The sequence below is a fragment of the Oncorhynchus tshawytscha genome, linkage group LG12 (genome assembly GCF_018296145.1).
Source record: "Oncorhynchus tshawytscha isolate Ot180627B linkage group LG12, Otsh_v2.0, whole genome shotgun sequence".
Taxonomy (NCBI): Eukaryota; Metazoa; Chordata; class Actinopteri; order Salmoniformes; family Salmonidae; genus Oncorhynchus; species Oncorhynchus tshawytscha.
Window position 1 is genome coordinate 49,382,093 of NC_056440.1, and position 72,089 is coordinate 49,454,181.

At 43.1% G+C, this 72,089-nt stretch overlaps 1 protein-coding gene across 1 annotated transcript; it reads right to left on the reverse strand.

The window, feature by feature from the left end:
- Positions 1-5,688: 5,688 nt before the first annotated feature.
- Positions 5,689-57,859, reverse strand: kcnk17 (potassium channel, subfamily K, member 17). The gene is made up of 5 exons (XM_042331105.1): positions 57,581-57,859; positions 50,605-50,719; positions 49,936-50,102; positions 30,207-30,375; positions 5,689-5,900 (listed from the first exon to the last, which is right to left on the reverse strand). Exons 1-5 carry the CDS (start codon positions 57,794-57,796, stop codon positions 5,689-5,691), a joined length of 879 nt encoding a protein of 292 aa, XP_042187039.1. The 5' UTR covers positions 57,797-57,859.
- Between the last annotated feature and the right edge of the window lie 14,230 nt (positions 57,860-72,089).

Genomic DNA, 72,089 nt, shown 5'->3' on the forward strand with positions numbered 1-72,089 from the left:
AAAAAAGTTAGACACAAACAACTTCTGTAGGCTACCGGCAAGCGTAAAGGTTGCTTACGTGTTCTAAAAACAAACCCAATATTTACAGGAGTCCATATTAGAAAACATCAAAATACCCTATCAATATTTATATAAATATTTGATGCTGTTGTTTAGTGACTTTCAAAGTGTTTTGAACAACCTCCATTCCCAAAATGTATGTATCTCTGAGGTCCATATTGTACTACCGAGTGGGCAAATACAGTTGAAGTCAGAAGTTTGCATACACTTAGCTTGGAGTCATTAAAACTCGTTTTTAAACCACTCCACACATTACTTGTTAACAAACTATAGTTTTGGCAAGTTGGTTAGGACATCTACTTCGTGCATGACACAAGTAATATTACCAACAATTGTTTACAGGCAGATTATTTCACTTATAATTCACTGTATCACAATTCCAGTGGGTCAGAAGTTTACATACACTAAGTTGACTGTGCCTTTAAACAGCTCGGAAAATTCCAGAAAATGTCACGGCTTTAGAATCTTCTGTTAGACTAATTGACATACTTTGAGTCAAATGGAGGAGTACCTGTGGATGTATTTCAAGGCCTACCTTCAAACTCATTGCCTCTTTGCTTGACATCATTGGAAAATCCAAAGAAATCAGCCAAGACCTCAGAAAAAAAATTGTAGACCTCCGTAAGTCTGGTTCATCATTGGGAGCAATTTCCAAATGCCTGAAAGGTACCACGTTCATCTGTACAATCAATAGTATGCAAGTATAAACACCATGGGACCACACAGCCATCATACCACTCAGGAAGGAGGCGTGCTCTGTCTCCTAGAGATGAACGTACTTTGGTGCGAATAGTGCAAATCAATCCCAGAACAACAACAAAGGGCCTTGTGAAGAGAAGATACAGGTACAAAGTATCTATATCCACAGTAAAACAAGTCCTATAATCGACATAACCTGAAAGGCCACTCAGCAAGGAAGAAGCCACTGCTTCAAAACCACCATAAAAAAACAGACAACGGTTTGCAACTGCACATGGGGCCAAAGATAATAATTTTTAGAGAAATGTCCTCTGGTCTGATGAAACAAAAATAGAACTGTTTGGCCATAACGACCATCGCTATATTTGGAGGAAAAAGGGGGAAGCTTGCAAGCTGAAGAACACCATCTCAACTGTGAAACACAGTGGTGGCAGCATCATGTTGTGGGGGTGCTTTGCTGCAGGAGGGACTGGTGCACTTCAAAAAAAAGATGGCTTCATGAGGGAGGAAAATTATGTGGATATATTGAAGCAACATCTCAAGACATCAGTCAGGAAGTTAAAGCTTGGTCGCAAATGGGTCTTCCAAATGGACAATGTCCCCAAGCAAACTTTCAAAGTTGTGGCAAAAAGACTTAAGGACAACAAAGTAAAGGTATTGGAGTGGTCATCACAATGCCCTGACCTCAATCCCATAGAACGTTTGTGGGCAGAACTGAAAAAGCGTGTGCGAGCACGTAGGCCTACAAACCTGACTCAGTTACACCAGCTCGTCAGGAGGAATGGGCAAAAATTCACCCAACTTATTGTGGGAAGCTTGTGGAAGGCTTCCCGAAACAGGTTAAACAAATTAAAGGCAATGCTGCAAATATTAATTGAGCATATGTAAACTTCTGACCCACTGGGAATGTGATGAAAGAAATAAAAGTTGAAATAAATCATTCTCTCTACTATTATTCTGACATTGCACATTCTTAAAATAAATTAGTGATCCTAACTGACCTAAGACAGGGAATTTTTACAGGGATTAAATGTCAGGAATTGTGAATAACTGAGTTTAAATGTATTTGGCTAAGGTGTATGTAAACTTCCGACTTCAACTGTATGTTACTCTGTGTGGTCAGGGAGGTGAGGGAAGAACTATGACTAAAAAGGGCAAAAGAGCGAGAACCAAAAAGTCAGGTTGACCCACAACATTTTTCACAGAAGACACTACTGGACTTGCGGGCCTTTAATAAGGTTTGACCCAATATTCTTAATGTACTTTAGTTCCAAAGCTCTCCTGGCCAAGTCAATCATTTTAATAATGAAGGATAATGCCACAAAGTTACAAGTTACAAGCTGAACTGAATTAGTTTCAAAAAGCCTCTCTGGAATTTGTTCCAGTGTCAAATGTTGGAAAATTGGATATCAATGAATCTAAAACTTGTTCACACTAGTGCTCTTCAGAGAAGGTATATCTGTATGTCCTTTTGAGATGTAGAAGTACTAAGGAAAGTTTGGATTCATTTTTCAAATTACTCTGAGTAATCAGAGTGCATTAAACCCCAGAAAATCTAACATAAGCAAATGCCAGTATTTTGTGGTCCACACTATGTTCCCTCAGCCCTATGTTCCCTCAGTTCTATGTTCCCTAAACCTATGTTCCCTCAGCCCTTGGAGTCATTAAAACTCGTTTTTAAACCACTCCACACATTACTTGTTAACAAACTATAGTTTTGGCATCAGTACCCACTAAACCAATTTCTATCAAAATGAGCACAAACGCTTATTGTTATAAGGTTACAAAATGCTGATTATTTTAGCTCCTACATATGTAAGGGTACATATGGGACCTACTGCACATATTCAATCACTATCACCTTGACCTTTTGTCAATATTTCAGCAGCCTGAATTGCATTTTCTGAGATGTTTTATCTCAGCAACAACTCAAGTAATTTTTATAATGATTGGCTTAAATACACTATGTAAAATGATATGGCCTATGACCCACTGAAATATTGAACCATTGGTGACCGGAAACACATTTAGAGTCATTTATCTTGGCATTTACAGAAGCTACTTCAATCCAATTTGGCATAAATAAGCAAGGCCATTGGACCGACAAAGAATTTCAAAAGAATAATGTCCTTGGCAGAAGGTCAAAATGAAATGTATATTTCAGGTAATGACCTGGCCTGACCATCACGCTTTTTGAAATATGATGTGTTACAATAAACATGCATCTGTTATTGATGGTCCTTATTTATTTAATCATGCAACAGTTGATCAACTCACCACCCTTACAAAAATGAATAATTTTGCACGCCCAATTTTTCAGTTTTTGATTTGTTAAAAAAGTTTGAAATATCCAATAAATGTCGTTTCACTTCATGATTGTGTCCCACTTGTTGTTGATTCTTCACAAAAAAAATACAGTTTTATATCTTTATGTTTGAAGCCTGAAATGTGGCAAAAGGTCGCAAAGTTCAAGGGGGCCGAATACTTTCGCAAAGCACTGTAGCTAGCTACCTACCAAAGTTGCCCGGTGAGTGTCTAACTTATTTATTAAGCTTCCTAAAATAACAATGTTAGCTAATTGATGCTTAGTTACCAATGTCATGTTTTATGAGCCTTGTTTGAGTGAAACACATTTTGTTGATACCAGTTTCAATCTGTCAACATCATTGACTGGCTACCGCTTTGCTAGCTAGCTTTAGCTATCATATTTTTTACAATTCATGTGATAGCTAGCTAGCTAACTAATGGTTTGCCGAAACACTATTTAGGTGAATAAAGTGTGTTGCTGTCTATCAATATCAATATGCATGTAAATATTCTAGTGTCACTGTTCAGTAGCATGTTAGCTAGCACAACAGCTAAAGTTGCAATAATATAAGCTGACTTGACATCAAACCACAATTTCACTTTTGCAGATGGATACCCTTGCCTTACCCGTGGTGTTGGAAGAGGCTGTATTGGAAGGAGGATGCATCAACACTTTGGAGAGATGTTTGTGGTGCAATAACTCATAACCCCTTTCTTGAGTGACAAATGAGTGTATCATCTTGAAGCTTGATAAGATACATGTATTATTCTCAAAAATGTAGCCCATAGAATCTTTCTTTGTAACAATTAGATATTTTATTGCTTTAAACTAGTATCTAGCTCATCTTGATCATGTACAGTTCCTTCTCTCCTTCTAGAAGCAATCAGTTACAAGGCAAAAAGACAGATTGAGGCCTTCAATCAATCTGAGGACAGAGAAATATGTGCTCATCTGGTAAAGGATCTTGCATATATAGCTTTGAGATGTAAATTAACAATAATTAATTTTGGATAACTCAATTTGATGTTGCTTTTCCTACACCCAAGCCTTACACAGAGACAACTACTAGACATCTGTCTCTAATGATGCAGTCCCCAGTCTAGATTTAATATCATAATTAGTTGATTAGTTTGAATCAATTGTACTGAGGCTTGGCTGGAGAAACATCTTGTATAATTTGGCTCTCTAGGAACAGTTGTCCACACATGCAAAGGTAGATTTAGTTGGGCTAAGTCCCAGCTTATGCTAGCTACATTGTTTGTTTATATAGCATTTATACAAGGCAGACACATTATTTCCTTCATGAGAAATATATAGAATGTCAGTTTCCGTGAGAAGCATAGCAACATCAAGGCAACTTTGTAACAGCTGACTATTTAGTACATTTAGTATGTTTAGTTTAGTTTTATTTGTGAGACGCAAGTTAATTTAAAGTTATATGTCATTTGGTTTATGTAGATACAACATTTAAATGTTGTTAACCCAAAGTAACCAAAAAAACAGATCTAATTTGCATATTCAAACTTTGCAGCAAACAGTAGAATGTTCACCACAAGTTTCACAGAATTGTTTGCCCTAACTCGCCGCAACAGTTTGCCACAAAACAAATTTGCATGTATGAGCTTGCCACAAATTTGCAGCGAATTGGCCAATGGTTTGCCAGAATCCTGTTTTTTTGTTAAGGGCAAAATACCTGTGTACATCATGGGTGTGAAGAATATATGCTATGTGAAATATTTCTTATCACATAACATCAAGTTTTTGTCTATAATGGCCCTCTCTTCCATTTCACCCCTCCCCCTCCCCTCTTAAACAGGGGTACATTCTGTGTAATCTCTTGTGGACAGACTAAACATAAATTATACAGTAGATCTGTCATGATAAAATGGGATGCGTGAGATAATGAGTAGCATTAGTTCCGGAGCTTTGGACCAATCACTATTTTGCAGATGATAGCATCTTTTGAATTTCGTAAGGGGAGGGAATTTTGGCCTATAGACTTTCCCGTTACTTTCAAAGAGAGTGGGTGGAGCTCTTCATTCTGGTTCCGATCCTTTTTCTATCTATTCTCTTAACACATATGGACCCAGAACTTAATCGAGCATCTGACAAAGTATGCAATACTTTAGTTATGGGTTAAGCAAGATTACATTCTGTGCAGACCCAAAAATACTCAATATTGAGAGAATTTCAAAAATGTTTCTTCCTCTCATTTGGGTTGCTGATCTCGTTTAGAAGATACAACTGAGGGAACATAGAACTGAGGTAACATAGAGCTGAGGGGACATAGGACTGAGAGGAACATTGGGCTGATGGAACATAGGGCTGAGGGAACATAGACCCAGTATGTTTGCATTAACATTTAGCACTACCAGAAGAACTGCCAACCCATTGCTGCTCATCATGATCCCGTGCTTGCTTCATGTTCAATCCCAGGTCTGACCTACTGCTAGTTTCCCCTAGATGCAGATCTAGAATCTTCTTCCCTTCCCTCAATTCTAACCCCAATCCTTACCATTAATGAGGAAAATGCAAAACTGACCCTAAGACTAGCGTCTAGATGCAACCACCTCTTTCTTTGGATGAGATCACCAACAGTTTTTATTTTCTCTTTATTTCTTTTAACCGTCCACCGGGGTTTCCTTGACCTCATCCACCGGTCCTGCGTTGCTAGGTTCCTCGGGGCTCCACCAGTGTTTGAGGTGGGTGTTGAGCCGCTCCAGGATGTCGCTGGTGTGGTTGATGACTAGGGCCAACCAGGCCAGGCCGAAGAAGATCCAGGACGCCATGAGGATGCTGTACCACTCTGGATAGTACTGGTCGGGATTACTGTCTATAGAACCGAGCAGAAAATGTGAACAAAATATTCAGCAACTCTTGGAAGACAATATAGATTGACTTGATTTATTGGTTTATTATTAAAACCAAAGTGTTTCAGCCTATAGCCTTCACCAGGGCATAAGGGGAGAAGCAGCACAAATATCAAATCAAATCAAATCAAAAATCAAATCAAATCAAATCCAATTTTATTTGTCACATACACATGGTTAGCAGATGTTAATGCGAGTGTAGCGAAATGCTTGTGCTTCTAGTTCCGACAATGCAGTAATAACCAATGAGTAATCTAGCTAACAATTCCAAAACTACTACCTTATACACACAAGTGTAAAGGGATAAAGAATATGTACATAAAGATATATGAATGAGTAATGGTACAGAGCAGCATAGGCAAGATGCAGTAGATGGTATCGAGTACAGTATATACATATGAGATGAGTATGTAAACAAAGTGGCATAGTTTAAAGTGGCTAGTGATACATGTATTACATAAAGATGCAGTAGATGATATAGAGTACAGTATATACGTATACATATGAGATAAATAATGTAGGGTATGTAAACATTATATTAGGTAGCATTGTTTAAAGTGGCTAGTGATATATTTGACATCATTTCCCATCAATTCCCATTATTAAAGTGGCTGGACTTGAGTCAGTGTGATGGCAGCAGCCACTCAATGTTAGTGGTGGCTGTTTAACAGTCTGATGGCCTTGAGATAGAAGCTGTTTTTCAGTCTCTCGGTCCCAGCTTTGATGCACCTGTACTGACCTCGCCTTCTGGATGATAGCGGGGTGAACAGGTAGTGGCTCGGGTGGTTGTTGTCCTTGATGATATTTATGGCCTTCCTGTGACATTGGGTGGTGTAGGTGTCCTGGAGGGCAGGTAGTTTGCCCCCGGTGATGCGTTGTGCAGACCTCACTACCCTCTGGAGAGCTGGTTGTGGGCGGAGCAGTTGCCGTACCAGGCGGTGATACAGCCCGACAGGATGCTCTCGATTGTGCATCTGTAGAAGTTTGTGAGTGCTTTTGGTGACAAGCCGAATTTCTTCAGCCTCCTGAGGTTGAAGAGGCGCTGCTGCGCCTTCTTCACGATGCTGTCTGTGTGGGTGGACCAATTCAGTTTGTCTGTGATGTGTATGCAGAGGAACTTAAAACTTACTACCCTCTCCACTACTGTTCCATCAATGTGGATAGGGGGGTGTTCCCTCTGCTGTTTCCTGAAGTCCACAATCATCTCCTTAGTTTTGTTGACGTTGAGTGTGAGGTTATTTACCTGACACCACACTCCGAGGGCCCTCACCTCCTCCCACCCAGTTGCACAGGGCGGGGTCGAGACCCAGGGTCTGGAGGGTACTATGGTGTTAAATGCTGAGCTGTAATCGATGAACAGCATTCTCACATAGGTATTCCTCTTGTCCAGATGGGTTAGGGCAGTGTGCAATGTGGTTGAGATTGCATCGTCTGTGGACCTATTTGGGCGGTAAGCAAATTGGAGTGGGTCTAGGGTGTCAGGTAGGGTGGAGGTGATATGGTCCTTGACTAGTCTCTCAAAGCACTTCATGATGACGGTAGTGAGTACTACGGGGCGGTAGTCGTTTAGCTCAGTTACCTTAGCTTTCTTGGGAACAGGAACAATGGTGGCCCTCTTGAAGCATGTGGGAACAGCAGCCTGGGATAGGGATTGATTGAATATGTCCGTAAACACACCAGCCAGCTGGTCTGCGCATGCTCTGAGGGCATCCTGGTCCATCCTGGTCCATCCTGGTCCGTGAATGGGATGGTTTTCTTTTTGTAATCCGTGATTGACTGTAGACCCTGCCACATACCTCTTGTGTCTGAGCCGTTGAATTGCGATTCTACTTTGTCTCTATACTGACGCTTAGCTTGTTTGATTGCCTTGCAGAGGGAATAGTTACACTGTTTGTATTCGGTCATGTGTCCGGTCACCTTGCCCTGATTAAAAGCAGTGGTTCGCGCTTTCAGTTTCATGCGAATGCTGCCATCAATCCACGGTTTCTGGTTTGGGAATGTTTTAATCGTTGCTATGGGAACGACATCTTCAACGCACGTTCTAATGAACTCGCTCACCGAATCAGCGTATTCGTCAATGTTGTTGTTTGACGCAATACGAAACATATCCCAGTCCACGTGATGGAAGCAGTCTTGGAGCGTGGAATCAGATTGGTCGGACCAGCGTTGAACAGACCTCAGCGTGGGAGCTTCTTGTTTTAGCTTCTGTCTGTAGGCAGGGAGCAACAAAATGGAGTCGTGGTCAGCTTTTCCGAAAGGAGGGCAGGGGAGGGCCTTATATGCATCGCGGAAGTTAGTATAGCAATGATCCAAGGTTTTACCAGCCCTGTTGCGCAATCGCTATGCTGATACGATTTAGGGAGTCTTGTTTTCAGATTAGCCTTGTTAAAATCCCCAGCTACAATGAATGCAGCCTCATGATGTGTGGATTCCAGTTTGCAAAGAGTCAAATAAAGTTCGTTCAGAGCCATCGATGTGTCTGCTTGGGGGGAATATATATGGCTGTGATTATAATCAAAGAGAATTCCCTTGGTAGATAATGCGGTCGACATTTGATTGTGAGGAATTCTAAATCAGGTGAACAGAAGGACTTGAGTTCCTGTATGTTGTTGTGACCACACCACGTCTCGTTAACCATAAAGCATACGCCCCCGCCCCTCTTCTTACCAGAAAGATGTTTGTTTCTGTCGGCGCGATGCGTGGAGAAACCAGCTGGCTGCACCGACTCCGATAGCGTCTCTCCAGTGAGCCATGTTTCCGTGAAGCAAAGAACGTTACAGTCTCTTATGTCCCTCTGGAATGCTACCCTTGCTCGGATTTCATCAACCTTGTTGTCAAGAGACTGGACATTGGCGAGTAGTATGCTAGGGAGTGGCGCGCGATGTGCCCGTCTCCGGAGCCTGACCAGAAGACCACTTTGTTTGCCTCTTTTACGACGTCGTTGTTTTGGGTCGCAGGCTGGGATCCATTCCGTTGTCCTGGGTGGAAGGCAGGATCCGCTCCGGGAAAGTCATATTCTTGGTCGTACTGATGGTGAGTTGACGCTGCTCTTATATTCAGTAGTTCTTCTCGACTGTATGTAATGAAACCTAAGATGACCTGGGGTACCAATGTAAGAAATAACACCTAAAAAAACAAAAAACTGCATAGTTTCCTAGGAACGCGAAGCGAGGCGGCCATCTCTGTCGGCACCGGAAGTAGTTATCATGGCCTGACCACCGTGATAAGATGGCATCGTAACCTCAATTGAGTGGTATTTGATAACAACTCTACTGAAGTCATTATCAGATAGTTTCTCTCATGTGATTAAGCAAGGTAAAGTAAACATTTTTTTTGCCAAAATGTATTTAGGAATTACATAATAAAATGCTAGTTAAATAATAAATACCACATTTGTCTTTCAATTTCTTTAGGATTCTTTGAAACAAGCATTTGAGTAAACATGTGTGTGCTAGCGCTAGCTCATAAAACACACAAGTAAGCCCACAAACGCATGTCAAAAAAATATCAAACACTTGAAGAACATCTCACATGGAAACATTTCATACGCACATTCCTTCTTTGCCAAGCTAATCCATCCACCTGGCATATCAAGAAAATGATTTAACAGCATGATCATTACACATGTATTTGTATTCTATGTATTATGGACCCCCATCACTCTTCCTGGGGTCCAGCAAAAAATTAAGACAGTAATATAAACTACATATACAAAAGTATGTGGACACCTGTTTACATTTGTGGATTTGGCTATTACAGCCACACCCGTTGCTGACAGGTGTATAGAATTTAGCACACAGCCATGCAATATCCATGGATAATCATTGGCTGTAGAATGGCCTTACTGAAGAGCTCAGTGACTTTCAACATGGCACCATCATAGGATGCCACCTTTCCAACGAGTCAGTTTGTCTCATTTCTGGCCTGGTAGAGCTGCCCCGGTCAACTGTAAATGCTGTTATTCTGAAGTGGAAACATCTAGGAGCAACAACGGCTCAACCGCAAAGTGGTAGGCCACACAAGCTCCAGCGAGTGCTGAAGTGCGTATCACGTAAAAATCGTCTGCCCTAAGTTGCAACACTAACGAGTTCCAAACAGCCTCTGGAAGCAACTTCAGCACAAGAACTGTTCGTCTGGAGCTTCAAGAAATGGGTTTCCATGGCTGAGCAGCCGCACACAAGCCTAAGATCACCATGCGAAATGCAAAGCATCAGCTGGAGTGGTGTAAAGCACACCGCAATTGGACTCTGGAGCAGTGGAAATGCGTTCTCTGGAGTGATGAATCACACTTCACCATCTGGCATTCCGACGGACAAATCTGGGTTCGGCGAATGCCAGGAGAATGCTACCTGCCCCAATCCATAGTGTCAACTTTAAAGTTTGGTGGAGGAGGAATAATGGTCTTGGCTGAGGCTAGGCCCCTTAGTTCCAGTGAAAGGAAATCTTAACGTTACAGCATACATTGACATTCTAGACAATTCTGTGTTTCCAACTTTGTGGCAACAGTTTGAGGAAGGCCCTTTTCTGTTTCAGCATGACAAATCCCAAATGCACAAAGCGAGATCCATACAGGAACGGTTTGTTGAGATCAATGTGGAAAAACTTGACTGGCCTGCACAGAGCCTTGACATCAACCCCATCGAACACTTTTGGGATGAATTGGAATGCCGACTGCGAGCCAGGCCTAGTCGCCCAACATCAGTACCGACCTCACTAATGGTCTTGTCCCTGAATGGAAGCGAGTCCCTTCAGCAATGTTCCAACATCTAGTGGAAAGCAAAATCAGTGGAATTCGAGTATGATACCTAAGGAGATGGAGAAAACACCTTTCTCCGGATTACATCTTCAAACTAAGGGAAACCATGGCATCTGACAGGAGACTTGTCCTTCCATGAATGACGTAAGAGTGTCTAGCTAGCTACATTTTCAGATATTACATGTTTCTAATTTTGACAGAAAGTGGTTTCATTTCAAGTGTAATGTTAGCTAGCTAGCTAACGTTAGCAGGCTGGATCGCTAGCTAACGTTACGTGTATGATCTTATTATTCATATCTCAGAGCCATTTGCTTAGCTAGCTAAAGCCTAATTTTAGCTAGCTAATATTGGACCTGGTTGGTTAGCTACCTGCTGATTCATGCAGGGTAGTAATGTCATGAGTTGGGATTATGGTTCATTGTTTACCTAGCTAGCTAACGTTAGCTGACTGGCTCGCTAGCTAACATTACATGTATGATCTTTTTTTTCTTCTTTTTTTGATCTTATTATTCGTATCTCAGAGCCATTTGCTTGGCTAGCTATAAACTCATTTTAGCTAGCTAACATTGAACCTGGTTGGTTAGCTACCTGCAGATTTATGCAGGATAGTGATGTCATGAGTTGGGATTATATTGTTTACCTAGCTAGCTAGCTAACATTAGCTGGCTGGCTTGCTAGCTAACATTACGTGCATGATCTTATTATTCGTATCTCAGAGCCATTTACTTGGCTAGCTATAGCCTAATGTTAGCAAGCTATTAAACAATTACATTTACAATATCAAACAAGATAATATAAATCATAAGACAGTTATGTATATTCTTCTGTATATCAAATTATATATACATTAACTTAATTTCCTTTAACCAGGTTGGTTAGCTACCTGCAGATTCATGCAAGGTAGTAACATCATGAGTTGGGATTATGGTTTACCTAGCTAGCTAGCTACATGTCTTAACAAAAGACTCCACTATGCAAGTAACCATTTCGGGTGCGTTCATAGATTCAGTCTGGCCATCTACTCCAATTTCAGAGCACATTCGTCAATTTAATTACGCTTTTTTGCAGATGTTTACTGACACCGGCCATATTCAACGGGTGTTGAGCATTCGTAAATTCATCAGTTATCCATATTCAATGGGTGTTGAGCATTCGTAAATTCATCAGTTATTCCACAGCACAGTTACAGTCACAAACACTCTCGATAACATGAAAACAGCCTAACCAGCTATGCTAGCTCTGATCCAAATCCAAGATGGCAGCATGTCAAGTCGTTTGTCTGTGACTAGTACATTTTAACCTACTAATAACCTATTTATTTATGGTTGAGTAACTTCCAAGTTGTGTAGTGCAAACTATTTTGTTTTTGCTGGTGTAAAGATCAAGGGTCTCTCTCAACTCGGAACTTCATTACTTGAAGTTTACCAAAGAACTCTGGCTGGCCTGAGTTCCTTCTTCATCCGTGGAGTGTCTCGTCCAAGCGGCTCCTTTTTGCTCTTCGCCTGGCTGTCAGTGGCAGCTCAACAATCCCCAACCTGTTCTCTCCATCGACCTCAACACCCAATCTACTCACACGCGCAAATACTCACATTCAGACTCATACATACACGCTGTCCCTCTCTCCCCGTACATTCGTTGGCCTCTATTTTTTACATTTGTCAGAGAAAATTACCATTTTCGTGGTATTGCGTTGTGCACTGACTTTATGAACTCTGGAGAAAACGAACATTGTCGCTGGGTGAGTACATCTGACAATGTGCTCTCCCGTCCATTAGACATTTTGTCTGCAGGAACTCGTTTTTTTTTCACTCGGTCCACGTGCAGATGTATTTGTGGCATGATGTGAACAGTACGAATTTGTGTCACTACCAAAGTCTAATGGTTTTAAATGACTGTTTTGTATTGTCTGGAAACTCACTTGTAGAATTTGCTTGCATTAGGTCTCTTAAAAAGAGAAGCCATGAAAGATTATTAAACAGAGGTGCCTAGTTATTCTTTTTTTGTTGATATCAGGTAACGTTCAACATAACCCTGGCCCTGATATGCAATGTCTTCAAACCCCCTCTGATTTTAAATCAAGATCTGGTTTTGGTATTTTTCATTTAAATGTACGCAGCTTTCAAAAATTGATGGGGTTAGGATTTGGGCTAAATCAACCAATGCTGATGTGATTGTGTTTTCTGAAACATGGCTCAGCAAGCCTGTTTTTGAAAGGATATTTGTACAAGTGGTTACAATGTTTAGCGCACTGATCGAGTTAAGAAAGGTGGGGGTGTGGCTATATATGTAAAAACTCAATTCCCTGTAAGTGTGGCAAAGTCTGAAACTATTTGTAAACATTTGGAGTTTCTTGCTTTGAATGTTCATCATGTTCTGATGCTGATTGGCTTATTTTTAGGCAGTTACGAAACAAGTGTTCTTTTCTTCTCAGGAAGGCCAAGTCTGAATAGAAGATTTTGGAAGGCTATTAAGTCCATGTCTGGTAACAGTAATGTTAATGAATTACCATCATGTGTTTTGAAGGACTCTGTTGCTGTATATGACAAAACTGAAATGCTGAATTGTTTCAATGAGCACTCTGTATCATCTGGTAGGCTGTTTGATTCAGTGTCCTCTGTCTCTGTACAACCCTGTGTGGATGAACCAGTGAGAGCTGGTCAAACTTTTAGCTTTTTGTCATTCTCAGTGCAGGTGGTACATAAAGCCCTGAAATCATTAGATCAGAGAAAGCCTGCAGGTCCTGATCTTTTGGATCCCTGCTTTTTAAATCTGGCAGCTGATTTCATAGCTGAACCACTTACATACTGTATCTGTTCAATCTAACCCTGGAATGTAATGAAATTCCGAAAATCTGGAAATCAGCATTTGTCCTACCACTTTTAAAAGGGGGAGATCCAACTCTTTTAAATAATTATAGGCCAATCTCAAAGCTGTCACCCCTGGTGAAAATACTTGAAACACTTGTGAGTGAACAGCTAAAATAATTTTTATTTACTAACTCTATTTTATCAATGTACCAATCGGGCTTCAGGAAGAAGCATAGCACAATTACAGCAGCCATGAAGGTTTTAAATAATATCACTGAAGCCCTTGACAAAAAACAGCACTGTGTCTCACTTTTTATTGATCTTTAAGGCTTTTGATACAGGCAGAGATTGTCGAGTGTAGGTCTTTCAGAGCATGCAGTTGCATGGTTTGCTAACTATCTGTCTGATAGAACTCAGTGCAATCAATTTGATGGGCTGTTAAATTGTTTGTATTTCATGGTGTGCCCCAAGGCTCTGTACTTTATGCCTTTACTAGACTATGGGGATATTTTATATATGAATGCTTCCGCTCAATGTTTGAGATCAATTGACACCCTTTACCATGGCACATTGAGATTCATTTTAAAACTGCAAAACCCTTACGCACCACTGCACTTTGTATACCATGGTTAGCTAGCCTTCTCTGGTCACTCGTAGGCTCAGGCACTGGTATACTTTTATTTACAATCCATTTTGGGTTTACTACCATTTTATTTGGGCATTTGTATTGTTCAGAAATGTGGTGGGTACTCTCTTCGTTCGCTGGACTTTATCCTGCTAACTGTTCCAAATGTCTGAACTGAATTTGGTAAAAGGGCTTTTACTGTATGTACTCTGCGCCATCATCTTGGAACGCCTTACAAAATACTTTTAAACTGGAAGAACTTGTCACGATTGGTATTTTTAAATCACTGATGAATGAGCTTGAGACTGATTCCCTGACCTGTCAATGTTTTAAATTTTGTTATACTCTTGTGAATTCTATGGTTTTTACTAGATTATATGTAGTTTTTCATGTTGTTTGTATGTAATTGTTGTAATGACTTGGTGTTGCCTATCTTGGCCAGGACGCTCTTGAAAAAGAGATTTTAAATCTCAATGAGCCCTTCCTGGTAAAAATAGTGTGAGTAAAATGGTCAGTTAACTTGCGTGCTTGACTGCCATTGTGAGGTCAGAACGTTTGGATCAACCCTACTCATCAGCCAGAGTGTCCAGTGTGCTCTCTGAACGTTCTGAATTTACGAATGGACAATTTGACATCATAGTTGCAGTCACCAACGCTCTGGATAACATAACAGCCTAACCAGCTCTGCTAGGGCGGGTAATATTCAGTGAGCTGTTCTCTCATTTGTCTCTGGAGGAACAGTGGGGAGAACAAGTATTTGATACACCGCCTATTTTTCAGGTTTCCCAACTTACAAAGCATTTGAGGTCTGTAATTTTTATCATAGGTACACTTCAACTGTGAGAGACAGAATCTAAAACAAAAATCCAGAAAATCACATTGTATGATTTTTAGGTAATTAATTTGCATTTTATTGCATGACATACGTATTTGATATATCCTAAAAGCAGAACTTAATATGTGGTACAGAAATCTTTGTTTGCAACTACAGAGATCATACGTTTCCTGTAGTACTTGACCAGGTTTGCACACACTGCAGCAGGGATTTTGGCCCACTCCTCCATAAAGACCTTCTCCAGATCCTTCAGTTTTGGGGCTGTCGCTGGGCAATACGGACTTTCAGATCCCTCGAAAGATTTTCTATTGGGTTCAGGTCTGGAGGCTGGCTAGGCCACCATATGGTGGCAGTGGTGGGATGGCGTACCGCAAATCAGTGAATTCCAACAAGAGAGGTAAAGGAATGCGTACAGGATTGCGTTCTCAGCAACAGCATCAACTGTCAGAAAAGGTACCTGAAGTTGAACCGGGGTGGAATACCATGGAATCGTCTGGTGAAGAAGAGGTCAAGTATGAGAAACTAGGAGCCCGACCGCGGGGCCAAAGACAACCAGAACTGGGTGAGCTGCTGACTGAAGGAGCAGTTGGGGGACCAGAACCACACCCAACCATGGTAACCCTTTTTCAGCAACTTTTCACCTGCCTTGAGAGGAGGGACGAAGACCTCAAGCAGGAGTTACGTGGCCTACGCCAATCTATCCTCACAGCTCCCCACCAGGCGGAACTCGTCAGTGAGAGCCCAAGATTGGGTCTTCCAACACCAGGACGACAAAGGCTCGATGCAGCAGGGACTTCAACTCCACAGCAGGCACCCCAAGCAGTAATGAGGCCAGCACCAGGAGACCAGTCCAGCAGTGTTAACGTCCATCTTCCAGCATTCCTGAGGAAGGAGCCAAAGATGCCCTCATACCAGCAGGGGAGGACATTGAAAACTACCTGCTGAGGTTTGAGCGCATGGCTAAGACGTGGCAGTGGCCTGAGGTAGAGTGGGCCTGCAGGCTTGTCCCATTGCTCACGGGCAAGGCCTTAGAGGCTTACACAGCAATGGATGAGGGGCTGGCCAATGTCTACAAGGGCTTGAAGGAAGCGCTGCTGGTGAAGTTTGACATCTCACCGGAAACCTACCGTCAACACTTCAGAGCTGCATCAACGCCATCGGGTGAGTCGCCGACAGAGACGTACCACCGCCTCAAGGGTCTCTACCGACGATGGGTTCGACCGGGGGAGAAGACACAGGACGAAATTGGGGAGGTCATCATCCTCGAGCAACTTCTACAAGTTCTACCACACGACATTCGAACCTGGGTCCGAGAGCACGAGCCCAAGGACGGGCTTATGGCGGCCAAGCTTGCACTGCAGTATCTTAATGCACGTAAAGGGGGCCCACCACAACCTGCAGCACCCGCTCCAAGGAGTCTCAGAGACACAAGGGACATCAGAAACGCCAGAGATGGTGGAGGTAACTCTGGGGGTTATGTGTCTGGGAGGGAGGTAAGGGATCATGCAGTTCGCTCTGATGGGAGGGGTCTGACCTGTTTTTACTGCCGGCAGCAGGGGCACAAAGCTTCAATGTGTCCGCTACGTAAATCCAAGCTCTCAGGTTACTGTTATGTACCCAGAGAGGGGGATGGTGTTCAGAATAGACAGACTCCGGAAGGGTCATGCTTGGTACCTGTAAAAGTGAATGGTAAAAGTCTTACTGCAATGATTGACACCGGCAGTTCCCTGTCATTGATCAGAAAAGGTAATGTACCTGTTAATGACATTGATTATGGTCATCAGACACTGATCCAATGTGTCCATGGTGACCAGTCACAGCAGCCCACAGCTGAGCTCACAGTTGAGATTCAGGGTCAGAAATACCTCCTCAAAGTTGGGGTAATGGAGAAGCTACCTTTTGAGATGATTTTGGGGAGGGATGTGCCTGTACTCTCTGATCTGTTGGGAAGTGTGGGGGTCAGCTATATGAGCAGTCAGTTTGCCAGTCTGATGTTCAGATGGCATGTTCAGTTGTCACTCGTGCCCAGGCCAAAGCTGGTTTACAACCTCTGCCTGACTTGTGTGATAGTCTGTGCGAGGGGGGAACCAAAGGGCCCAGAAAGTCACGCCGCCAGCGGCGTCTTGAGAAGTATGTGGGAACCCCTGTACCTGTTGCTGATGTGTCTGGGTTAGAGGTGCAATGGGATGTTCCACAAAATTTAGCTACTCTGCAGAAGTCTGACGCAACCTTGAAATGTTTGTTTGACAAGGCCTTAGCTGGGGATTTTTTGGATTGAGCTGTGGATGGGGCAGCATTGTTGTTAAGCTGTCCCATAAGGTAGACGTTGATGGCAGTACTGTTATTTTCTGTTCCGGAATCACTTGTAAATGAACACCTTTGCACAGAAGAACTTTTGCGGTTCCGCCATCTTTTTATTTTTATAGAGGTTAGGTTATCCAGTTTAGCCATCTGGCCTACTCTACGTGACACATCCTTAGTTGCCCTGGCTGTGTGTTTCGGGCCATTGTCATGCTGGAAGACCCAGCCACGACCCATCTTCAATGCTCTTACTGAAGGAAGGAGGTTGTTGGCCAAGATCTCGTGATACATGGCCCCATCCACCCTCCCCTCAATACGGTGCAGTTGTCCTGTCCCCTTTGCAGAAAAGCATCCCCAACGAATGATGTTTCCACCTCCATGTTTCACGGTTGGGATGGTGTTCTTGGGGTTGTACTCATCCTTCTTCTTCCTCCAAACACGGCGAGTGGAGTTTAAACCAAAAAGCTCTATTTTTGTCTCATCAGACCACATGACCTTCTCCCACTCCTCCTCTGGATCATCCAGATGGTCATTGGCACCCTTTACCATTCAGACGGGCCTGGACATGCGCTGGCTTGAGCAGGGGGACCTTTCGTGCGCTGCAGGATTTTAATCCATGACGGCGTAGTATGTTACTAATGGTTTTCTTTGAAACTGTGGTCCCAGCTCTTTTCAGGTCATTGACCAGGTCTTGCCATGTAGTTCTGGGCTGATCCCCTCACCTTCCTCATGATCATTGATGCCCCACAAGGTAAGATCTTGCATGGAGCCCCAGACCGAGGATGATTGACCGTCAACTTGAACTTCTTCCATTTTCTAATAATTGCGCCAACAGTTGTTGCCTTCTCACCAAGCTGCTTGCCTATTGTCCTGTAGCCCATCCCAGCCTTGTGCAGGTCTACAATTTTATCCTTGATGTCCTTACACAGCTCGCTGGTCTTGGCCATTGTGGAGAGGTTGGAGTCTGTTTGATTGAGTGTGTGGACAGGTGTCTTTTATACAAGTAATGAGTTCAAACAGGTGCAGTTAATACAGGTAATGAGTGGAGAACAGGAGGGCTTCTTAAAGAAAAACTAACAGGTCTGAGAGCCAGAATTCTTACTGGTTGGTAGGTGATCAAATACTTATGTCATGCAATAAAATGAAAATGATTTACTTAAAAATCATACAATTTGATATTCTGGATTTTTGTTTTAGATTCCGTCTCTCACAGTTGAAGTGTACCTCTGATAAAAAATTACAGACCTCTACATGCTTTGTAAGTAGGAAAATCTATAAAATCATCAGTGTATCAAATACTTGTTCTCCCCACTGAAGCTAGCAAGTTAGCTTGGGTGCCTGACTGCTGTTGTTAGTTCAGAACACTCAGATCAACCCTTAAGGAGATGGGTGGTGCTAAAGCTTAAAACCTCTTGATACTACTAGCCATCCCGGAATCCAGGATCGTGAATACAGCCTCAAGCTCATTACCATAACGCAACGTTAACTATTCATGAAAATCGCAAATGAAATGAAATAAATATGCTAGCTCTCAAGCTTAGCCTTTTGTTAAAAACACTGTCATCTCAGATTTTCAAAATATGCTTTTCAACCATAGCAAAACAATCATTTGTGTAACAGTATTGATAGCTAGCGTAGCATTTAGCGTAGCATTCAGCGGGCAACATTTTCACAAAAACAAGAAAAGCATTCAAATAAAATCATTTACCTTTGAAGAACTTTGGATGTTTTCAATGAGGAGACTCTCAGTTAGATAGCAAATGTTCAGTTTTTCCAAAAAGATTCTTTGTGTAGGAGAAATCGCTCCGTTTTGTTCATCACTTTTGGCTACCAAAAATAACCGAAAATTCAGTCATCAAAACGCCAAACTTTTTTCCAAATTAACTCCATAATATCGACTGAAACATGGCAAACGTTGTTTAGAATCAATCCTCAAGGTGTTTTTCACATATCTCTTCGATGATATATCGTTCGTGGAGGTATGCTTTCTCCTCTGAATCACATGGAAGAATGCTTGCAGCTGAAGATTACGCACCAATTTCGACAAAGGACACCAGGCGGACACCTGGTAAATGTAGTCTCTTATGGCCAATCTTCCAATGAACAACAGATTTCACAATACAGTAAGTGTGTGCCCTCTGGCCAATACTCTACTACAACACACAATCAGGTGTACGTGTGTGTATAGTTTGCATGGGTGTGTTGGCACCTGTGTGTGTGACACTTCACAGTTCTAACTGTTCCATAAGGTGTATTTTTATCCGTTTTTTAAAAATCAGATTTTACTGCTTGTGTGAGTTACTTGATGTACAATAGAGTTCCATGTAGCCATGTCTCTGTGTAGTACTCTGTGCATCCCATAGTCTTTTCTGGAATTTGGGAGATTGAAGAGACCCCCTGTGGCAAGTCTTGTTGGGTATGATGGGTGTGTGCTAGTATTTTAAACATACAGCTATGTGCGTTCAACATGTTAATACTTCATACAAAAACAAGTAGTGATGAAGTCAATCTGTCCTCTACTTTAAGCCATGAGTGATTGACATGTATATTATTAATGTTATAACTCTACCTGTATATTTAAGGGACAGGTATGCTTGTCATTTTCCTAAGTCCCTCTTTGTGGCACCTGACCACACGACTTGGCATTAGTCCAGATGTGACAAAACTAGGGCCTATAGGACCTGCCTTGATGTCATTGCTGTTAAGAATGAAGAGCAGCGCTTTATCATGGACAAACCTCTCCCCATCTTAGCTACTGTTGCATCAATATGTTTGAGCATAACAATTTACAATCCAGGGTTCCTCCAAGTAGTTTAGTCTCCTAAACTTGTTCAATTTCCACATTATTAATGACAAGATTTAGTTGGGGTTTAGGGTTTAGTGAATGATTTGTCCCAAATGAAATGCTTTTAGTTTTTGAAATATTTAGGACTGACTTATTTCTTGAAACTCATTCTGAAACTGACTACAGGTCATTGTTAAGTGTTGCAGTGATTTTACTTGTTGTAGTAGCTGACATGTATAATGTTGAGTCATCCACAGTCAAAAGGTTGGACACACCTACTCATTCAAGGTTTTTATTTATTTTGAATATTTTCTAAATTGTAGAATAATAGTGAAGACATCAAAACTATGAAAGAACACATATGGAATCATGTAGTAACCAAAAAAAGAGTTAAATGAATCAATATCTATTTTGTATTTGAGATTATTCAAAGTAGCCAACCTTTGCCTTGATGACAGCTTTGGACACTCTTGGCATTCTCTCAACCAGCTTCACCTGGAATGCTTTTCCAACAGTCTTGAAGGAGTTCCCACATATATGCTGAGCACTTGGCTGCTTTTCTTTCACAGTCCAACTCATCCCAAACCATCTCAATTGGGCTGGTCACTCGTTTTGCCCATTTAATGTTAAATTGAACAGTAACTGAATGCCTCGATGCCTGTCTGCCTGCTTTATATAGCAAGCCACAGTCACATGACTCACTGTCTGTAGGAGCAATCCATTTTCGTGAACCAAATAAACTGGCCGGTGAGTGTATACAGTATGTATGTACAGTGGCAACAAAAGATATGTGAACCCTTTGGAATTACCTGGATTTCTGCATAAATTGGTCATACAATTTGATCGGATCTTCATCTAAGTCATAACAATAAACAAATACTTTCTGCTTAAACTAATAACACACAAACATTTATACATTTTCATGTCTTTATTGAACACTGTGTAAACATTCACAGTGCAGGGTGGGAAAAGTATGTGAACCCTTGGATTTAATAACTGGTTGACACTCCTGTGACAGCAATAACCTTAACGAAATGTTTTCTGTAGTTGCGGATCAGACCTGCACAACAGTCAGGAGGAATTTTGGACCATTCCCCTTTACAAAACTGTTTCAGTTCAGCAATATTCTTGGGATGTATGGTGTGAACTGCTCGAGGTCATGCAACAGCATCTCAATCGGGTTGAGGTCAGGACTCTGACTGTGCCACTCCAGAAGGCGTATTTTCTTCTGTTGAAGCCATTCTGTTGTTGATTTACTTCTTGGGTCATTGTCCTGTTGCATCACCCAACTTCTGGGGGATGTCCTGTTCAGCTTCAATTGGCAGACAGCCTCACATTCTCCTGCAAAATGTCTTGATAAACCTGGGAATTCATTTTTCCGTCAATGATAGCAAGCTGTCCAGGCCCTGAGGCAGCAAAGCAGCCCCAAACCATGATAGTCCATCCACCATAGTTTACAGTTGAGATGAGGTTTTGATGTTGGTGTGCTGTGTCTTTTTTTCTCCGCACATAATGTTGTGTGTTCCTTCCAAACAACACAACTTTAGTTTCATCTGTCCACAGAACATTTTGCCAGTAGTGCTGTGGAACATCCAGGTGCTCTTTTGTGAACTTCAGCAATGTTTTTTTGGACAGCAGTGGCTTCTGAACACTATTCTTGTTTAGTGTTTTACATATCGTAGACTTGTCAACAGAGATGTCAGCATGTTCCAGAGATTTCTGTAAATCTTTAGCTGACACTCTAGGATTCTTTTTAAGTGCCAACCACTGGTACCATTAATGCTAGTTAGTGCTAGTTTGACCACCAGAGAGCATCTTTGAGAAGCATTTGATAGCCTTCAATAGCGGCTGTACTAGAGAATTTAAAACCTTTTTTGTAAGAACATAGCATATAGAAATGATTTTAAGAAATTTTGCTTAATTAACTTGATTAATATTATGGTGTTTCTATTAAAGATAAACAAAAAACCTTCTGGGTTTCCTTTACGATGGAGTGGAAAATATGGAGCTCTACAACGTGATGGTCAGGAGTAGGCTACAGTGCTGGGCTATTTAGCAAATGAGTCCCTGTGTCGTGTGGGCATATAGGAGACTGGGGTTCAATTCCCCGATGGGGAGGAAGGAGTAGGTTGTCCTTGTAAATAAGAATTTGTTCTTAACTGATTCCATATGTGTTATTTCATAGTTGTGATGTATTCACTATTTTTCTACATTGTAGAAAAAATAAATAAAGATAAAGATAATCCCTTTAAAGATAAAGATAATCCCTGGAATGAGTAGGTGTGTCCAAACTTTTGGCTGTTGCTTGCTTAATTAATTTGCTTAATATTATGTTGTTTCTACTCCAAGAAAAAACCCTCTGGGTTTCCATTAGGATGGAATGGAAAATACCTACTCGTACAACGTGACGGTCGGGAGTAGGCTACAGTGCTGGGCTATTTAGCTATTTCACAAAATAATCCCTGTGTTGTGCGCGGGCACACTGGGGTTCAATTCCCCGATGGGGAGGAAGGAGTAGGCTGTCCTTGTAAATAAGAACTTGTTCTTAAGGGGCATCGCACTAATAATGCCGCTGACTAAGGTAACATTCCTGCTGTTCTAGCAAGTAGCTGGACAATATACATGCCTAGATGGAGGGTAGGGGGAGAATTCTATCATCAAATGTATTTCTAAGTTAGGTTCTAAGTTAAGTATTATTATTTTTATGTTATCACATCTGACCACGATTGGGAGTCCCATAGGGTGGCACACAATTGGCCCAGAGTTTCTCTCCCTCTAAAAACAGAAATAAATGTTTTGGCCTTTACAAATATTATTTTGGCCTTTATTCAGATTACAATCTCTCACCTTTGTTTTTTTGAAAATGAAATAACCTCCAAAATATCGTTATATATTGTCAAGTTGATGGCACTATCATATAGCCGGCACCTACATAGAGCTGAGTGACTCGCTCCTTCATGGCTTTGGATCAAAATAAATAAGTACCAGCATTCTTTCTGATAGTCTTTAATAAATAAATGTTTTGGTTATCCTGACTTGGACACCATGTACAGTATTATAATAGCACATTATGGGCTATTAGCAGGACAATATACCTTTATCAACACCTCTCTGTATTTTGACTATTTGTGGATGGGGTCTCCCCAGTGGCGCAGCTGTCTAAGTCACTACATCGCAATGCAAAATGCTTTGCAAAATGCTTTGCAACAGATACCTATGCCGGCCGCCACCGGGAGACCCATGAGGCGGCTTTTGGTTATAATTTTGAATCCTCCAATCCTCGATATGCAATTACTGGCTGAGATTCACGTCATATTTTTCGATATACTGTAGTTCTACCGTAGGTGACATTTAAAGTCCTCGGCCACGAGGAGCACCGCTTCTGGATGAGCATTTTCTTGTTTGCTGTTGAGCGCGGTCTTAGTGCCAGCATCGGTCTGTGGTGTATATTATCCGTGTTGTCGTTCAGCCACAACTCGGTGAATCATAAGATATTACAGTTTTAAACGTACTGTTGGTAGGATAATCTTGATCGTAGGACATCAATTTTATTTTCCAATGATTGCACGTTAGCCAATAGAACGGATGGCAGTGGGAGTTTACTCGCTCGCCTACGAATTCTCAGAAGGCAGCCCGACCTCAGCCCCCTTTTTCTCTGTCTTTGGGCCTGTTCCCGGGAAAGCAGTATATCCTTCTCGTCAGAGTCGTTAAAGGAAAAAACTTCTTCCAGTTCGAGGTGAGTAATCGCTGTTCTGATGTCCAGAAGTTATTTTTTGAGACGGTAGCAGCAACATTATGAACAACATAAGTAAAATAACAAGTTACAAACACAAGAAACTAACAAAATAGCACAGTTGGTGCTAGCAGCATGTAAAATGTAAGCCATCCTCTTCGGCGCCATGTATGTGTGGGGTACAAAGATGAGGTAGTCATTAAAAAATCATGTCCATGCAACTTATTACACAATTTTTTACTCCTGAATTTATTAAAGGCTTGCCATAAAAGTGGTTGAATAGTTATTGACACAAGACATTTCAGAGCCTTTCATTTCTAATTAATTTGTAAACATTTTGAAAAACATAATTTTGACATGATGGGGTATTGTCTGTAGGCCAGTGACGACAAGTCTCTATTTAATCTATTTTAAATTCAGACTTTAACACAGCAAAATGTGGAAAAGGTCAAGGGGTGTGAATACTTTCTGAAGGCACTGTATGCTTTTTCCACCTTGCTAACTAGCTAGCTAGCCTCTGATTGCAGAAAAAGTTACCCAAAGTATCTAAAGTTAGCTAACATTAACGTGAGCTGCTGGACAATTTAGTTTGCTAACATTAGCTACACTACATGACCAAAAGTATGTGGTCACCTGCTCATCGAGTATCTCATTCCAAAATCATGGGCATTAATATGGAGTTGGTTTCCCCTTTGCTGCCATAACAGCATTCACTATTCTGGGAAGGCTTTCTACTAGATGTTAGAACCATACTGCAAGGACTTGCCTCCATTCAGCCACAAGAGCATTAGTGAGGTTGGGTACTGATGTTGGGCAATTAGGACTGACTCATAGTCAGCGTTCCAATTCATCCCAAAGGTGTTCGAAGGGGTTGAGGTCAGGGCTCTATGCAGGCCAGTCAAGTTCTTCCATACCGATCTCGACAAACCGTTTCTGTATGGACCTTGCTTTGTGCACAGGGGCATTGTCATGTTGAAACAGGAAAGGGCCTTACCCAAACTGTTGCCACAAAATTGGATGTACAGAATTGTCTAGAATGTCATTGTATGCTGTTGCGTTAAGATTTCCCATCACTGGAACTAAGGGGCCTAGACCAAACCATGAAAAACAGCCCAGTCCAATTTTCCTCCTCCACCAACTTTTACAGTTGGCACTATGCATTGGGGCATGTAGCATTCTCCTGGCATCCGCCAAACCCAGATTCATCCATCAGAATTCCAGGTGGTAAAGTGTGATTCATGACTCCATCCAATGCTTGCCATTGCACATGGTGATCTTAGGCTTGTGTGTGGCTGTTGGCCTTCGAGATCCATTCCATTAAGCTTGACTGGGGCAGTTCTATCAGGGCAGAAATTTGACAAACTGAATTGTGGGAAAGGTGGCGACCTATGACGGAGCCACGTTGAAAGTTACTGAGCTCTTCAGTAAGGCCATTTTACTGCTGTTGTTTGTCTATGGAGATTGCATGGCTGTGTGCTCGATTTTATACACCTGTCAGCAACGGGTGTGGCTGAAATAGCAGAATCCACCAATTTAAAGAGTTGTCCACATACTTTTGTATATATAGTGTATACGTGCACACACCAATCACCAGCAGTTTCTGGGTACTTAAATATTTTGAAAATTATGTGGAGAATAATGTGTATTTACAGTCGCCACTCTTGCGTGTCCTCAACCTTTTCAAAGTCTGGATTACATCGTCAAACTAAGGCAAACATGCATGGCATTAGACAGGACAGGAGACACGTCCAATTATGATGTATATTGGTAAGATTTACAGATATTACACATTTCTAATTTTGACAGAAAGTGGTTTCATTTCAAGTGTACTGTTAGCTAGCTAACGTAAACTGGCTGGGTCACTAGCTAACGTTATGTGTATGATCTTATTCTTCGTATCTCAGACACATTTGCTTGACTAGTTATAGCCATAGAACCTGGTTGGAACCTCTCTCTCTCTCTCTCTCTCTCTCTCTCTCTCTCTCTCTCTCTCTCTCTCTCTCTCTCTCTCTCTCTCTCTCTCTCTCTCTTTCTCTCTCTCTCATCTGGAAGTAGCTGGCAAGTTAGTACAGAATGCAGGGATCAACCCATAAAGAGATGGGTGGGGATAAGGTTTAAGAGGCTGTGAACAATGCTGAATGGGTGTAGACAAAGAAGGGCTCTCCAATAGTAGTACCAAAACATGGGCAGCAATACGAGACAGCATATGGGGAAATGTTATAGCAGTATTGTGACATGCATAGGCGAGACGTGCATTGATAATGCAACCTGTGGATTACAGAGTAAAGTTAGGAATTGTCATGCGAGACAGGAGTCAGGATTTTGGTTTACAGTGGGATTGGGACGATGGGAAAATATCCTAGGCTCTATTTAAGGCTACTGTATATAAGGTTAGGCTACTACGTGAGACAAGAGAGAAATAATGCACTTGCTTTAGGCTACATTATTTCATGGTAAATGTTTCTGATCAGTGATAGATGAGCAAGCAAAAAAACGAGCTACCACTTCCACTTATCCAGTCAGGAATCAATTAACCAAATATACAGACAGATTCAGTGAATCAAAATCACATTGATTGATTATCAGACAAGACACAGGCTTTTGGTCGGAAGCAGGACAGGCTACTACTACCTGAGTGATGAGAAAAATCCACTTGTATAACATGCTACCAAAATGTTCTGATATTTTAATTATTTAACATTTATTTAACTAGACAAGTCAGTTAAGAACAAATTCTTATTTACGATGATGGCCTACCAAGAGGCAAAAGGCCTCCTGCGGTGAGGGCTGGGATGAAAAATAAAAAAGTAGGACAAAAATGTACATCACGATACCAGCTAAAGGCTATTATATTAGCAAACTAGAATAAAGATGATGTCATGGATTCCCCAGGTACTGCTGCTCATTCTGTTCACCAGTTCCGGAGGTCTACTCACCGGCCTTCTAGGCATCACTGAACTGGATCATTACCACCAACCCCGGACTGTCTTGTCTCATGACGCACACCTAGTTCCCATTCTCCCTGATTAGTGTGTGTATATATGTGCCCTCTGTTGTGTCCTTGTTGATTATTGTTCCATGTCCATTGGTCCTGTGAGTACCTGGACTCTGTTGTATCGGCTTTCGTGTTACCGTGTTAGTGTGCACTTATTATTACGGGTCTTCTGACCCACTGGAATTGTGATACAGTGAAATAATCTGGCTGGAAACAATTGTTGGAGAAATTACTTGTCATGCACAAAATAGATGTCCTAACAGACTTGCCAAAACTGTAGTTTGTTAACAAGAAATTTGTGGAGTGGTTGAAAAACTGGTTTTAATGACTCCAACCTAAGTGTATATAAACTTCCGACATCAACTGTATGTTCATCATTCAGTTGATCATAACTAAGGTGAGTTTTCCTCTGAGCTTTTTCTAGGACCAATGGCTGCTTCCTTGTCACCTCACTCTGGAGCCTGCCTCCGCTGTGTGGTTCTCAACACTAGTTTAAATCAACTGTTTTCGATACATCTGTATATTTTTTCAGGTTAGGGCTCATTTAATTTCTATGATGTCGGACCAGGCCTGGGCTCGGGCTTCAGCTCACAGGGGTCGGACGGGGTTTGAATTTTCAGTTTTGATGAGAACTCTAAATTGCATTCGGGTCTCCTGTGCAATCTGGCAGTGTCAATTATGTGTGTGCTTTGAATTTATGGTGACTTTGAGTAAATACGCTGTCTAAAGGCTTCCATGTGAGAACCTGTTTGGATAATGTGCAATAAAAATAAATCCTATCTGCTCCTGCGCATATTGTGTATTTTGTGAAATTCCATTAGCCCAACATTGTAGGAAAATGTTTCAATTTCACAGTTCTTCAATGTTTTTCGGGAAATGTGAAGAGTGGTCCTGGGACAGTCCCGGGATCCCGTTTACCGGTATTAATCAATAAGGGTCACAATCTAAAGTGTGATAAAAAAAACGAACTAGTGACCCCTCTCTCATTAAACCTTACACAAGTAAGTATTCATACATTAACCAAAAGTTAAATGAAAAGTTAAATGAAACTATTGTTGAATTTATTCTGCAATTATCAAGTGTAATAGAAATAAGATAAATGGTTTAGAACAAAAATGTTTCAATGACTTTGATGTAATTTCCCTTCTCAGTTCAATAGAATAAAAACCCCATGTTCAATAGGCTTTTCAAAAGCAAGGAAATACCATTCTATCAAAACTCCAAAATCAGTCCTTTTAAAGTGGAATTCAGCAGTAGAGACAAAGTGTTTTCCCCACCCGTTTCAGTAAAAAGCTGAGGGATGAGTCTGAAGAAATGTAATCACTCTCAATCATAGACAGAGTTATGGATGGAAGGACTGAACATTCATGATAAATAAATTATAATTTAGCCTATGTTCATTGGTGTTCCTTAGGTACTACTTTGAAAGAGACTGGTATGACTATGTATTTACAGTGGGGCAAAAAAGTATTTAGTAAGCCACCAATTGTGCGAGTTCTCCCACTTAAAAAGATGAGAGGCCTGTAATTTTCATCATAGGTACACTTCAACTATGACAGACAAAATGAGGAAAAAAATCCAGAAAATCACATTGTAGGATTTTTAATGAATTTATTTGCAAATTATGGTGGAAAATAAGTATTTGGTCACCTACAAACAAGCAAGATTTCTGGCTCTCACAGACCTGTAACTTCTTCTTTAAGAGGCTCCTCTGTCCTCCACTCGTTACCTGTATTAATGGCACCTGTTTGAACTTGTTATCAGTATTATAGACACCTGTCCACAACCTCAAACAGTCACACTTCAAACTCCACTATGGCCAAGACCAAAGAGCTGTCAAAGGACACCAGAAACAAAATTGTAGACCTGCACCAGGCTGGGAGGACTGAATTTGCAATATGTAAGCAGCTTGGTTTGAAGAAATCAACTGTGGAAGCAATTATTAGGAAATGGAAGACATACAAGACCACTGATAATCTCCCTCGATCTGGGGCTCCACGCAAGATCTCACCCGGTGGGGTCAAAATGATCACAAGAACGGTGAGCAAAAATCCCAGAACCACACGGGGGGACCTAGTGAATGACCTGCAGAGAGCTGGGACCAAAGTAACAAAGCCTACCATCAGTGACACACTACGCCGCCAGGGACTCAAATCCTGCCGTGTCCCCCTGCTTAAAGCCAGTATATGTCCAGGCCCGTCTGAAGTTTGCTAGAGAGCATTTGGATGATCCAGAAGAAGATTGGGAGAATGTCATATGGTCAGATGAAACCAAAATATAACTTTTTGGTAAAAACTCAACTCGTCGTGTTTGGAGGACAAAGAATGCTTAGTTGCATCCAAAGAACACCATACCTACTGTGAAGCATGGGGGTGGAAACATCATGCTTTGGGGCTGTTTTTCTGCAAAGGGACCAGGACGACTGATCCGTGTAAAGGAAAGAATGAATGGGGCCATGTATCGTGAGATTTTGAGTGAAAACCTCCTTCCATCAGCAAGGGCATTGAAGATGAAACGTGGCTGGGTCTTTCAGCATGACAATGATCCCAAACACACCGCTCGGGCAATGAAGGAGTGGCTTCGTAAGAAGCATTTCAAGGTCCTGGAGTGGCCTAGCCAGTCTCCAGATCTCAACCCCATAGAAAGTCTTTGGAGGGAGTTGAAAGTCTGTGTTTCCCAGCAACAGCCCCAAAACATCACTGGTCTAGAGGAGATCTGCATGGAGGAATGGGCCAAAATACCAGCAACAGTGTGTGAAAACCTTGTGAAGACTTACAGAAAACATTTGACCTCTGTCATTGCCAACAAAGGGTATATAACAAAGTATTGAGATAAACTTTTGTTATTGACCAAATACTTATTTTCCACCATAATTTGCAAATAAATTCATAAAAAATCCTACAATGTGATTTTCTGGACTTTTTTTTCTCATTTTGTCTGTCATAGTTGAAGTGTACCTATGATGAAAATTACAGGCCTCTCATCTTTTTAAGTGGGAGAACTTGCACAATTGTTGGCTGACTAAATACTTTTTTGCCCCACTGTATATAGCAATAAGCTGTTTCTTACTTTTTACTTACTTTTGGGACAAAAATGTATTACTTCATGATTACATTTTGTGACTTTATGTTCCTTGGTGTTTCTTATGTATTATAGTAAAATAGTGACGTGAGTAGGTATTTACATAGTTATTCGCTGATACTTACCGTCTTACTTACCTATATAATAAAAAATACTTTGTATTTACTAATGAAGTATGTAGTACTTACTTGCTTGGTACATTTAAGAAGACATTTTTACCACAAATGTAGATTTTGTTGCTATGTATTTACATAGTAATTAACGGCTGTAAAATGAAGGGTTACCCCGGAACTGCCCGTACGGCCAGTCTGTTTCTGGAGCTTCCATGTTCCTACATATTGAGTCGTGTACCTGCGACGTAGTCTCCAAAGCCAATGGTGCTGAGTGAAATGAAGCAATAGTAGATCGCCTGTGAGTAGCTCCAGCCCTCTTGCTGTTTGAACACCACCATGGGCATCACAAAGAAGAGTGCTGTTCCAGAGAGGTAGGACAACAGGTGGATCATGAACCTGGTTAACTTCTAATGGAGACAGAAAGAAGGGAAGACAGAGTCAATATCTCAAATGGCCCATTCCCAATGTAGGGGAATTGGGTGCTATTTTAGATTCGCACATATTTTAGGATAAACAGGTAACAAATGACAAGTTGGACGGTCACTGGTACTTGCTAACTGATTTATGAATACTGCATACAGACAGAGTTAAAATAATATGAAGTCCATTATATTCTGGTGACCCCCCAAAAAAAAAAAAAAAAGTAATCAATTCAATTTGCTTTATTGGCATGACGTAACAATGTACATATTGCCAAAGCTTATTTTGGATATTTACAATATGAAGAAAATGAGAATCAAAATTGTCAATGGGACAACCGTAACAACAATAACCAAGGGTCAAAATAACCATACATTAACAATAAACATACTGTTGAGTACATGTGCAGGTTGATTGGTCTGTCAGACACTGTCCCTCAACTTATGGCAGGCAGCAATGTAGAGCGCTGCCAACCCACAGCTCTCTGCGTCCTCCCTCAACAGGACGGGTAGCCTACTCTCACCAGAGAGGTCTTTGAAACCTTTTAATAAGGGTTTAACATTTGGGGAAATGACACTAATTGCTTTAGATTTTTCACATGTTGTCAGGAAATGCAGCTCCATCTCAGGTTCTGCTGTTGTGCAGTGGTTGCACAGCCTTTCCTCTACAGGGAGCCAGGTTTTCCTCTCTACCCTTCTCAATGGCAAGGCTGTACTCACTGAGCCTGTACTTTGTCAAGGTTCTTCTAAGGTTTTGATCAGTAGCCATGGTCAAATAGTTAGCCACGGTGTACTGTCGATTTAGGGCCAGATAGCACTGCATTTTGCTTTGGGTTTGTGTTTCCCAATAAGCAATGTAGATTTGTTTTGACTGTGTTGTAATTTGGTATTCTGATTGATTGGATGTTCTGTTCCTGAGGTTTCAGTGTGTTAGTAGAACAGGTTTGTGAACTCAGCCCCAGGACCCGCTGGATGAGGGGACTATTTTCTTTGCTCTGCTCTTGGCATTGCAGGGCTTGGTAATGATATGAGATTGGAGTCACTGTATTTTAGATGTTTCCAAAACTGAATTGCTCTTTTTTGAGTTTTTATTATTAGTGGATATTGGCCTAATTCTGCCCTGCATGCATTGTTTGTAGTTTTCTTCTGGACATGTAGGAGAATCTTACAGACCTCTGCATGCAGGTTTTCAATGGGGTGTTTGTCCCATTTGATGAAATCTTGTTTTGCAAGTGACCCCACACCTCGCAGCCATGAAGTGCAATTGGTCCAATGACATATTCAATTAGTTTTAGACAAATTTTAATAGGTATTTCAATTTGAATTAGCTTTTTAATGGCGTAGAATGCCCTGCGTGCTTTCTCTCTCAGTCCACTCACTGCCCCATTAAGGTGTCCAGTTAAGCTTGTTTTTAAACCTAAGTAATTGTAGTTTGTGCAGTACTCTATATATTTTGTACCAATTGAGAACTTTGGTCTAATTCCCTGAGATCTGGATCTTCTCTGGAAAATCATTATTTTAGTATTTTTGGGGTTTACTGCCAGGGCCCAGGCCTGCAGGTTTGGCAGTACTGCTCTAGCAGGCCCAGGCTCTGTTGTAGGCCATGTGCTGTGGCTGACAGCAGGCATAGGTCATCTGTGAGGAGTAGGCATTTAACTTCTGAATTGTGGAGACTAACACCAGGGGCTGAGGATTTTTCTTGAATAGTGGCCAATTCGTTGATGCAAATATTGAAGAGTGCAGGGCTCAGATTGCAACCCTGACGAAGGCCCCGCCCCTGGTTAAAGAATTCTGTTATTTTCTTGCCAAGTTGAATTCTGCATGCATTGTCTGCCAGTTTAATTATGTCATATGTTTTACCTCCTACACCACTTTCAATAACTTTGTAGAACAGTCCTGTATGCCAAGTAGAATCGAATGCTTTTTGGAAGTTGATAAAGCAAGCGTATATTTTGGTATTATTTTGGTGGACATGTTTATCTATCAGGGTGTGTAGGTTGGAAGTATGATCAGTTGTGTGATGTTTTGGTATAAATCCAATTTGGCTTTCACTCAAGACATTGTGCTTATTAACTTGTTATGGATGAGTAGCTTGGATGAATAAGGTGCCCAGAGTAAACTGTCTGCTACTCAGGCCCAGTTGCTAATATATGCATACTATTAGTAGATTTGGATCTGCTAATGAAGTTTCTAAAACTGTTTGAATGATGTCTGTGAGTATAACAGAACTCATATGGCAGGCAAAAACCTGAGAAAAAATCCAACCAGGAAGTGGAAAATCTGAGGTTTGTAGTTTTTCAACCCAGCCCCTATTGAATTCACAGTGGGATATGGATGAAGTTGCAATTCCCTAGGGCTTCCTCTAGATGTCAACTGTCTTTAGAAACTTGAATGAGGCTTCTACTGTGTTGTGGGGCTGAATGGGAGCTGAATGAGCCAGATGTCTGGCAGAGAGCCAAGGGCTGGTCACACGCAATTCCATGGCTGCGTTCCATGGCTTCTCTACACACAAAGGAATTCTATGGTTGGAACTTTATTGAAGATTTATGATAACAACACCCTAAAGATTGATTATATTCTTAGTTTGACAAGTTTCTTCGACCTATAATATACATTTTTGAAGTTTTGGTCCGACGTTCAGATGGACCTGCACGAGCGTTTGGATTTGTGTACTAAACGCGCTTACAAAAGTAGCTACTTGGACATAAATAATGGACATTATCGAACAAATCAAGCATTTATTGTGTAACTAGGATTCCTGGGAGTGCATTCTGATGAAGATCATCAAAGGTAAGGGAATATTTATAATGTTAATTCTTGATGACTAAACAACATGGCGGATAATTGTATTTATTTTCTGAGCGCCGTCTCAGATTATTGCATGGTTTGCTTTTTCCGTAAAGTTTTTTGAAATCTGACACGGCGGTTGCATTAAGGAGAGGTATATCTATAATTCCATGTGTATAACTTGTATTCTCATCTACATTTATGATGAGTATTTCTGTTGAATTGATGTGGCTATGCAAAATCCCTGGAAGTTTTTGGAACTAATGAACGTAACACGCCAATGTATACTCAGATTATTTGATATAAATATGAACTTTATCAAACAAAACATACATGTATTGTGTAACATGAAGTCCTCTGAGTGTCATCTGATGAAGATCATCAAAGGTTAGTGATTAATTTTATCTCTATTTGTGCTTTTTGTGACTCCTCTCTTTGGCTGGAAAAATGGCAGGGTTTTTCTGTGAGTTGTTGGTCACCTAACAATCGTTTGTGGTGCTTTCTCTGTAAAGCCTATTTGAAATCGGACACTATGGTGGGATTAACAACAAGATTACCTTTAAAATGGGATATAAAATACATGTATGTTTGAGGTATGCTTAAGGAATGTTAATTATGAGATTTCTGTTGTTTTGAATTTGGCTCCCTGCACTTTCACTGGCTGTTGTCGTATCATCCCGGTAACGGGATTGCAGCCCTAAGAAGTTTAAGGAGAAGTGTATCTATAATCCCATGCATAACAGTTGTATCTTTTATCAATGTTTATTATGACCTTTTCAGTAAATTGATGTGGCTCTGCAAAATCACTGGATGTTTTGGAACTACTGAACGTAACGCGCCAATGTATAGTGAGCTTTTTGGATATAAATATGAACTTTATCGAACAAAACATACATGTATTGTGTAACATGAAGTCCTATGAGTGTCATCTGATGAAGATCGTCTAAGATTAGTGATTAATTTCTCTAATTCTGCTTTTTGTGACTCCTCTCTTTGGTTGGAAAAATGGCTGTGTTTTTCTATGACTTGGCTCTGACCTAACATAATCGTTTGGTTTGCTTTCGTCATAAAGCCTTTCTGAAATCGGACACTGTGGTGGAATTAACAAGAAGTGTATCTTTAAAATGGGGTAAAATACTTGTATGTTTGAGGAATTTTAATTATGGGAATTCTGTTGTTTTGAATTTGGCGCCCTGCACTTTCACTGGCTGTTGTCATATTGATCCTGTTAGCGGGATCTCAGCCCAAAGAGGTTTTTAAGGAATTTTAGAACTCTTACATTTATGATACTACAGAAACCTTCCCCAGGTTACTGTCCACACAAATGCCTCTGTAATTGTTAGGGTCAAATTTGTCTCCGTTCTTAAAGATTGGGGTTATGAGTCCTTGATTCCAGATGTCAGGGAAATAACCTACACTTAGGATCAAATTAAACAGTTTTAATATAGCCAATTGAAATGTTTCACTGGTGAGTTTAAGCATCTCATTTAAGATGCCATCAGGTCCGCATGCCTTTTTAAATTTGAGAGCCTGAACTTTCTTATAGAGCTCCTGGTTGGTTTTCTTTAGGTGAAGGAGAGGCGGACCAAAACGCAGCGTGGTGGTTATTCATGTTTTTTAATGAAGACACTAGACATGAATAAACTAACAAAAAACAATAAACGTGGAAAACCAAAAACAGCCCTATTTTTTAAAAATAAAAAATAATTTATTACCTTCAATACCATTCATTCTTTACAACTCATAATTTTCATACATACTCCAACAATGGTATTTTAATTTAACTAAACAAAACAAAAACCCCAAACAAAACCTCAGGGGAGCATCTTCCGTCCCCGTCACCCTACAAACTACCTTTCCCTATCTCCCCGTCCCTAATCTATCCCCTTACAAATCTAAATGACACCCAGCCCTAAACCCCCTTCCACCTCTCCCGAGCAACATGCTGCCCCCACTTCCTCTCCTCCCTCTTCATCCTCCCCCTCAAATCTACTTCCACCCTCCTCACTATCCCTTCCACACCCCAATCTCTCCCTGTCTTCACCATGTTCTGCCTGGCTTCCCACAGCCCCCGTTTAAAGAGACTCATGAGAAGCCAGAGCAGAAACCTCTCCCTATCCGTCCCTCTCGCTCTCCCTACACCTCTCTCTAACCTGGCCCACGTCAATACAAAATCCCCCTTACCAAACTTAACAACACCCGTGCCCTAGCCCATACTACTCCGGCAAAGGCACAGTCCCAAAAGACATGGCGCACAGTCTCCTCCCTGCCACAAGAGGATCTTACCGGTACATGATGGAACGTACCGGCAAGCACTTATGGAGGCTCAACCAATTCAGGTCCTTGAGCCTGTTGTCCAGACCCCGCGCCTGCACTCCCTCCCAGACCACTTCCGAGATGCCCACTACAGGCGCCGGACTCCCTGCCTCTCTGACCTCCTCGTACAGGTGCCTGTGATCTAAACCTACTCGGGCAACTTCAACCTCAGGGTGCGCACACAGCCACTTGGCCGCATGACCAAAGTGCCATGACAGCTGTTCCGCCCGAGGACCCGTGTTAGACCACACCATTACGCTTCTCGCCTGATACGAGAAGAACACCCGCAGGAGGTAACCGGACGGGTGTATCACTGGATGAGCAAGCTCCGTTAACAAGAAAGAAACAAAAATTGTGTCCAGCTTGAGGGGGAAATGTGGTACCCCCCCTACCTCCCCGATGGGACAGAGCATGCGTGCCCTGGCGACCCACTCGCACCTGCCACTCCACATGAACTGAAACACAACACTCACTAGAGGCCTCCTCAGACAGGCCGGCAATGTGTAGATGTACGCCAAATACAAAAGAGACGGCAACACATCCACCTTTAGGACCAGGACTTTGCCCATAAAAGACAAATACCAAGCCTTCCACATTGCTAGCTTCCTCTGTACCACTGCGATACGCATGTTCCAGTTTAGCGTCGCTGAGCCGGAGGTCTCAAAATGGACCCCGAGAATCCTCAGGGCCCCCTCACAGAGAGATAACTCCCCAGGCACATCCGTTCTACCGCACCATCTGCCGAAAAACTTGACGGAAGACTTTGCATGGTTCAGAACCGCTCCCGACGCTCGGGTGAAATCCCCAAAGATGGCAAGGGACCTTGTCAGGCACGAGTCCTTGCACAGCAGCAAGGAAGTGTCGTCGGCGTACTGCGTCATCTTATCACGCAGCCCACCACTTCCAGGGATCAACAAGCCTTCCACCCCTGTGTCTGCCCTAATGGCAGCCCCAGAGCTCCATGTACAGAACGAAGAGGAGAGCCGAGAGTGGGCACCCCTGCCTGACCCCAGACGAGAGGTCAAAACGTCACCCAAGTGACTATTTACACTACTCGGCAACCCGCTCCGACATATAATGTATGAATCCATCCTATGAACTTCTCCCCAAATCCTAATCGACCTAACACTCTGAATAAAAGGATCTATTCACGCGATCAAAGGCTTTCGCCTGATCTAGCGCTGCTACCATTAATGGCAGTCCTCTATCTTCAACCCAAGCGATGGAGTCCCTGATTAACTGTAGGTTCCATCTAATAGAGCGGCCCTCTACCCCGCACGTCTGATCCTCATGGACGACGTAGGGAAGGGCTGTCTTTCCAACCGGTCTGCTAAAACCTTTGCAAGTAGCTTGTAATCTACACACAGAATGGTCAACGGCCGCCAGTTGCCAAATCAAATCAAATCAAATCAAATTTTATTTGCCAAGGTCTGTTACTTCCGCCTTCTTATATAAAAGTGACAGCACACCAACAGCCATTGATCCCCCGGACCCCCGTCTCAAGGATGGCCTTCAAGACTTCAAAAGCACTCACAAACTTCTACAGATGCAAATCGAGATAATCCTGGCGGGATGTATCACCGCCTGGTATGGCAACTGCACCGCCCTCAACCGTAAGGCTCTCCAGAGGGTAGTGAGGTCTGCACAACGCATCACCGGGGGCAAACTACCTGCCCTCCAGGACACCTACACCACCCGATGCTACAGGAAGGCCATAAAGATCATCAAGGACATCAACCACCCGAGCCACTGCCTGTTCACCCCGCTGCCATCCAGAAGGCGAGGTCAGTACAGGTGCATCAAAGCTGGGACCGAGAGACTGAAAAACAGCTTCTATCTCAAGGCCATCAGACTGTTAAACAGCCACCACTAACATTGAGTGGCTACTGCCAACACACTGTCAATGACACTGACTCTACTCCAGCCACTTTAATCATGGGAATTGATGGGAAATGATGTAAATGTATCGCTAGCCACTTTAAACAATGCTACCTTATATAATGTTACTTACCCTACATTGTTCATCTCATATGCATACGTTGATACTGTACTCTATATCATCGACTGCATCCTTATGTAATACATGTATCACTAGCCACTTTAACTATATGCCACTTGGTTTACATACTTATCTCATATGTATATACTGTACTCGATATCATCTACTGTATCTTGCCTATGCTGCTCTGTACCATCACTCATTCATATATCCTTATGTACATATTCTTTATCCCCTTACACTGTGTATGACAGTAGTTTTTTTTGGAATTGTTAGTTAGATTACTTGCTCGTTATTACTGCATTGTCGGAACTAGAAGCACAAGCATTTCGCTACACTCGCATTAACCTCTTGAGCTTATGGCTGAATACTGCCCCCTTTGGAGGAAGTGCGTGCCCATAGTAAACTGAAAATATTTTTTTACAAAATTGATAATATATGCATATAATAATAATTATTGAATAGAAAACACTCTAAAGTTTCTAAAACCGTTTAAATTATGTCTGTATGTAAAGCAGAACTCTCAGGGCAGCCTTTCTCCCAAACTCTCTCTTGTCAAGAGAAAAGTTGGGTCAACTTTGACGTCATCGCCCCCACCCTTCCCAGGCAGCTACCGATCTGGGAACAGTATGTATTTGTTCAGCGCGATGTCTGCTTTCAATTGGCACGTTCATTGTTTGAATTTCGCGCTCCTCATCCTTTGGCGGGCGAAAATGCCCGGTTCACTCTCACATACATGCACTCTATTGCGCGCGGCCGATTTGGAGAACGTTCTTTTCCAATAGACACCAGTTGAAGCCGGTTCGTTTGTTTGCGATTATCATTGTTTTACATGATAAAAACATCATTTTGCTCGATTCTGCACTTAGTTTGACCAGTTTAGTCGACATATAATATGTAATTTTGAAGTTTGATTGCGCAAGAGTGCGGGACCAGAAGGAGCAGAAGTTATTTTGGGTGCATTTCAGCTGAAGCTGTTAGCATATGCTAATACAAAGACGCACAACTTGAAACCAAACGATGTATTGGGTAAGTATGACTCCTTCTACGTCTTCTGATCGAAGAACATCAAAGGTAAGGGAATATTTATGTGGTTATTTTGGGTTTCTGTGGACTCCTCCAAACGTAGAGGAGACACTGCTAATATCTGAGCGCCGACTCATAGCATAGACTAGTGAACGAATTCTGTAACGTTAAAAATAAATGTAACACAGCGGTTGTATTAAGAAGAAGTGTATCTTTGTAACTATATGTAGAACATGTATATTTAGTCATGTTTATTGCTTGTTATCTGACGTTATCTGTCCGAGCTATCATAATTTCTCCGGACATTTTGAGTAGCATTTTTGAAATGTCGTCATTGTAAACAGAGATTTATGGATATTAATGGCATATTATTGAAAAAAAAAAATGTACTGTGTAACATGTAATATTACTGTCATCTGATGAAGATTTTCAAAAGGTTAGTGAATTATTTATTTTTTAATCCTACTTTTAAATTTTATATTTTCTGGGACAAAATGGCCGCCGCTTGCATTTTGTTTCGGTGGTGGTCTAATATAAATGTGTGCTATGTTTTCGCCGTAAAACATTTTAGAAATCTGACTTGCTGGGTAGTTATGCTAATGAGCTTGAGCCGTAGTCACGATCCCGGATCCGGGATGGGTAGCATCAAGAGGTTAACATCTGCTAACCATGTGTATGTGACAAATAAAATTTGATTTGATTTGACTTTGAGGACCACTGGTCCAAGTATACCCCAAAACTAGAGATAAAACTCAGCCGGCAGCCCATCCATTCCAGGCACCTTCCCTTTTCCCATCCTCCTAAGAGCGCTCTCAACCTCTTCTAGTGAAATCTGGGCCTCCATCACTTCTCTAATGTCCTCCGGCAACCGCCTGGACAAGTGTTCTAAAAACACATTTCCCTGCTCTACATCTATTTCCCTTTCCTTAAATAAACCTTGGAAATGATCAGTTGTCACCCTGACCATATCCTCTGGTTCTCTAACTATACTACCTATTTTCTTTTACTATTTTCTTCCCTAACGCCATGCATTACCTTCCTACTCTGTCTGGCCCTAACCAACTTAAAGAACATAGCAGAACAAGTCTCATTGTGTTCTAGAAAGCCACTATGCGCACGCTCCAGGAACGCTCGAGCCTTCCGCTCCTGCAACTCCCTGAGCTGTGCCTTTAGGGTTGCGGATCTCTCCCAGTCAAACGACCTGCCGAGGTTGCCTGCCTCGTACTCGAGTTCAATTAACCTTTGGATACGATCCACCTCCCTCCTCTCCTCCCTTTTTTTCCTCTTGCAATACCCTATTATAAAAGCCCTAATCATCACCTTAACTAATTCCCACCACTCTAACACCCCCTCGCACATGGACCGGAGGCCTTCAAGCCTCCAAAAGAAACCATAAAACCCGTCAACAAAAGCCTGCTCCTCCAGCACATCCCGATCTAACTTCCAGTACCCCCTACCAAAGAGGCAGACTGGCGACCCCACCTGCAGGAGCACCCCGTCGTGATCCGAAAAGAAAACAGGCAACAGCCGCCCAGACAACTTACCCAAAGACCTGGGTACAAAAATATAGTCGAGCCTCCGCTCAACCCCCCTGGAGTTGCGCCATGTAGGACTGGCCATTTTCGGAGTAGTGTGCAGACCACCATCAACCAGACCATGACAAGCCATTAGCCCGGTAATGGCGCCTGCACTGCTATCCCCCCCTATTCCTAAATCTGTATTAAAATCCCCCTATCACTAATTTCCTATTTGTGACACACAGGGGCGTCAGACAGTCCACCATCTCCCTCCTGTCTGCCACCACCTGTGGCCCATACACCACCACTAATCTAAATTTACAATCCCTTATCGTGACATCCACCCCTATAACCCTCCCCTGCATTACCACAAAAGAATCCTCCACTTTTACCTCCCTGTGCCCACACAAAATCCCTACCCCGATGAGTGCACCCCCAATACCCCAACTGACTCCCCCTTGTCCCACTCCCTCTTAAACCTACTAACATCCCCTCCATCCCTCAGGTGAACCTCCTGTAAAAAACAAAAAGCAAACCCCACACCCTCCAAATAACTAAAAACCGCCCTCCTCTTAACAAAATCCCTTAAACCCCTTACATTTAAACTAACAAAAGTAAAATTAGACCCCATGAAAGAATGAAATAAAAACATGTAATACACTCAAATTCTAAACCCAGACAGAAAAAAAAAGACAGGAGACTCACCCGATGCTCCCCTGCTCCATATCTACCGGTGAAAACACCATCCGTACTCCCGACACCCCCCTCTTCCTCCATCTCACCAACCCAGGATGCAGGAATAGTGTTTGGCTCCGGGGTGCCCTGCACCCTGGGTCTACCCCCACACTCCTCCCCCTCCCCAGTGCTGCAGCTGGTTTGGAAAAAAATCGGGGAGGCTGAGTCCCCAAACAAAAAACTCCCCACCTCCTCCTGTACCCAGTCCTGAGTCTTGTTAGGTCCCCCCCCACCCAAACAAAAGTTGAGGGCCTGGGGAGACCAGCAGCAACCCAGAGGTTTCTCCCACCCCCATCACTCTCTTGACCATCCCCTCCCTCTCACTGTCGGCCAATCGCACCCTCCTTTTCATTCTCTTCTTTGGTGATGGCGGCAGTGGAGAGATACCACCCTCCCCCCCTGCCAGCTCCTCCACCATACCCCTCATCTCTTCCACCAGGGCACTTTCCCCCCACTCCACTTGCTCTTCCACCGTCTCCTTCTCCACCACTCCTCCCTCGCTTTCTTCTCTCTCATGCTCCTCCACTCGGTTGCCTTCTTCCGCCGCTTTTCCTGGTTCTCCTACTCCCGTGCCTTATGTTTCCTTCTCTCTTCCATCCGCCGCTTCTTGCTCCTCCTCCTTCCTTGCGGCCTTCCCCACTGGTCCTGTACTCTGGTCATGAGGCGTGCTTCCTTCCCCTTCTCTTCTTCCCCCATCCCCCGCTCCTGCTCCCCCCCCAGCCGCAGACGCATATGACCTCTGACGAGCCGGGCACCCCCGCCACAGGTGTGCTGACGAGCCACACCCGTGGCACGCCTTAGGCTTGTCACAATCCCTCGCCTCGTGTTCCTTAGATCCACAAAATCTGCATTTTCTTGTGCTGCACGAGGCGAATATGTGGCCGTAGGCCATACAGCGCCTGCAAAATGGGGGCTGACGTGCATAAAACAACGTCCCCCTGTCAGCCCCTAGGGAGAACATAGCAGGAGGATGGAGGTAGCCACCATGTCCCTTTGGGTCCTCTCTGAGGAGGGCCTGGAAGCCTCTCCTCCCATTCCAAAACCCAAGGGAGTCTTTGAGGTGCCTTGCTGAGGAGACGTTATCCATGTATCTCCCCAGAAAGGCCCTCATCTCTTCGTCCTTAATGTATGGGTTGTAAATGTTGACAGTTACAACCCTAAAGTTGTTCTTCGCCAGGCTTGTTATTTCATAGTGGCTCATCGGCCTCTCACCTCCCACTGCTCTTGCCCTTCTCAGGATATCATCGTGTTTCTCCTCTGTATATAGTGCCACGTCGTATGCTCCCTCCAACGAGTTGCCTTGGAAACAAAACACGTCCTTCACCGTCAGCTTTAGAATCCCCATCAATATTATCCTTCCAAAAGTTTCCCGTCCTAAATGCTCCAACTCCTTTTCCTTCCAAGCAAACCGAATCGTGTTGGCCAGCCCAATCCCAGGGACCGACCGTGTTGATGGATTTAGCATCATCTCCGCAAGGAGAATGGCGCACGTTCTCTTCTCTTCCAAAACAAGGAAAAAAGAAAAACCAAAGTGACTGAGCCTATCTGGTGAAAACTAACACAGAGACAGGAACAATCACCCACAAACACACAGTGAAACCCAGGCTCACTAAATATGGTTCCCAATCAGAGACAATGACTAACACCTGCCTCTGATTGAGAACCATATCAGGCCAGACAGAAATAGACAAACAAGCATCCAACATAGACTGCCCACTCAGATCACACCCTGTGTTATGTTCCCCAGATTATGTGTTGTAGTTTGTGTATTTGCATGTGTTTATTTCAGGAAATGGCTTCCTGAAATCCCTCAAGCAGCTGATTGGTCGACTCCAGGGCTAATTGAAGAGCTGACCCCGCCCCCTCGTCAAGACACAGCTGTCTCCAATTACCCATTCCTTCTGAAGCTATAGAAAAAGCCAGTGTTCTGTTCAGGAGAGAGAGATTTTTGGAGGTAGAGATTTTGCTGGAGGTAGGGATTGCTGAGATTGATTGAGATTTGCTGGGAGGTCATTGCAGAGATTTGCTGGGAGGTCATTGCAGAGAGATTTTGCTAGAGGTTGATTTTGCTGGGAGTTCATTGCTGGGAAGTGGTATGTTCTGTGAGTTTGTTGCTCAGGTAGAGCTTATTTGATGTCCTTTGTTTCTTAGTTTGTTTGAGAAATTATTTGTTCTCCTGTTTCATTTGTTCCCAGGGGGGAAGGGGAAGGCACCTAGGGAGTGCTTAGGCAAGAGGCCCGCGGGCATACATATACCCGTAGTATATTCATTGTCTATGCACAATAGGTAAGACCTGGGCGGACCACCCCCTGTATTTTGGTTAGGGCACCAGGTGGTGCTAAATTAGGTAAGTAGTGGGTAGGCAGGTAAGATAGGAGAGGGGGGGGGCTTTGAGATTTACTTTCTTTGCTTTGGTTCCGTCCAGCCCCTTTTCCCCATATTACCGTGTAAAGGAATAAAGTCCTTGTAAACGGTACCACATTCTGCCTGTTGTCATTCTTACTTGCACCTACAGTCCATACCTTTTTCACTTCACGGAGAGTTTAGTTGTAGCAGGGTGTTGCGTTCCCTCTTCATAGAGGCGTGCGTAACACCTGACCAACCAAAACATAGAAACATACAAAGCAAACTATGGTCAGGGTGTGACAGTAACCCCCCCCAAGGTGCGGACTCCGGCTGCAAAACCTGAACCTATTGGGGAGGGTCTGGGTGGGCATCTGTCCGTGGTGGCGGCTCAGGTGCTGGACGTGGCCCCCACTTCACCGTATTCTTAGTCCCCCACCTTGTCCGCTTCCGTGGCCTCCTAACCACGGCGACCCTACTTAATGACCCCACTGGACAGAGGGGCGGAGGCTCTGGCGCCTCTGGGCTGAGGGGCTCTGGCGCCTCTGGGCTGAGGGGCTCTGGCGCCTCAGACTCCGGCAGCAGCGCCGGACAGGCGGGAGACTCCGACAGCAGCGCCAGACAGACGGGAGACTCCGGCAGCAGCGCCGGACAGGCGGGAGACTCCGGCAGCACTGGGAAGACGGGAAGCTCCGGCAACGCTGGAGAGGAAGGCTCTGGCAGCGCTGGAGAGGCGGGAGACTCCGACAGCGCTGGAGAGGAGGAAGGCCCCGGCAGCGCTGGACAGGCGGGACGCACTGTAGGCCTGATGCGTGGTGCTGGCACTGGTGGTACTGGGCCGAGGACACGCACAGGAAGCCTGGTGCGGGGAGCTGCCACTGGAGGGCTGGTGTGTGGAGGTGGCACTGGATGGACCGGACCGTGAAGGCGTACTGGAGATCTTGAGAGCAGGGCTGGCACCAACCGCCCTGGCTGGATCTTCACCCTAGCCTGACAGATGCTGGAAGCTGGGATGTAGCGCACTGAGCTAAGCACGCGTACTGGGGACACCCTGCGAACCACCGCATAACACGGTGCCTGACCAGCACCACGCCCGCCACGGTTAGCACTGCTAGGAGCACTGTAGTGCTGAGATGGCACAGGACGTGCAAGGCTAGGGAGATGCACAGGAGGCCTGGTGCGTGAGGCTGGCACAGTCTTCACCAGACCCTTAGCACGCACCTCAGGATGAGTATGGAGAGCTGACCCAGGTGCCATTAAATCCCTGACACGCTCCGCCGGGCGAATGTCGTGCCTCATGCACCAAACCAGCAACTCCCTCATATCTCTCTCCTCCAATTTCCCCATTAACTCCTTCACAGTCTCTGCTTCGCTCACCTCCAACACCAGCTCTTGTTCTGAGCTCCTCCTTGGCTCCTCACGATAAACGGGGGGAGTTGGCTCAGGTCTGACTCCTGACTCTGCCACACTCCCCCTGTGCCCCCCCCCAATACATTTTTGGGGCTGACTCTCGGGCTTCCGTCCACGCCGCCGTGTTTGCTTCTCCAACTCCATTCTTCCATAACCTTCCGCGCACTGCTCCATCGAATCCCAGGTGGGCTCCGGCACTCTCCCTGGGTCGACCGCCCACCTGTCTATTTCCTCCCAAGTAGTATAGTCCATATTCTTGCCGTCCAAACCGTCCTCCCATGTCCATTCCTCTTTTCGCTGCTGTTGCCCGTTACCACGCCGCTTGGTCCTGTTGTGGTGGGTGATTCTGTAACGGTTTTCTTTAGGTGAAGGAGAGGCGGACCAAAACGCAGCGTGGTGGTTATTCATGTTTTTTAATAAAGACACTAGACATGAATAAACTAACAAAAAACAATAAACGTGGAAAACCAAAAACAGCCCTATCTGGTGCAAAACACAGAGACAGGAACAATCACCCACAAACACACAGTGAAACCCAGGCTACCTAAATATGGTTCCCAATCAGAGACAATGACTAACACCTGCCTCTGATTGAGAACCATATCAGGCCAGACATAGAAATAGACAAACAAGACATCCAACATAGAATGCCCACTCAGATCACACCCTGACCAACCAAAACATAGAAACATACAAACCAAACTATGGTCAGGGTGTGACAGTCCAATGGACTTTGATGGTCCTTTATAGCTTTTTCTAATCCATTCAACTTCAACTTCAACTTCCATTCAACTTCAAACTCATGAATTTGGCATTCTGCGTTTGTGTCAATTTGAAAGGTGTTGTATAGAGTGTTTTCAAATGGGTTGTCCATATGTCACCATTTTGTTTCGCTAATTCCAATTTTGCCCAAATTATTTGTTTATGGACTCCTCAATTAGTGTCAGCTGCTTGCTGTTGTACTGTGCTTTTTTGGTTCTGAGTGTATGTTTATAGAGTTTTAAAGTCTCACAGTAATGAAGGCGTAATTCACCATTATTTGGGTCTCTGTGCTTTTGGTTAGATAGTGTTCTAAGTTTTTTCCTTATAATTTTACAATCTGCATCAAACCAGTTGTCACCTGTGATCTTTAAAAAAAAGTTTTTTATCAATTTCAATTGTGCTTCTTTTGCCATTTGCCTGAATATATATGTATATATATATATATATATATATATATATAGTTGATGTTTTGTACTGCTAGATTGATGCCTTCTTTACTGTGAGTGAATGTGGTATCCAGAAAATGATCTAAGAGTGTTTGGATATTTTGCTTACAGGTTGCTTTCTGGTATTCTTCTGTGCTGTTTTGGGCCCATCTGTATGAATTTCTGATGTTGTACAGCTTACTGGGCTGTGAATGTGTGGTTGTTTCCATGTCTGTTCTTTTGAGAAACAACGCAATTTGGCTTTGATCACACAGGTGTTCGTGGCTTTACAGTGAATGAGCTGAGAGAGAATGGGTCAATATCTGTGATCATATAGTCTACTGTACTGTGGCCAAGAGGTGAGCAGTAGGTGCATCTCCCCAAAGAGTCCCCCTGTAACCTACCATTGACAAAGTACAGACCCAGGCTTCTACAGAGCTGCAAAAGATCTCTTCCGTTTTTGTTGACAGTGCTGTCACTGTTGTTTCTAGTCAGAGATTAAGACAGTTAGAAACACTATGGCCTGTAATAGAGCTGTCCCCTCGTGTGCTCGTTAGATCAGGTAGTATTCCTGTGCACGCAGTTGTGTCCCCACAGATGAGCACATTGATCTGCAGTTTAAACAAGAACTACTTGGGCAGCGCACCAATTGTTTTCCCCACAGGCGGGCGAGACAGCAAACATTCTATTTTATAACAATTGGGACTATTTATGATTGACATATGTGACTCCTTTCAGGGAACTAGGTGTATGTTGTGCGTCACTACTCACAGGAGAGCCATTTAAACGTAAACGTAAAAATAAATAAAAAATCTAAATATGTTTTATGCCAGAAAAGGTTTCTGGAACATTAGAAATGTTCATGTGCCTTAATAACAAACTTGTATTCTATCTGTAAATACAAATACAATTGTTAAATTACGAGCCTAGTTGGTTTAGCCACAGAATAAACCAGCAGCCTTTTTGCAGCCAGTTTGAATTGGTCTGCCACGTTGCATGCTTCTGTCTATTTGAGCTGGTCAGTATGTGTAGGGAAACTTGTCTTAACAAGGTTTAAAAAATCTATATATATAGTAGAACTGCATAAGTGTTGCTCTTCACTTTCTGGACAGCTGACTTCTGAAATCAGTGGAATTAGAGTATGATAGCTAAGAAGATGGAGAAAACACCTGTCTCTGGATTACATCTTTAAACTAAGGGCAACCATCCGTGACAACCATCCGTGACAGAGAGGGGGAAGCGTACATCCATGTATACGGGTAAGAGTGTCTAGCTAACTACATTTTCAGATGTTAAACACTTCTAATTTTGTTAGAAAGTCGTTGTCATTTCAAGTTAAAGTGTACTGTTAGCTAGCTAGCTCGCTAGCTAACATTACGTATGTGTATGATCTGTGTAGTAATATTATTCGTATCTCAGAGCCATTTGCTTCACTATTTATAGCCTAATGTTAGCTAGCTAACATTGAACCTGGTGGGTTAGCTACCTGCAGATTCATACAGGGTAGTAACGTCATGAGTTGGTATTATGGTTCATTGTTTAGCTAGCTAGCTACATGTCAAAATACTCTACTATGCAAGTATTAATTTCAATAATATGTTCATGATGTCACTGCGACAGCTGTTGATAGATGTAGCTGGTAAAAAGAGCGCAGAATAACTGACAAATTTACGAAAGCTCAACACCCATTTGAATTTGGCCGGTGTCAGTAAACGTTGACAAAAAAGCAGAAATTGTGGACAGCAGCACAGTTGCAGTCACCAATGCTCTGGATAACATAAAAACAGCCTAACCAGCTATGCTAGGGTGAGGAAAATTATCAGTGAGCTCTTCTCTCATTTGTGTCTGGAAGTCGCTAGCAAGCTAGCCAACGTTAGCCAGTTAGCTTTGGTGCTTGACTGCTGTTGTTAGGTCAGCTAGCTAACATGACGTGTATGATCTGTGTGGAAATATTATTTGTATCTCAGAGCCATTTGCTTTGCTAGTTATAGCCTAATGTTAGATAGCTAAATTCTTTGGGCTAGGGGGCAGTATTTTGACGTCTGGATGACAATCGTGCCCAAAGTAAACTGCCTGTTACTCAGGCCCAGAAGCTAGGATATGCATATAATTGGTAGATTTGGATAGAATACTCAAAAGTTTCCAAAACTGTTAAAATAATGTATGTGAGTATAACAAAACGAAAACAGGCGAAAACCTGAAGAAAATCCATCCAGGAAGTGGGAATGTTTTTGAATGCCGATTGAGTATCTAATGGCTTAGGACCCAGATTGCAGTTCCTATGGCTTCCACTAGATGTGGAAGCCTGTGGAGTCTTTAGACATTGTTTCGGGCTTGATTTCTGAAAAATGAAGAAGAATGAGACCTTTCTGTCAGGGGACTGGAGAAGCATGCAGTGCTGATTTGTGCCCTTTGTTGTTTTTACCGGTACTATTAGGATGTATTCGTCTGCATGCTTTGACCGCCTTTGAGCCAGTGGATTACTGAACAAAACGCACCAACAAAACTGAGTTTTTGGGATATAAAGAGGGACTTTGTCGAACAAAACAAACATTTATTGTGTAGCTGGGACTCTTGTGACTGCAACCAAATGAAGATCTTCAAAGGTAAGTGATTAATTGTATCACTATTTCTGACTTTTGTGACTCCTCTACTTGGTTGGAAAATGTTTGTATGCTTTTTTCTGAGGGGCGCTGTCCTCAGATAACTGCATGGTATGCTTTCGCCGTAAAGCCTTTTTGAAATCTGACAAAGCGACTGGATTAACAAGAAGTTTGTCTATAAGCCGATGTATAACACTTTGTATAACAATTTTTATGAATGTTTATTATGACTTTCTGTATTTTGAACTTGGCGCTCTGCAATTTCACCGGATGTTGTCAAGGTGGGTCGCTAGCGGCACGCCTGCCCCAGAGAGGCTAACATTGAACCTGGTTAGATAGCTACCTGAAGACTCATGCAGGGTAGTAACGTCATGAGTTGGGATTATGAAAAAGCGTAAATTGTTGCCAGCATCACAGTTGCAGTCACCAACGCTCGGAATAACATGTAAACAGCCTAACCAGCTCTGCTAAGGTGAGTAAAATGGTCAGAATGAGCTGTTCTCTCATTTGTGTCTTGAAGTAGCTAGCAAGCTAGCCAACGTTACCCAGTTAGCTTGGGTGCTTGACTTCTGTTGTTTAGTCAGAACGCTCAGATCAACCCTTAAAGAGATGGGTGGGGCTAAAGCTTAAGAGGTTGTGAACTATTCTGAATGGGTCTAGACAAAGAAGAGCTCTCCAGTAGGTACCCAAACATTCAAGGGCCAGTTTATCAACTTTCAAAGCATATTTACTTTCCCATTGGATGACCCTTTTAGTGTGCATATTTTCGTAGTTAACCATTTTCTGTGTTCTCTTATACCCAATACGTAACCCCAAAATGGTAGAGGGAACACACTCCTTTTTGGTCTGTGGCTATCAAATGCAAATTTTCATCATTTCTGTGAACGTTACTTAAACTGAGTTTACTTTGCAATTTAAATCCAGAACTCTGATGGGTAATGCTTTATAATACAGTCTGGTTAAAGCTGACCTTACCTGATATTTACATGGTATTAACTAAGGCCTCAATTCAATCATATCGAGCGTTAAACAGCATTGGTAGACATCTTCATAGTGAATATTCTGGCATTGTTGGAAGTGTAACTGCGGTATGCACTGACAAATAGGTGAGCGGCGGCTCTTGTGTGTCACAAACCACTCCCTTCCTTATTATCCGTACCGTGTTAGAAGCTCAAACAGCGATAGGCAGTAAACATGCATTAGCATAAACTTCCTATCAGTCGAATTGAGGTGTTGCGACGATAGAACATCACACATTTGAGTGTTTGAACTTGTAATGTGGCTGCATGAACTTCTGACGCAACTGGATGGAATTTGTTGGATAATAAAATCAGGTGTTTTGTTGCATCCAATGGCATGTTCGCAATACGCTAACACAAGGAGCCGCTATTGGATTTCATAGTTCTTACGCAGTTCCACTTCCGACACCGCTGAATCAACAATAGCTTTGCGGGTGTCGGCTAGTGTACATCTGATAGAATCTAGCCCGAAGTAACTATGTGGAAACAATTGATAATTCCTGGTACTTACCTCCAAAGAATACAACACAGCTGGTAACTACCTGGTAAATACCAGGCTGTAAAATAAAGAGTTACCATCTCAGAGTCTATAGGTAGAGCACTTACCCTGTGATTGGTCTTTCCCTGGATGAAATCAGAGGCGTTCCTCTCTATGGCCAGCATGTACTTGCCTACTCTGTTCAGCACCACCATGTTCAGAGGGATCCCAAACAGAGCAAAGAACACACAGAAGATCTGACCTGCCGTTGTACTGGGGCTCATGTTGCCATAGCCTAGAACAGGGAGAACAAATGGTCTCAACAATTGGGAATTATTTGGTCTATGTGTTTCTATGATGAACACACAATAAGAACAACAATTGTAATATTAAATTATAATACAGGCAGAAGCACATAGCACAGGAATATCCTGGCTATGATAAATGTGAGGCATAAATAAAGACAGGGCATTAAGAACTTGTAGACGCTACATGATGAGGTACATTTGTAAATTTGGGGTGAACTGTTTTTCTAATATTAGGTACATTTCTAACTGGGGTGAACTACTCCTTTAAAATTAGGTAGATTTGTAATTTGTTTGAGCTTTGGGTGAACTTTCCCTTTAAAATGTATGTGATGTTGTCTCCGGGTAGAGCAGCCTACTACTTTTAATTATCTAATAAATTAAATCAATAATTTATCATTTAAGATGAGGTACATTAGTAATTTGATGAACTATCCATTTAAAACGTCAGATACATTTTTAATTTGGGTGAACTGTCCCTTTAAAACTCACCTATAGTGGTGACCACAGTGGCAGCAAACACAGCAGAGCTAGTGAACTTCCAGAAGCTGTCCATGGTCTGGTTCCCTTTCAGACTAAGCCCAACCTTGGAAGAATCTCGAAATACCTAGAACAATACATATGGACATACGAGAGAATTTCATAACCATTATGGGCGAGATTTAATTCCTAGTGCAGCTCACTGGACAGCTGGCAACGTGACTTTTAATAAAGGCATCATCCCTGACGTTTGCGGAGATTGCATTCTCGGTAAAATCTGTAGAGCTCAATCGGAAATCACCTTTTAAATGTCAAGTATGCTATAATGTGATTCGAACGAGGATGGGATTGAATCCCGGCCTATATAAACAGTGCCAGTCAAAAGTTTGGACACCTACTCATTCAAGGGTTTTTCATTATTTGTACTAGTTTTTACATTGTAGAATAATAGTGAAGACATTAAAACTATGAAATAACACATGGAATCACGCAGTAACCAAAAAAGTGTAAAACAAATCAAAATATATTTTATGTTTTAGATTCTTCAAAGTAGCCTGACATTGCCTTGATGACAGCTTTGCAAAATATTGGCATTATCTCAACCAGCTTCACCTGGAAGGCTTTTCCAACAGTCTTGAAAGAGTTCTCACATATGCTGAGCACTTGTTGGCTGCTTTTCCTTCACTCTGCAGTCCAACTCATCCCAAATCATCTCAATTGGGTTGAGGTCAGGTGATTGTGGAGGCCAGATCATCTGATGCAGCACTCCATAACTCTCCTTCTTGGTCAAATAGCCCTTACACAGCCTTGATGTGTGTTGGGTCATTGTCCTGTTGAAAAACAAATGATAGTCCCACTAAGCACAAACCAGGTGGGATGGCGTATCGCTGCAGAATGCGTTGGTAGCCATGCTGGTTAAGTGTGCCTTGAATTCTAAATAAATCCCTGACTGTGTCACCAGGAAGCACCCCCACACCATCACACCTCCTCCTCCATGCTTCAGAATGGGAACCACACATACGGAGATTATCCGTTCACCTACTCTGCGTCTCACAAAGACACAGCGGTTGGAATCAAAAATCTCAAATTTGGACTCATCAGACCAAAGGACAGATTTCCACCAGTCTAATGTCCATTGCTCATGTTTATTGGCCCAAGCAAGTCTCTACTTATTATTTCTGTCCTTTAGTAGTGGTTTCTTTGCAGCAATTTGACCATGAAGGCCTGATTCAAGCAGTCTCCTCTGAACAGTTGATGTTGAAATGTCTGTTTTTTAATTTTTTTATTTCACCTTTATTTAGCTAGTTGAGAACAAGTTCTCATTTACAACTGCGACCTGGCCAAGATAAAGCAAAGCACTGCGACACAAACAACAACACAGAGTTACACATGGAATAAACAAACGTACAGTCAATAACACAATAGAAAAATCTATATACAGTGTGTGCAAATGGCATGAGGAGGTAAGGCAATAAAAAGGCCATATTAGCAAAGTAAATACAATTTAGCAAATTAACACTGGAGTGATAGATGTGCAGATGATGATGTGCAAGTAGAAATACAGCTGTCCAAAAGAGCAAAAAGTAAATAGATACAATAGGGGATGAGGTAGATAGATTGGATGGGCTGTGTACAGCTGCAGCGATCGGTTAGCTGCTCAGATAGCTGATGTTTAAAGTTAGCAAGGGAGATATAAGTCTCCAACTTCAGCGATTTTTGCAATTCGTTCCAGAGGCAGAGAACTGGAAGGAAAGACAGCCAAAGGAGGTGTTGGCTTTAGGGATGACCAGTGAGATATACCTGCTGGAGCGTGTGCTACGGGTGGGTGTTGTTATCGTGAACAGTGAGCTGAGATAAGGCGGATCTTTACCTAGCAAAGACTTATAGATGACCTGGAGCCAATGGGTCTGGCGATGAATACTGTTACTTGAACTGTGTGAAGCATTTATTTGGGCTGCAATTTCTGAGGCTGGTAACTCTAATGAACTTATCCTCTGTAGCAGAGGTAACTCTGGGCCATCCTTTCCTGTGGCGGTCCTCATGTGAACCAGTATCATCATAGCGCTTCTTGGTTTTTGCAATTGCACTTGAAGAAACTTTCAAAGACCTTTGTGTCTTAAAGTAATGATGGACTGTTGTTTCTCTTTGCTTATTTGAGCTGTTCTTGCCATAATATGAACTTGGTCTTGTACCAAATCACTTTTAACAAAGCACACCTGTTAATTGAAATGCATTCCAGGTGACTACCTCATGAAGCTGGTTGAGAGAATGCCAAAAGTGTACAAAGCTGTCATCAAGGCAAATGGTGGCTACTTTCAAGAATCTCAAGTATAAAATATAATTTAATTTGTTTAACCCATTTTTGGTTACTAGATGATTCCATATGTGGTATTTCATAGTTGTGATGTCCTCACTATTATTCCACATTGTAGAAAATAGTAAAAATAAAGAAAAACCCCTGAATTAGTAGGTATGTCCAAAATTTTGACTGGTACTGTATTTATTTCAGATATGTTCAAGTTCTACCCTGGTGGCAGCAGGACTTCCACTTAACCAGCCCCCGGCACATTTATTTACTTTTAAGGAGGAATAATATTGGGACATAAAAACATTTATTTAGGCCTACTCAACCATAGATTAACTTGTATTTTTTTCTGTGGGGCAGGTTTCCCTCAGAGGTTTGATTTAATTCCCGTCCCACTTCTTGCTGCTCAGCTAGCTATTTTGTCTACTAACCAAACTCTAGGCATGAGGTCAACTAGTGTAAACAGTCTCCCCTTTACAGAGTAAACAGTCTCCCCTTTACAGAGAAAACACATTCTGCTTAGATAAGAAAAGCTAGAATCTAACCCTGCAATCTAGTGGTCAACTTTCAAGGCCCCTACTCGAGACAGCAACGCTAACTCTGTCATAAGTCAAGGTTATATAACTGTTTGCTTACTTGGTGGACAGACTGTAACCACCGTTTCATCTCTTTACGGTCGCTTGTGCTCATTCTGGACTTTTAGGTCAATGGACCACAGTTGTCAAGAAGATGATGTACATTAGACCTGAAAATCCCTTGTAGTGAGGTATGTCTCGGAGCTGTGTCAGAATGAAGATGTTGACACAGCCTATTACATAAACGTCTTCGCAGAGAGCATCACAAGTTTGACAGTTACTCCACATATAACGTACACACATACAGTGGTGTATATTCATGGAGGCCCAAAGATGTTACCAAGAAGAAAATATTTTTCCTTCAATTTGCAAGAAGCTGAATGTTTGACATTATTGCTGCCTGTAGCATTGGATTCAACAGTAAGGGAAGCCAGGGAGCATTTAGCCTCATTTGATAATAAAAGCAATAAAATAATAGCCAATCAACTTTGAGCTAAACTGAGTGAGATCAACTGTGAATGGTCCTGATGCATAAAAATAAAGTGTCAAGAGAAGCCAGTTTGGATTTGTCTTCACATCAAAAGCAAAACGTCATTGACAGGAAAAACGTAAATTGTTGCATCTCGTTGTGTTGTCCTCTGGTGGCAAGCTGGGAGGCTAAAATTGTCCATTCACTAAATTAGCCCTGGATGGAGATGGGGATTTGGACTTGTGGTTTTACTTAATTCTCCATACTGGCCAATGATTATAACGGTGATTCTGATCCAACCATAAATTCATACATTGTGCCCCTGGCCTGAGAGGATGGATGTTCAATATGTACCTAGATATAGTAGGCTAATGTTAGGCTAACCTAGATATAGTAGGCTAACTACCCGGCACATCGTTGCCCATGAAAGGAAGTTAGGCTAGCGAGCTAGCATTTTAGCCAGATAGCCCAGGACAACACAACTAAAAGCGTATACCGTATGACAGTCATAGACCGTTTTGGTCACATGAAAGAGAGGAGGATGGCATTAGTGTTCCTCTACAAGTAGGGTGAGTCAACATGTTTTTTTCTACCTGCACGCACGCTTGCACGCACACACACACACACATTATATTTATCTTACGTTGATTGGACAAAATTGTTTTTGGTATTAGAGTAAACGTAGCTGATTTGATTATGTTAAAGTTGAAATAGTGCTGGAATAGTGGAGGCAGCTCCTGTTTTCTTTGAGACTTGCGGTAACTCTTCATGGTTCTAAATCAACAGTTGTTTAGTAGTCTGAACATTTCGGAAACAAGAACTTGTTTGACCATGCTGTAAGTTATGTAAAACTTTGTTAAATACAATATGCTTTGTGGATATTACTGGACAGATGATGCCCTCCTGTTTTGTGATGAAACAAACGTTTTTATTCTGCCTTCGGAAAGTATTCAGACCTTAACTTTTTACACATTTTGTTACGTTACAGCCTTATTCTAAAATAGATGTAAAAAATGTTAGAGCAAAAACCAAGCCATGAGGTCGAAAGAATTGTCCGTAGAGCGCCGAGACAGGATTGTGTCGAGGGGCAGATCTGGAGGAAAAAAAAATGTCAAAAAAATGTCTTCAGCATTGAAGGTCCCCAAAAACACAGTGGCCTCCATCATTTTTAAGTGGAAGAAGTTTGGAACCACCAAGACTCTTCCTAGAGCTGGCCGCCTGGTCAAACTGAGCAATCGGGGGAGAAGGGCCTTGGTCAAGGAGGTGACTAAGAACCCGATGGTCACTCTGACAGAGCTCTAGAGTTCCTCTGTGGAGATGGGAGAACCTTCCAGAAAGACAACCATCTCTGCAGCACTCCACCAATCAGGCCTTTATAGTAGGGTGGCCAGACAGAAGCCACTCCCCAGTAAAAGAATCTCAGATCATGAAAAACAAGATTCTCAGGTGTGATGAAACCAAGATTGAACTCTTTGGCCTGAATACAGGTATGCCAGCTTGTAGCGTCCTACCCAAAAAGAATGTAGGCTATAATCGCGACCAAAGGTGCTTCAACAAAATACTGAGTAAAGGGTCTGAATACTTATGTAAATGTAATATAAGTTTTTTATTTTTATTAAATTAGCAAAATGTTAAAACCTGTTTTTGTTTCATCATTATGGGGTATTGTGGATAGATTGAGGAAATTTAAAATATAATTTAGATTAAGTCTGTAACCTAACAAAATGTGGAAAAAGTTAAGGGGTCTGAATACTTTCCGAAGGCACTGTATATCACGGTGGCATATGAACTAACAGGTTATAGAGCAAACAATGCAATTATCACAACACATAGGTTGTAATATGGCTTCCCTACTGATTTTACCTACGCAATGCTACTGCACACATATCTGCCACTGCTTGAACCTGCTGCAGACCTACCTGTCCACAGATGCCCAATATCAATCCCCTTAAAACTACCCACCACTTTACATAAATGCACAGCTAAAGCTTTTAAAGTTGAATAAAAAATGATAATTCAAGAACATTTTGTAACCTTTTATAAAGTTTGAGAGAGTTCTTCCATCACAAAATGGAATACTTGGGAACACCCAGGCGATCTTAACATGGACCATGTAGGTCAAAGGTTGACACTCAGGCAAAGCAGTGCATTTTTAAAAGTAGCCCAATTTGCATGGGAAAGGATTGCCTCCTTGCCTTTTGAACATCAGTCAACAATCCAGCAGTGAGTCAGCACCTCTTGACAGACTAGTATTATCCTCAATTTAACTTGTAAATGGGCCAGTAGCTAGGTTTCCATCCAATCAGCAACAGATTCTCATGTGAATATTGAATATTCTAAAATCTGCATAAAAACAGTATGCGCATTTTCCCACCAGAGATTCAGATTAAATTTGACTTGTTGCAGATAAAAGGCTGTGCATGATGATGTAGTGCACATAAAAATACATTTGAACTGGTTTTCTCACAAAAAAAAGTTGTGATATACTGTATAGCGAGTGTGCCCACTCTGGCATTAGCAAGTATGCTCCAGCCAACAATTTGCAGATACAGTGTGGATAGGATAGCCAATATGATGAGATTACGATGGACAAAAGAGCAAGATTATTTTTATTTGTCAAACGCAGCCAAGCATCGATCATCATGTCGCCAGAATAAGACCTTTGATATTTATTGGACAGGAGCATCAAGCTGATCACATTTCACTTTCAGCACACTGTGAAGTTCATCGTAAGTTATTTAATTTGTAGCCTAATAAACATCAAGTTCAATATGATGGCTATTATATCAATATTTCAATCTCCACCAACATTTCTCACATATTTAATTTTACAGACACAAAAAGATCCCATCTTGTCTATCGTAATTTGTTTTGTCGACATTTGGCAGTATGTAGAAATGTAAATACGTTGTCTTATTGTGGCTGAGTGGGTGACACTGCCACAACTCTACTCTGCTTTCATTAGTCATTTATTAACTGCCTCTCATATGTGCCTAGTCTGTCTCCCCTAATGTGCCTAGTCTGTTTTAAATAAATGTAAATATATAAATAATATTAAGAAAATGAATCATTTAAAAAGAAATGCAATATGGGGAAAAAGACTACATAAAAAATCTTAATTGGAGGTTGAATATTCTCCCAAACACATCTGCCATTAACTCAAGTCATGTTTACACCTTATGCTAACATATGTTTTTTTGTGATCTGATCAAGGTGATCCAATAACTGTGTGATCAAGTTTTGTCACATTTGCACATGGTATTAAAATATTTCTCTTATCCATCCACTCTGTCAAATAATATTGTATTTGTCACATACTTCGTAGACAACAGTTGTATACTCTGGTCCACATTGTGACCAGATTTTCTGGTCCCTTCTTGTATTCAAATTTCTTGACAGATATTCTTTCAAATGAATATGTATTTATTTAATTATTTTAAGACATATTGATGCCATACATCAAATTTGCCCCCTGTCAATGATTTTAGAGGTCAAGATAATTATGTTTTAAATGGTCTCAATCTCAATCAGATCACAATGCATTTTTTAACTGTCTAAAAACTTGTGCACAATCAGAATGCAGAGAAGATCAGGATAAAGGACACATGTTAGCACCATCTCGCTCTCACACTGACTCACCTGAGCTATAGCATCCAGGGCCTCTTGGTTCAGACAGGGGTATGTGTCTAGTAGTGATCTCTTCTCCTCAAGTATACGGGCTTTTTCCTGCCGCACCAGACCTCCTTCCAGCTTCCAGAAGATCAGTCCTCCGATCAACACATAGGCCACGTACAGTACCGCCAACATCAGGATAGAGGGGATGCGAGACAGGCTGAACCCACTGAGACAAGCCATGTTGACACCAAGGGCTTGGGGCTGCCTCAAGACTTCTGACAGGGTTATTCTACCTCAGCGAACAAACTAAGTAGACATGTGGTGAGAATCAAGCCAGCCTGGCTCTCCCTTCCCCTTCATTGCGTTGCAGGCAAATTAATCCCCACCCGCACGCACTCCTGTTTCAACCTCCCAAGGTTTAGCATGCAAATCTGACCAGGTAGACTGACACAGAGTGAGGGAAATAGAGAGAGAAGAGATGTAGGGATATACGGGGGCCTGTGTTGCAGGTTAGGGGAAAGGAGGCTCAATAGTAAAAAGGTCAAGACACTGATCCCAGAAAAATGACCCTATTGGCCCCATGTGGTTGGCACACAGTTATTTTTGTGCAACCATTACTGAGTGTCGTTCCAGTTGAAGTGTTCTGTTGTGTGATGCTCACATTTTTGTTTAAAACACCTACTCATTCAAGGGTATTTTCTTTATTTGTATTATTTTCAACATTGTAGAATAATAATGAAGACATCAAAACTATGAAATAAAACATATGTAATCATGTAGTAACTAAAATATATTTTATATTTGAGATTCTTCAAAGCAGCCAACCAGCTTCAACTGGAATGTTTTTCCAACAGTCTTGAAGGAGTTCCCACATATGCGGAGCACTTGTTGGCTGCTTTTCCTTCACTCTACGGTCCAACCCGTCTCAAATCATCTCAATTGGGTTGAGGTCAGGTGATTGTGGAGGCCAGGTCATCTGATGCAGCCCTCCATCACTCTCCTTCTTGGTCAAATATCCTTTACACAGCCTGGAGGTGTGATGAGTCATTGTCCTCTTGAAAAACAAATGGTAGACCCACTAAGCACAAACCAGATGGGTTGGTTTGTTAAGTGTGCCTTGACATCTAAATAAGGCACTGACAGTGTCACCAGCAAAGCACCTCCAAACATTCACACTTCCTTCATGCATCACGGTGGGAACCATGATGCAGATGGATGCGGAGATCATCCGTTCACCTTCTCTGCATCTCACAAAGACATGGAGGTTGGAATCAAAAATATCAAATTTGTACTCATCAGACCAAAGGACAGATTCCCACCGGTCTAATGTCCATTCCTCGTTTTTCTTGGCCAAAGTAAATCTCTTATTGTTATTGGTGTCCTTTAGTAGTGGCTTCTTTGCACTTGTTAATCCCACCACAGTGTCCGATTTCAAATAGGCTTTACAGCGAAAGCACCACAAACGATTATGTTAGGTCACCACCAACTCACAGAAAAACACAGCCATTTTTCCAGACAAAGAGAGGAGTCACAAAAAGCAAAAATGAATCACTAACCTTTGATGATCTTCATCAGATGACACTCATAGGACTTCATGTTACACAATACATGTACAGTGGGGAGAACAAGTATTTGATACACTGCCGATTTTGCAGGTTTTCCTACTTACAAAGCATGTAAAGGTCTGTAAAAAAATCCAGAAAATCACATTTTATGATTTTTAAGTAATTAATTTGCATTTTATTGCATGACATAAGTATTTGATCACCTACCAACCAGTAAGAATTCCAGCTCTCACAGACCTGTTAGTTTTTCTTTAAGAAGCCCTACTGTTCTCCACTCATTACCTGTATTAACTGCACCTGTTTAAACTCGTTACCTGTATAAAAGACACCTGTCCACACACTCAATCAAACAGACTCCAACCTCTCCACATTGGCCAAGACCAGAGAGCTGTGACATCAGGGATAAAATTGTAGACCTTCACAAGGCTGGGATGGGCTACAGGACAATAGGCAAGCAGCTTGGTGAGAAGGCAACAACTGTTGGCGCAATTATTAGAAAATGGAAGAAGTTCAAGATGACGGTCAATCACACTCGGTCTGGGGCTCCATGCAAGATCACCTTTTTTTCTGTTCTTGGGAATATGACTCCCACAATTGATCAGACCAGTCACGTATTTATTATGCATTTAATTAAATTATCATTATCAGCCCCACCTACGTGTGCCCCCTAATTCCTCCCCTCCCATCTGATGATTAGCAGAGCGTCACCAGCACAATCTTAGACCTAAGGGTTCCAAAAGGGATATTTTTGGGGGGGATAGGGTTCTACCAACAACTGTTTTGATCAGAATAACCTTTTTTGGAAGACAATGGTTATTTGTAAGGCAAAGGGTTCTACCTAGAACCTTTATCAACCCACAAATAGTTTTTTGAAGAAAGGTTTCTTTGAGGATTCTTTGGAAGGCAAGAAGTATTCATTGGAAGTCAAGGTGTTTGTTTTATTGTAATATATGTGTTTTTGCATGAACATTGCATGGTTGATACGTCTTCTAAACTAATCCAATCTGTTAGTAATTGGATTTATTGCAACCGCTACTGAGACGGTTGTTCCAGTTTAGATGATTGATGTAGTCTAGTATTCAATCTTTCCTACACTGGCATTTATTCTGAATGCAGGTTGCAGGCGATTAACAATTCCACTTGTTGGATATCCTAACTCTGGCAGAGTTCCAATAGAAATTACCCATCACTTTGCAAGCCAGCATAATGTGACTTGTAGGTCTGATGTGGCTTGTAAACCAGGAGATTCCTAACACCACTGTGTTATTGTATAATTAGGCCCTCAAATAAAGGCCTTATGATATGTATTGTAATGAATAATACAATTTATTTTAAAGGCTAAAAAAGCTGGTGGAATTGTTTATAGAGGGTTCCAAAGATAAAAGTGTTCTTGGTAGAACTCTTCACAGATGGTTATATGAAGAACCTTTAGATGAAAAAATGGTTCTTGGTAGAACCATATACAGGAGGTTCTTTAAAAAAAACCTACATAGATGGTTCTAGATCGAACACTCTGCAAAGGGTTCTACACAGCACCAAAAAGGGTTCACCTATGGGGACAAACCAAAGAACCCTGTATGCTTCTACTTAGCACCTTTTTTTCTAAGTGTGACATGGTAAGATTGGACCCAGGTGCAGAGAAGAGACCAGACGAGGAATCAGTGGTTAAGGATTAACATAACACTTTACTGAGAAACGGTAGCCGCAGGATCACAGTACACTTGAAAAAACAACAAACACTATGTCATGCCTGCTCCCGCTTCCCCTCTCTGGCACTCAAGGGCGCCTATATCTGTCTATTCCTCAGTTTTATCCCCATGTCAGCATTAATGTTTTGTTTCCCTGTCCAGACGCTGTCCTTGTTTTGTTTTATGTCGGTTATGTCACACCCTGACCTTAGAGCTTTTTATGTCTCTATTTTGGTTTGGTCACTGTGATTTGGGTGGGCATTCTATGTTATTTTTTCTATGTTTTTGTATTTCTTTGTTTTGGCCGGGTATGGTTCTCAATCAGGGACAGCTGTCTATCATTGTCTCTGATTGGGAACCATACTTGGGTAGCTTTTCCCACATGGTTTTTGTTTTCTGTTTAGTGTTTTGCACCTGACAGGACTGTTTCAGTTTCGTTTATTTCTCTTTATAACTGAACACTATAACAAAATGACAATCTAAAGTTATGAACACTTACCACGCTGCGCTTTGGTCCGATTCCTCTTCTTCAGACGATGACTCCCGTTACAGGTTATTTATTAAATATTCACTCCCTATACTTGCTTCTCGTCTCGCAGCGTCTGTCCTTACACACTAAATCTCGACAACTCACTCAGGAAAAGAACGCACACAGTAAACAATGTAAGCTACTACAAAGGACAACAGAAAACACACCTCTTAACAGGGAAATCATAATGAGTAAATAGGCCACACCTGAGTGCCATTCATGTCTCTAGGACCGTCTCTACTGCCCTCTAGTGACAGGTGGAACCATGGCAGTACCCCCCTCCCCTTCTTGGAGCGGCCCCGGCCGCGGAGCCAGGGCGACCACCACGTAGTTGGTTGAAGTCCCGAACAGGTCCCGAATCCAGGATGTCCCGGGCAGGTACCCACGCCCGCTCCTCGAGGCCATAACCCTCCCAGTCCACTAGGTACTGCAGGGTGCCTCGGACCCGACGAGCCTCCAACAGACGCCGGGTGGTGTAGGCTGGGCAACCATCAACAATTTGAGGGGGAAGACAGGCAGGTGTGGGGGGAGAGAAGGGACTGGTCCTTCCCAGCTTGAGACGGTAGACATGGAAGAATGGACAAACCTTAATATACCAGGGAAACTGGAGACGATAGGTGACCGGGTTGATGCGACTCCCGATTTTGAATGGTCCTATGTAATGTGGAGCGAGATTCCGTGAGTCCACCTTTAAGGGAAGGTGGGGCGATCCCGAACTGACACTCGAATGGCAACAGTCCAGTGCACGAGTTTGGCAGTTTGTTGTGAGTATACTCTGCCCAGAAGAGGAACTTGATCCAGTTGCTGGCCTTGGTGGAGACAAAACAGCGGAGGAACTTCTCCAGCTCCTGGTTGGCCCGCTCCGTTTGCCCATTCGACTGGATGTGGTTGTCAATCCTGAGGGCCAGCGTTATCAGGGACTCGAGATCCTCTCCCAGTTCCCGAGTGGTCAGTTCATCCTTGATGGAGGTAGACTCTAGTGGAAAGTGGTGACCAGGGCCTCAGTATTCCACCCACTCTTGGCGGCGAGGGTGCGGATGGTGGTGGCTGTTCCCACACCACCGTAGCCTACGCCAGGGCCTTGTCCAAGAGTAGAGAGATGATGTAGGCGATCATGGCCCAATCGCGTGGAACAAGGAGGACTGTAGCTCAAACACCAGAGAGCACTGAGTGAGGAACCCCATGCATAGTCCCGGGTGGCTGTCTTACCGCTCGGGTGCTGGGATCTTGGGTTGCCGGTGCAGGTTCTGTGGAGGAACTATGGCGATGCCTGTATTACTGGGTGACGAGACTTTGGCATTGGCTCCTCCTGGGTTAGGGTTGTGCCATGGTTGGAGGGAATCTGTAAGTGCCCGGAGGGTCTCTGATATTTGGGAGAGTTTTTCTTGCTGCAGCCCCAGCAGTGCTCCTTGTTGGGTTATAGCATTCTGGATCTGGGTGATCTCTGCTGGGTCCATGTTGAGACAGAAGCTTGCTGTGACGTGGTAAAGTTGGACCCAGGTGCAGAGAAGAGACCAGACGAGGAATCAGTGGTTAACCTGTCTAGGCCAAGCGTTCTGATAGCGGAACCCCACCTCAGCATTCTGCTGAAAAGGCAGCGCGCGAAATTCAAAAATATTTAACTTTCACACATTAACAAGTCCAACACAGCAAATGAAAGATAAACATCTTGTTAATCTACCCATGGTGTCCGATTTCAAAAATGATTTACAGCGAAAGCACAACATATGATTATGTTAGGTCAGAGTCAAGTCACAAAAACACACAGCCATTTTCCAGCCAAAGAGAGGAGTCACAAAAAGCACAAATAGAGATTAAATTAATCACTAACCTTTGATGATCTTCATCAGATGACACTCATAGGACATCATGTTACACAATACATTTATGTTTTGTTCGACAAAGTTCATATTTATATCCAAAAATCTCAGTTTACATTGGCGCGTTTGTCACGGCTGATTTCCTCCTCTTCGTCTGAACATACAATATACCTAGAATATACAATATACCTAGAAAGGAGACAGACCCATAAATATACAAAACCCCTAGACAAGACAAAAACACATACATCACCCATGTCACACCCTGATCTAACCAAAATAACAAGGAAAACAAAGAATACTAAGGTCAGTGTGTGACAGTCCTCCCCCCCAAAGGTGCGGACTCCCGGCCGCACACCTAAACTTATAGGGGAGGGTTTGGGTGGGCGTCTGTCCATGGTGGCGGCTCTGGCGCTGGATGTGGACCCCACCACACCATAGTCTTTGTCCTCTTTAGTCTCCTCCTAGGAACGGCGACCCTCGCCGTCAACCTAGGATTGGCAACCCTACAAAATGGCCCCACTGGACTTGAGGGGCAGCTCCGGACTGAGGGGCAGCTCCGGACTGAGGGGCAACTCCGGACTGAGGGGCAACTCCGGACTGAAGAGCAACTCCGGACTGAGGGGCAGCTCGGGACTGAGGGGCAGCTCCGGACTGGCTGAAGACTCTGGAAGATCCTGGCTGACTGGCGGCTCTGGCGGATCCTGGCTGACTGGCGGCTCTGGCGGATTCTGGCTGACTGGCGGCTCTGGCGGATCCTGGCTGACTGGCGGCTCTGGCGGATCCTGGCTGACTGGCGGCTTTAGCGGATCCTGGCTGACTGGCTGCTCTGACGGATCCTGGCTGACTGGCGGCTCTGGCGGCTCCTTGCAGCCTGTCGGCTCTGGCGGCTCCTTGCAGACTGGCGGCTCTGGCTGCTCTAGCAGCTCTGGACAGGCGGGAGACTCTAGCAGCTCTGGACAGGTGGGAGACTCTAGCAGCTCTGGACAGGTGGGAGACTCTAACAGCTCTGGACAGGCGGGAGACTCTAGCAGCTCTGGACAGGCGGGAGACTCTAGCAGCTCTGGACAGGTGGGAGACTCTAGCAGCTCTGGACAGGCGGGAGACTCTAGCAGCTCTGGACAGGCGGGAGACTCTAGCAGCTCTGGACAGGCGGGAGACTCTAGCAGCTCTGGACAGGCGGGAGACTCTAGCAGCTCTGGACAGGTGGGAGACTCTAGCAGCTCTGGACAGGCGGGAGACTCTAGCAGCTCTGGACAGGTGGGAGACTCTAGCAGCTCTGGACAGGCGGGAGACTCTAGCAGCTCTGGACAGGCGGGAGACTCTAGCAGCTCTGGACAGGCGGGAGACTCTAGCAGCTCTGGACAGGCGGGAGACTCTAGCAGCTCTGGACAGGCGGGAGACTCTAGCAGCCCTGGACAGGCGGGAGACTCTAAAAGCTCTGGACAGGCGGGAGACTCTAGCAGCTCTGGACAGGCGGGAGACTCTAGCAGCCCTGGACAGGCGGGAGACTCTAAAAGCTCTGGACAGGCGGGAGACTCTAGCAGCTCTGGACAGGCGGGAGACTCTAGCGGCGCTGGAGAGGAGGAAGGCTCTAGCAGCGCTGGACAGGCGATGCGCACTGTAGGCCTGGTGCATGGTGCCGGCGCTGGTGGTACTGGGCTGAGGACGCACCTCAGGGCGAATGCGGGGAGGAGGAATAGGGAGTACTGGGCTCTGGACACGCACAGGAAACCTGGTGCGGGGGGCTGCCACCGGAGGGCTGGTGCGTGTAGGTGGCACTGGATAGACCGGACCGTGCAGGCGCACTGGAGCTCTTGAGCACCGAGCCTGCCCAACTTTACCTGGTTGAATGCTCCCGGTCGCCCTGCCAGTGTGGCGAGGTGGAATAGCCCGCACTGGGCTGTGCTGGCAAACCGGGGACACCATGTGTAAGGCTGGTGCCATGTATGCCGGCCCAAGGTGACGCACTGGAGACCAGATGCGTAGAGCTGGCTTCATGGCACCTGGCTCGATGCCCACTCTAGCCCGGCCGATACGAGGAGCTGGTATGTACCGCACCGGGCTATGCACCCGCACTGGGGACACCGTGCGCTCCACAGCATAACACAGTGCCTGCCCGGTCCCTCTCGCTCTCCGGTAAGCACAGGAAGTTGGCGCAGGTCTCCTACCTGGCTTTGCCATACTTCCTGTGTGCCACCCCCCAATACATTTTTGGGGCTGATTCTCGGGCTTCCAGCCCTGCTTCCATGCTGCCTCCTCAAACCGCCGCCTCTCCGCTTTGGCTGCCTCCAGCTCTGCCTTGGGGCGGCGATATTCCCCCGGCTGCGTCCAGGGTCCATCTCCATCCAGTATCTCCTCCCAAGTCCAATAGTCCTGATTGCGCTGCTCCTCCTGCCGCTGCCTGACACCACGCTGCTTGGTCCTGTACTGGTGGGTGATTCTGTCACGGCTGATTTCCTCCTCTTCGTCTGAAGAGTACCACAGTACCGTGTGGTGAAACAAACACAGACCACGAAACAATCACCCACAAACTACCCACAGAATATGGCTGCTTAAATATGGTTCCCAATCAGAGACAACGATAGACAGCTGCCTCTAATTGAGAACCAATCTAGGCAACCATAGACATACAATATACCTAGAAAGGAGACAGTCCCATAAACATACAAATTCCCTAGACAAGTCAAAAACATCACCCATGTCACACCCTGACCTAACCAAAATAACAAGGAAAATAAAGAATACTAAGTTCAGGGTGTGACAGCGTTACGTGCAGTAATATTTTGATTCCAAAACATCCAGTGATTTTCCCAGAAATACTCATAATAAACATTGATAAAAGATGCTCGTGTTATTCACAGAATTAACCTCTAGCGACGAGCAATCCCGTATCCGGGAGCGTAATCATAGCCTCAAGCGCATTACCATAACGCAACTTTTCCTATTCATGAAAATCGCAAATGAAATGAAATAAATATATTCAAACACAAGCTTAGGCTTTTGTTAACAACACTGTCATCTCAGATTTTCAAAATATGCGTTACAGCCAACGCTAGACAAGCATTTGTGTAAGTTTATCATGGCATAATGCTATGCTAGTTCTGCTGGCAGCAGGCAACATTTTCACGAAAATAAGAAAAGCAACCAAATTAAATAATTTACCTTTGAAGAACTTCAGATGCTTTCACTCAGGAGACTCCCAGTTAGATAGCAAATGTTCCTTTTTTCCAAAAACATTATTTTTGTAGGCGAAATAGCTCCATTTGTTCTTCACGTTTGGCTGAGAAATCGACCGGAAAATGCAGTCACTACAACGCTGAACTTTTTCCAAAATTAGCTCCATAATATCGACAGAAACATGGCAAACGTTGTTTAGAATCAATCCTCAAGGTGTTTTTCACATATCTATTCGATAAAATATCCACCGGGACAATTGGTTTCTCATAAGAAGCGAATGGAAAAATGGCTACTTGTGTACTTTATGCAAGATTTTCTGCGGGAGCCATCATGTGACCACTTGCTCAATGTGGTCCCTTACGGCTATTCTTCAATATTCTTCATAAATGCGTAAAAAGATGTAGACAACTTGGGGAATACGTAGAAAACGTAAGCTCATTCGTAGCCCATCCACAGCCATATAAGAAGTCATTGGCATGAAGCGGTTTCAAAAAATGCGGCACTTCCTGATTAGATTTTTATCTGGATTTTGCCTGTAACATCAGTTCTGTACTCACAGACAATATCTTTGCAGTTTTGGAAACGTCAGTGTTTTCTATCCAAAGCTGTCAATTATATGCATAGTCGAGCATCTTTTCGTGACAAAATATCTTGTTTAAAATGGAAACGTTTTTTTATCCAAAAATGAAAATACTGCCCCTAGAGTCGTAACAGGTTAATGTGTGAAAGTTACATATTTCAAAATAATATTTTTGAATTTCGCGCGCTACCTTTTCAGCGGAATGTTGTCGAAGGAATGGAACACTTGTAACGGTTTTCTTGAGTTGAAGGAGAGGCGGACCAAAACGCAGCGTGGTTATTTAGATACATCTTTAATAAAGATGAAAATAGAACACTATACAAAACAAGAACTGTGAAAAACCGAAAACAGCCCTATCTGGTGCAACAAACACAGAGACAAGAACAATCAACCACAAAACCCAACACCAAACAGGCTACCTAAATATGGTTCCCAATCAGAGACAATGACTAACACCTGCCTCTGATTGAGAACCATATCAGGCCAAACACAGAAACAGACAAACTAGACACACAACATAGAATGCCCACTCAGATCACACCCTGACCAAACAAAACATAGAAACATACAAAGCAAACTATGTTCAGGGTGTGACAGTACCCCCTCCCCCCCCAAGGTGCGGACTCCGGCCGCAAAACCTGAACCTATTGGGGAGGGTCTGGGTGGGCATCTGTCCGCGGTGGCGGCTCTGGTGCTGGATGTGGCCCCCACTTCACCATAGTCTTAGTCCGACTTATTGTCCGCTTCCTTGGTCTCCTAACCACGGCGACCCTTCTAAATGACCCAACTGGACAGAGGGGCGGAAGCTCTGGACAGAGGGGCGGAAGCTCTGGACAGAGGGGCGGAAGCTCTGGACAGAGGGGCGGAAGCTCTGGAGAGGGGCGGAAGCTCTGGACAGAGGGGCGGAAGCTCTGGACAGAGAGGCGGAAGCTCTGGCAGCTCTGGGCTGAGGGGCTCTGGCGCCTCAGACTCCGGCAGCGCCGGACAGGCGGGAGACTCCGGCAGCGCCGGAGAGGAGGAAGGCTCTGGCAGGACTGGACAGGCGGGAGCAGCTGTAGGGATGAGACGGAGAGACAGCCTGGTGCGGGGGGCTGCCACCGGAGGGCTGGTGCGTGGAGGTGGTACCGGATAGACCGGACCGTGCAAGTGCACTGGAGCTCTTGAATACCGAGCCTGCCCAACCTTACCTGGTTGAATGCTCCCGGTCGCCCTGCCAGCGCGGCGAGGTGGAATAGCCCACACTGGGCTATGCAGGCGAACCGGTGACACCATGCGCAAGGCTGGTGCCATGTAAGCCGGCCCAAGGAGACGCACTGGAGAACAGATGCGTAGAGCCGGCTTCATGGCACTTGGCTCGATGCCCACTCTAGCCCGGCCGATACGCGGAGCTGGTATGTACCGCACCGGGCTATGCACCCGCACTGGGGACACCGTGCGCTCCACAGCATAACACGGTGCCTGCCCGGTCTCTCTTGCCCTCCGGTAAGCACAGGAAGTTGGCTCAGGTCTCCTACCTGGCTTCGCCATACTTCCTGTGTGCCTCCCCCAATAATTTTTTGGGGCTGCCTCTCGGGCTTCCTTGCCAGCCGTGTTCCCTCATATCGCCGGCTCCTCTCTCCGGCTGCCTCTTCTCTCCTAGCTGCCTCCACCTGTTCCCATGGAAGGCGATCCTTTCCCGCCAGGATCTCCTCCCATGTGTAGCAACCCTTGCCATCCAATACATCGTCCCATGTCCATTCCTCTTTGCGCTGCTGTTGCTGTTGCCCATTACCACGCCGCTTGGTCCTGTTGTGGTGGGTGATTCTGTAACGGTTTTCTTGAGTTGAAGGAGAGGCGGACCAAAACGCAGTGTGGTTATTTAGATACATCTTTAATAAAGATGAAAAAAGAACACTATACAAAAACAAGAACCGTGAAAAACAGAAAACAGCCCTATCTGGTGCAACAAACACAGAGACAGGAACAATCACCCACAAAACCCAACACCAAACAGGCTACCTAAATATGTTTCCCAATCAGAGACAATGACTAACACCTGCCTCTGATTGAGAACCATATCAGGCCAAACACAGAAACAGACAAACTAGACACACAACATAGAATGCCTACTCAGATCACACCCTGACCAAACAAAACATAGAAACATACAAAGCAAACTATGGTCAGGGTGTGACAACACTAGTCACTATAATCATGTTTACATATCTGGCATTACTCATCTCAAATGTAAACACTGTTATCATGACGTTGCCCTGGGGGTAGGTTTATGACAGTCATAAATACCTCCGCCCCCCTTTTCCTCTCTCTACCCTACTGATGTGACATTTTAAAAATCCCTTGGGTAACAGAGATTCTGGGAACATCATAAAGTGGGGGAAAATTAACCATATTCTGAAACCCCGACCAGTTGAACATATGCGGTGGTACTTAATGAATATGATGTCAGTTCGGTTGTTATCTGAGACATTCTCATCAATGATAGGATGACATAAAGTCTACAGTGGAAAGTCTGCACATTGTAGTTATCGGATTCACATGGAATTGTTGTTCAATTTAAACGTTTGAATATAAAATTATTGGTGAAAAGATTAAATGTAATTTTAGCTTTTTGAGAGGTTTGGGTTTTCATAAGGTTAGGGCTCTGCTTAATCAGTGACCCGCCCCTGTGAAGAGACATGGGCTGTAAACTATGAAAACACACCCTTCTCCCTCCACTATATAAAGCCTTGACGAAAATGTTCCGAGGATGTGTGGACGACGTTAAAAGGACTAACATGTCAACTGTTCCCGGGTACATCAGGATGACGATCCGATGTCACAATGGTTCAGATAATAACTACAGAACGAAGCCAACCTCAGCGTGAGCTTTGGTTGCAAATGGTATTCTATTCTAGCCGTTGAGTTGGCAACAGCAGCTGCAAACGTGGGCTAGGAAAGAACAGACAGAGAATCCCGTCTACCACACAACGACGTTACTACAACATATATAATTTACCAGCAGAGACATTCAAAGGACTCTGTGGGATAACACGGCTTTCCATCTAGCACCAACCTACCAAAGCGCAGCTCAGAGTAAATATTTATTGCATTTTCCTTTTCCAAATGGGCGGTAATTTAGAATGCATACATTCTGTATTTACGATAGCATGGCTTCTCCCTTTGTTCCTCAAGTCTTCCCGCTCTTTCACTCAAACCCAGCCCCCTTTTATTTTGTGTAACCAGCTGTCATATTTGTTCTGTCCGCTAGGGATATTTTCCTTTATGACGTAATTTGTAATCAAGGTATGATTCATTCTGTGTATATGTAATTCTGTGTGATTAGTTAGGTATTTAGTAAATAAATAATTAAACCCAATTTTGTATTGCTGATTCAACTTGTTAGCCAGGGTTCGTGAAGATAACCAAGAATTTACAACTTTCAGATGAGACTGAAATAAGGTGACCATTAATATTGACTGCTATTGATAAAATATTACTCGGTCTTTAAGAGTTTACTCGGAAGATAACAGCTATATAAATATTATTTTATGGTGCCCCGACTTTCTAGTTAATTACATTTACATGATTAGCTCAATCAGGTAATATTAATTACGGAGAAAGGATTTTACAGAATAGCATGTCATATCACTTAATCCGGCATAGCCAAAGACACAATACAATGCACAAGCATTTCGCTACATCCGCTACGTACTATTCTACGGTATCGATGTCATTTACAACATAGCCTACAACACTACTCAGCAATTTGGCTGCAGTCTATCATAGTGCCATCCGTTTTGTCACCAAAGCCCCATATACTACTCACCACTGCGACCTTTTTGCTGTCGTTGGCTGCTCCTCACTACATATTTGTCGCCAAACCCACTGGCTTTGATAGGTAAAGCTCTGCCTTATCTCGGCTCACTGGTCACCATAGCAGCACCCACTCATAGCACACGCTCCAGCAGGTATATTTCACTGGTCGTACCCAAAGCCAACACCCTCTTTGGTCGCCTTTTCTTCCAGTTCTCTGCTGCCAGTGACTGGAACAAATTACAATAATCACTGAAATTGGAGACTCATATCTCCCTCACTAACTTTAAGCGTCAGCTGTCAGAGCAGCTTACCGATCAGCTGCAGCTGAACACAGCCCATCTGTAAATAGCCCATCCAACCAACTACCTACCTCATCCCTATATTTGTTTTTGTTTTTCTGCTCTTTTGCACACTAGTATTTCTACCTGCACATCCTCATCTGCACATATACCACTCCAGTGTAAATTGCTAAATTGTAATTACTTTGCCACTATTAGCCTATTTATTGCCTTACCTCCTTACTTTATTTGCACACACTGTATACAGATTTTTCTATTGTGTTATTGACTGTACGATTGTGTTTCACATGTGTACAGTAACTAACTCTGTGTTGTTTTTGTCGCACTGTTTTGCTTTATCTTGGCCAGGTCGCAGTTGTAAATGAGAACTTGTTCTCAACTGGCCTATCTGGTTAAATAAAGTATAAAAAAATAAAACATATCTGACATTTCTCATCTCATCTGTATATACTGTATTCTATACTATTCTACTGTATCTTAGTCCGTTCCGTTCTGACATTGCTCGTCCATATATGTATATAGTCTTAATTCATTCCTACTTAGATTTGTGTGTATTGGGAATATGTTGTCTGATTTGTTAGATATTACTTGTTAGATATTACTGCACTGTCGGAGCTAGAAGCACAAGCATTTCACTACATCCGCAATAACATCTGCTTATCACGTGTATGTGACCAATAAAATTGTTTGGATTTGTAACCAACTTTTACATGTTTTGCTATGGCCCTCGGTTGGTTTGGGTTTGTTGCTGCATGTAAAGGTATGATAGTACACTGTCGTAGTCAGACGTGAGTTAGCTAGTATTCCCATAGCTGCATCCATTATTTATTTGTGCACTAGAAGGATTAAGTCTAAGTTAAGCTAATTTATAGTGGCATGGTAATACAAAGCATTGCTAAAGAAGGCAAATAATTAGTAGGAAACAACTTTGCCATATGTTGTTGTCAAAATCACTTTAAAGAGATGACAATGTTGCCATTACTGTTCTAGTGAAGTTAGTCAAAAATAGCTAGCAATGCTGAAGGTAGCTAGCTAAAATACGGTGGTCCTCTCAATTAGTTATCTGGCTAAAGTAAT

Excerpts from the sequence above, each read along its gene's own strand:
- kcnk17 (XM_042331105.1), bottom strand. The coding sequence starts at position 57,796 with ATGGCTTGTCTCAGTGGGTTCAGCCTGTCTCGCATCCCCTCTATCCTG. Across the intron at positions 50,103-50,604 it reads CACTGTGGTCACCACTATAG|GCTATGGCAACATGAGCCCC; the intron begins GTGAGTTTTAAA and ends TCCCTGTTCTAG. Across the intron at positions 5,901-30,206 it reads CTTTGGAGACTACGTCGCAG|ACAGTAATCCCGACCAGTAC; the intron begins GTACACGACTCA and ends TCGGTTCTATAG.